The 72,089-nt window shown below is 39.0% G+C and overlaps 1 protein-coding gene and 1 long non-coding RNA gene across 2 annotated transcripts; both read right to left on the reverse strand.

The window, feature by feature from the left end:
- Positions 1-1,645: 1,645 nt before the first annotated feature.
- On the reverse strand, positions 1,646-56,629 carry mal2 (mal, T cell differentiation protein 2). The gene is made up of 4 exons (XM_026253901.1): positions 56,462-56,629; positions 55,845-56,015; positions 5,081-5,251; positions 1,646-1,863 (listed from the first exon to the last, which is right to left on the reverse strand). The coding sequence occupies exons 1-4, from the start codon at positions 56,573-56,575 to the stop codon at positions 1,792-1,794; spliced, it is 528 nt and encodes a 175-aa protein (XP_026109686.1). The 5' UTR covers positions 56,576-56,629; the 3' UTR covers positions 1,646-1,791.
- A 2,217-nt stretch (positions 56,630-58,846) lies between these two features.
- LOC113082003 (uncharacterized) lies at positions 58,847-60,095 on the reverse strand. Its single transcript, XR_003282395.1, has 3 exons — positions 60,057-60,095; positions 59,323-59,396; positions 58,847-59,197 (listed from the first exon to the last, which is right to left on the reverse strand). It is a non-coding gene; the product is annotated as an uncharacterized LOC113082003 (long non-coding RNA).
- Positions 60,096-72,089: the final 11,994 nt, after the last annotated feature.

Below are 72,089 nucleotides of genomic sequence, written 5' to 3' on the forward strand. Positions count from 1 at the left end.
ACGGTATTATCATGGTATTGTAATTTAGTGGTCATAATACAGCATAACAGCATTACAGGTCATAATACAGCAAAACTGAACATTTAAATACAATAAAGCAATACAGAGAAAATATATAAGGTTAAAAGTTTTACACAGATTAAAGAACTATAAAGATTAAAGAACTATATCATAGGTATCACTTTACAATAAGACCTCATTAGTTAACCTTAGTTAATGCATTAACATTCACAATGAGCAATAGCTACATTTACTACAGAAGTTATAAATCTTTGTAAAAAAAAAAAAAAAAAAAAAAAAAAAAAACTTTTAGTTCATGTTACTTCATTAAATGACAGTTGCAACTTTCGATTTTAACAACATGTTATTAAATATTGGAATACCTAAGATTAATGAATTATCAGAATAATTTTTAATTGGCAGTTTATGTTAACTAATGTTAACTAATGAAGCCCTAATGTAAAGTGTGAACGAACAATAAAGAATCAATGTTGTATTCCAGATTGAAAAAAAAAAAAAAAAAAAAGTTTGAAAATAAATAGCATATTAAGTCTAAATATTTAAGTATTTAGTACTGTGATGAACACCATAGCAAATACACTTATATGAATGGCTGTTTTAGAAAGTAGTGTGGATGCTTTATTTATGGGGTTTCCAGAGTAAATGCATCTTTTTTTCTGCAGATTAGCACCATCTGCTGTCAGACAGTGAATGTGCTTTCATTTAGCACATCTCTCATGTGTTCCCCATGTGCTTCTCATGCGTGCTTGTTTACATCAGAGCACACACACTCTTTCAAGCAGCATACAGCTGTGTTTGTGCATGTTGACAAGTTGATGGGAATAGTATTTTTAAAATGCATTCCAAATTCAAAAAAAATAATAATAATAATAATAATATATAATTATTCATGGTATTTAGAAGTGCCCACATATTAATTACCATGATATATTGCATTACCGAATAACGACACATGTCTACTCTGGACTAGGTTTACATTACAGCTATCTTGAATTTTTGGTGCATTGATATTTTCTTCTACTCTGACAAGTCCCTCTGTCCCTGCTGCTGAAAAACAGCTACACTATGATGCTGCTAACATCACACTTTACGTTTGGGATGGTTCTCTGCAGATCATGAAAAGTGCCTAGTGTCCTTCAAACATGATGCTTAAAATTGAGGTTCAACCAGACCAAAGAATCTTGTAGCAGTTTACAAAAGGCCCTTCTCCACCAATTGCTTAGTTTGGGCATGAGGCCAGCTTTAGGAAGAGTCTTTGTTCTTTCAAACTTTTTCCATTTAGGGTAACAGAGACTACATGCTTTTGTAAACCTTCGATGCTGCAGAATTTTTTCTTTACCCTTCCCCAGATCTGTGCCTTGATAGAATCCTGTCTCTAAGGTCTACAGAATTCCTTGGACTTCATGGCTTGGTTTTTGCTCTGACATGCTGTTAACTGTGGGACCTTATATAGACAGGAGTTTTAGCCTTTCCAAATCATTAATAATCAACTGAATTTACCACAGGTGCACTCCAGTAGAAACATCTTAAGGATGATAAGTAGAAACAGGATGCGGTATTGTAACAAAATGTGGAAAGAGTGAAGTGTTTATATACATTAATATAATAAAAACAAGACAACAAATCATAAAATTAATCTTTATTTGGATGTGACTAAAGTCCCCAGAGACATTGTGGTAAACCATAATCACCTTATTTAATGTCCATAAAAGCACAGTTTACATTTGATATTGTGTTATGAATTGGTTACATATGCTTCATTTTTGTGTGTTATTTTCTCCATCTCCTGAAGCCCATGAACATGCTACAGCCATAACACAAAGTCACTATAAATGAAAATATCTGTGGAGAAAGAAAAGAATACTATTATAATAACACTTTTTTTTTAATTAATAACACTATTATTTTCATACTGCAAGTCTAACATAATTGTATTTATTTATTTATTTATTTATAATTGCTTTAAGCATGGCAAAAAAATAAAAATAAATAATAATAATAATATATATATATATAAACTTCTGCTTTAGAAGATTGATGGTAATGGTAGGATATAGTAAGGACATGACTGAACCCTTCCAAATCAGTCATTCAATCAATCATTAGAAAATATACAGAACAATACTATTGTAAAATATTATTTCAATTTCTAATATTTATTTGGCAATTGATGTTGAAAACACATCAAATCGACATCAAAATGTATATAAAAAAGGTTAAATATGCAAATCCAACTGATGTCAAAAACTTATAATGACGTAGATTTGATGTAAATTGAATATCAAACATATTGGCCCACATATAAATTAAACCAATTTCAGTCTTATTTTCACCCAGTTATCACTGGAAAAAAATGCTGTCCAAACTGAATTTAAAATTATGTTACAGCATCGTGATCACTGACAAATATTTGACATCGAATTTATATCAAGGTACCCGCTGGGAAACACCTCATGTAGAGGATAGGCTACAGTTATTTTACAATGGCCACGTCACTTTTCAAACATAATATGAGTAGGTCTAGATTTCTTTCTATGGAAGCATTATTTTACATACCATATATCAATAGAAAAATGATATTGTCTCTTCATTTTAACTGGAACGCAATATATGCAATTATGTCTGACAAAAGACAACTTTACAAATGTTCTCTGAAATCACAATATATAAACAAATATGAAGATATTTTAGAAATCACAGATTTCTTTAGAAGCTTTGTTTTAGCCTTTATTAAACTTTATAAAACTATAATAAATGTTATGCTTAGTTAATCTATTATACCATTTACACAGACTATAAACTATGTGATATGCCTCGCTCTTTTGGACAACATTAGTATGATTCATTCATCTCTCAATAGAAATCTCATTAGATTTCTTATACTGTGAACATTAGTACGTTTTAGTCCATCTGCAATTTAGAAAAAATGTGTGGGTATGTGTGTGTGTGCACCTTGGGATATTTGGGACCATCCTGCAAAATTTGGTGTACAACTTATGGTTCTAGTTGGCCAGACACTAGCCAGGGAAGACACTTTTAGTTCATAATAATAATAATAATAATAATAATAATAATAATAATAATAATAATAATAATCATCATCATCATCATCATCATCATCATCATCATCATCATAATAACAGCTGCAAGCTTAAAATTATGGGTCATCACTTTATCAAATCGATGTGGCATGTTCTTTATTAGGTAAAATGTCGTTTTAGCATTATGCCTTAAGTATGTTTGCTGTGCTTTACAATACGTTTTGTATATAGACAAAAAATACATAACTTTTTGTCAACATGGTCTGAAGATTATCTTATTCAAGTCAGATAAATGGTATAGGAGAATTTACAAAAATAGTTTTTAAACATAAATCAGAAAGGCGGACATTAAATTCAATATTGATATCTATTTTCTCTGCATGACCCAATGCATATTTTAAGATCATTTTCAAAAAAAAGTTATTCACATTTTATCGAAATGTATTATTAATGGTTAATGTCTTAATATGAACGGATTATAATTTTTGACCAATATGTGGTGCTGTTACCAAACTGGTTTGGAATGGTTAGTGGGCGGTGACAATGGCACATACAAGATTTGGTGTCAGTATGTCAAAGCTGGGCAGAGATACAGTCTCTGATGCAGTTTTGAATCCAACAATTTAATTGATGCGTTATTGCAATGTGGTTTGGTCTATCAAAAAGCTTTTGATATCTTTTTGTTAGTATGTTCTGAAGATGCATTTGGTGAAATTCAGACAACCGGTCTAGGAGGAGATAGAAAAAGTAATTTTTCAACATATCCAAATCAAAATGGCAGGCACTTAAATTCAGCTTAAAACGAATGGTTTATCACTATTGTTTATCACAGGCTCTTATATTCTGTCTGGAATATATTTATATTTATAGAGGGATACTCCACTCCAAAATTACAATTCACTGATAATTTACTCACCCTCATGCCATCCCAGATGTATGATTTCTTCAGATGAACACAAACAATCAGTCCATAAAAAAAAAAAAGTGAATACAATGGTAAAGTTTAAAATAATAATAATAATAATAATAATAATAATAATAATTGTAGGTTTCATACATATATGCCTATTGTTCCACTTAAGAAGACATAAGCAGGGGTTATTTGGATTACTGTTGTCTTCTCTTTGTATACTTTTGAAGCATCATCTTTGGAGATACCTTACACTTGCATTACATCCAGAAAGGTGGATTATTTATGTTTCTAAAACTGTTAGATTGTGTTCAACTGAAGAAAGAAAGTATAAATATGGGATGACATTAAGGTGTAAATTATTATTTACACATTTTTTTTATATATATTCCACTGTGCTGCATTTTAATTTTTGTTGTTGCATTAAATAGATGTGTTTGCCATTATTATTATGCCATTGCTTTGTTTTCTCCCTTTAATCAAACTTTTGTATTTAAAAAAAAAACAAAACATGCAATCTATGTTTAAGCAAATTTACTTTGCATTGAGAATATGGTTCAAAATTATGGAACAAGAATCTACTTTAAGGTTGTTGTTGTTTTTTTTTAGGGTTACCTCTACTTTTTTAATTCTTGAGTATAATTTAGTCATACTTTTTTACTCTTACTCAAGTATGTTTTTGGCCAGGTACTTTTTTTTTACTTTTGCACTGGACTTCTAATATATTATACAAGTCATATGGACCACTTTAATGATACATTGATGGTGTTTTGGGGTTTTATTTCTTTTCACATGTTGGGAGCTTTACAAAGTCATCTTCATAATACAATATTCTGAAATAATTGCATACTCTTAGAGTGGAAACTATAGACTATGATTGTGTTCTGGATGTTCTACTGCATATTTTAATTTATTTGTACAATTTATTTAAAAAAATTTTTTTGTTTGTTTTATTAATTAGTTTATTTATTTTTATTGTCTGTTCAGTGTGTTCTCTGTATATAACAAAATCTTCAGTGGTTGAATGTGAAAATTCACAAAATCAATCAATGAAAAAATGAAAATCAATGAAAATGAAGAGAAAAGAAAGGTAGTGTTAACAACTCACCGCAGCAGCAACATTAATGGTATATTCTCTGTAGTCCAGAAATGTTATTATATTGCCATGGGGCCTGCGTATGCAGGTGCTGTTTGCATATGCACCCGCAGATGAAACTGTAGCTTCCAGCAAAAATGCACCAAAATAAAACAGCAAAGCGATGAAATGGTAGAACATGTCCTGTAAACAATTGGAGACAATTTTAGTTTATGATGTGTACATATCAACTGATCAAAGGCTAGATTTCAGATAACCCAGTCAGATTATATTTCTAAATATATAAAAAAAATCATGCATTCATTCATTCATGCATTCCTTAAAAAGGATTGTGCCAGCATCTCCAAGACACTTGAAGAAACCTATACTGAAACTTTATACCTGAACAACTATGTACAAGTGAACCTAGGACAAAACCTGTTTTAAATGCAAAATGGTCACATCAAATATTTATTTTTCAATTTATTTATGCTATTCCTGAGAGTCTTGATGATTGTGAGATCAGCTCATAATAATAATAAAAACGTGCCTCACATGGCTCCGGGGAATGAATAAAGGCCTCCTGTAGCGAATACATGTGTTGTTGTAAGAAAAATATGGATTCGCCACAGGAGGCCCCCTGGAATCGTGTGAGGCATGTTTTATCACAGATGTGCACTACAATGATTGATAAACACAGAGGTAAAACACAGGCAAATTTTTATTTCTAGGTGAACAAACCCTTTAAAAGATTAAGATCATCAAAATCAATTGTTATATTACACAAAGATAATGCAAATAAATACAAAATGCAGTTTTTAAATGATGATTTAATTTATTAAGGGAAAAAAAGCTGCAAGCTATCTGATCCTAAGAGAAAAATTAAGTGTCCCATCCTGTTAAATCATGAAAGAAATGAAAGCATAAACGCAAGTTCTACTAGGAAGACTTAATGCCACGTCACATTCCAATTAAGGTCTAGCCAATCAGCTCTCAATACGAGGGATATAAAAGTGCACTACTCACATCCTATTGTGTTGAATGATATACAGGCTTCAGAGTTTTCTCAGCAGAGGATGTGAAACATTGGGGAGTTCCGAGTGCTCTCCAGGTTTGCTAGGTTTTCTCAAAACTGCCAATTACTGCTAAAAACTTTTTGAAACGCGTTTCAAAAAGGGGGTTCCCCGATATAATTCACATTCCAAAGGCTAAATATGACATTAGTGGGGTCACCTCAACCCGAAGACAGGAAAAGCAACCCGTAGCAACAGTGGAGCTGTCGCTTCCGCGCTGCTTAGGTCTCAATCAACAAGATATTTCAACTGTACGCTCACGTGAACCTGCAAGAATATAGTCTCTCCAGACATGCAGACAGAAACAAGGCTAGCATCTAGCCCCCATCTCTTCATCAGTCTACAGAATTATAAGTATCAGTTTTGTTTCTTTTCACTTGTGGTGCTTGGGCATTAATTTTATTCTCTGCGAGGTTATATACTCACACGTTCAAGATAAAGCACTGGGCGTTTTGTGCTTATCTAGCAAACTCGCACTACATCATTAAGATGTTGATCAAATTAATGCATACGATTTTTGGAACAACTCGTTTGTAACGAGGCATTTTAAGGCTTGTTAATAAAGGCTACAATCTTTTATACTGAAAGATTGTTGCTCGCATTATTCATTTCTGTAAAAATATGCTATGTTTAGCACACTAAAAGTATTTGTTTTCTTAATTATATGCTTTCATCTTTGTTTATTCAGCCATCGTTTCATTCGCGTCTATCTACATCAATTCCTGAATGCTTTGTACGGGAATGGGGTAAGTATTATGACTTACATCTCTCCTCTGACATAGACCATTCTGCTAAGAGGTCTTCACTGTCTATTTCTACACAAGCATCCTCTGAATAAGAGCATTAACATAAACTGACACGTTTTGTTGCTATGCTCAAACACTAAAGTTTTCCCAATACACATTATACACATGACTAATCATTTCATCATACTTTCATATAATCTGCCAAGGCCTTTCTATAGTCTGTTTTTATGTACTTCCTATCATAGGTGACATCATTTCAGGATTTCCTGGATTTTTCAAAGTTTAATTGGCTTGTAAGGCATCATTGTTAAATGTAAATCATTTTTATCCTTCTGCAATGGTAATGTATCAAGATTTATTTTTCTATCTTTGTCCTAGTCCATACACTACTAATAATTGCGATTTGGTTTCTTTTGAAAAGTTCACTTGTTGGGTTCATATGGTTAAATGGAGTCTATAAAGTTTTGCGGGAGTTAGCCAGATGTAATGCCACGCCAGCAGAGGGAGCTCTCATCTGAGTATTGACTGTTCACCGCTCCCTCTGCTTCTACAGTCATTTCCTGTTTGGGACTATTTAACATGAGTCAGCATTAGGGCTGGGACAATGCGTCGAGGTCATCGATGAAGTCGACGCAAAAAATACGTTGACACAAAATATGTGCATCGATTCGTCGACCTGTTTTTATTTCTCTAAAAAACGTTTGCAAAACGTTTACCTTATGTGTGCTGAATATGCGCGATAACCGGATCAAATTCTGTCCAACGTTATATAACCAATCCAGGGGTTTTTCTGCATTGATCTTTTTTTTTTTTTGGCGGCTTATTTGATCGGTGAGTGATGTAGAATAGAATGACTGCTGCGCCTGACAGGGCGCTTACGAGAGAGAGCCCTGGCTGCGCGCGCGCACAAACAAACTTCAAACAACACAAGCGCTTTTTGCTCTCTCTCTCCCTTGTGCATATTAATCAACTTTTTTTTCTCCATGACAGGCTGCTGGCTCCCACTGTTAATTTTTTTTTTTTTTTTTTTTTTTTGGAAAAGCTCTTTTTGTATTAGCTTAAAGCCCTCAAGTTTACATTGGTTACTGTATTCTTTCAATTGCTCTAAACAAGTATTTTGGGTGACCTTTTTTATTGAATGCTAGACATCAAGTTGTTGTTATTTTCATCTGACAGAAGAACTTTTTTTCAGTAAGCTAGGCCCTATGTGTTCAGTAAGCTTGTTTCAATAAGCTATGTGTTTTCAAGGCTTCAAGGTTTTACTGAATGCTATCTCTATACAAGTGCAAAGTAATGCATTCTTAGTCAGTCTTTTATTTTGTAATTTTAAGAGCAATAAACATATTGCAATGTTAAGGAATTCATTTTTTTTTCATTCAGATATGTAAATCAACACGTATAAATTGCTAGTAGTCAATTAATGGGGAGATAATCGAAATCGAAACGGTCTGAAAAAATTAATCGTTAGATTAATTGATACATCTAAAAAAAAAATCGCTAGATTAATCGTTTAAAAAATAATCGTTTATCCCAGCCCTAGTCAGCATGTTACTTCACTGCGAAGTATTGCCAGTTTACCTGCCTTACCGAGTGCTTTCCTAGATTATTCTGACTGCTTGTTTGTTTATAATTCCTCCGGTTTCCTCGTTCACGTCTCTTGGATTGCCCCATTGGATTTACTGCATGATTTGACTGATGTTTGTGTTTGACCTGTTTGCCTGCCTACTCGTCTCTGCCTACTGGATTACCCCTGTGCATGTTGAAAAAACGGACTGCCATTATGGTACTGACACTTTGCCTGGTTTCACGACTCTGATTGTAAGATCTTCCTTTAATAAACTCTTGTAAATGGATTATCATACTGCCTGAGCCTCGTCATTACAGAATACTTAGCCTCAACTGAATCCAGCAGAAGTTACTAACATGTAAGCAGCGTTCGCTTATCAAAGTGAAGTATTAAAGGGGTACCAAGATCAGTTGGTTAAACTTCAAGCAGTCAATGAGCACTTATTGGGCTACATCCAGTCACTTCCATCAACCATGCCTAGTGACCGGTGAGTTTTGCACTACTCGATAAATTTGATGGTTCTGCTAATCGATGTAGTGGCTTTGTTTGTCAAGTGCAGATTTATTTCAACAACCAGGAAGACAAATTTAACTCTGACGAAAAGAAATGTGCCGTCATGATGTCCTTGTTGTCTGGAAAGGCGATTGACTGGGCTGCAGCTGTTTTTTTTTTTTTTTTGTTTTTTTTTTTTTTTTTGGGATACAGTTTGGGATACTGACATGCGATTCAGACGATCCTTTGAATATTTCCTGCAACAACTTCAAGAAGTATTTGAATATCCCGCAGGGGGCAAGGATATATCAACTCAACTACTGCAAATGTCACAAGGAAACAGAACAGCTGGGTGGGTGGAATGATGTTTCTCTAAAAGCCGTGTTCCAGAGAAGCCTCAACAATGAACTTCAGGCAGAACTGGTATGTAAAGGAGAACATTCCTTTCGTCGACTTCACTAATCAATCTTTCAAACTTCCCCTTACCTTGAAAACTGAAGAACTGTCCATCTCATTAACAGCAATTATCGACTCCGGAGCTGTTTTAAATCTTTGACCAAGATTCCATATCCCTCTACGTGGTTAACTCCCCTAAGCATGAAGTCATCCTAGGATTCCCATGGCTGTCCGTTCACAACTCTGTCCTGTCCTGGCATCAGGGTAATTTAACCAAGTGGTCAGACTTTTGTGAAAGTCACTGTTTCTCGTAAGTTCCCCAGCCTTGCTATATCACTAGTATTGAAAGTCCCACGAGTACCAAGACTGTCAACATTCCCCCCTGTTATGATGACCTAGCAGAGGTCTTTAGCAAAACTAAGGCGACACAACTACCACCTCATCTTCCCTGGGACTGTAGTATTGATTTACTCCACAATGCCATGCCTCCCAAGAGTCGTGTTTACCCATTGTCTCGAACCGAATCCCAAGCCATGGAAGATTATGTTGAGGAAGGCCTGAGTTCCGGACTCATTCGGTCTTCCACTTCTCTAGGTGCAGTAGGGTTCTTCTTTGTGGAAAAAAAAGGATGGAGGACTCAGACCCTGTATTGATTATCAAGGATTATCACAATAAAATTCTGCTACCCTTTGCAATTGGTTCCTTCAGCTCTGGAACAGCTCCATGAAACAAGGATATACACCAAACTAGACCTACAAAGTGCATACAACCTCATTCGAATCAAAGAGGGCAATGAGTGGGAGACTGCCTTCCTCACCACTAGAGGGCACTATGAGTATCAGGTCATGCCGTATGGATTTGCCAACGCACCAACTGTTTTCCAGTCCTTCATAAATGAAATTGTCTGTGACTTACTGAACCAGTTTGTAACTGCCTACATTGATGACATTCTCTTCCAAGTCGGAAGCAGAACACGTTAACCATGTCAAGACCGTCCTCACTCGGCTCCTGCAGAATCACCTGTACGTCAAGGCAGAGAAATGTGAGTTTCACGTCAAGCAGATATCGTTCCTGGGTTATTACATTAGTCACCAGTTCGTAGCAGTGAATGAAGATATATCATATTGATCACAAGTGCAGTATGGAGTACCTCAAAGCTCAGTACTAGGGGCGCTACTCTTCACACTTTATATGTTACCCTTGGGAGATATCATCAGGAAACATGGTGTTAGATTTCACTGTTATGCGGATGATTACTCAGCTCTATATTTATTTGCGGCCCGGTGAAACACACCAATTTGAAAAACTAATGGAATGCATAGTCGATATAAAAATCTGGATGACGAGTAATTTCCTACTTCTAAATTCTGAAAAAACAGAGGTGTTAATTATAGGACTCTGCATGTCATAACCTAGAACACTGTCTAAGACTTGATGGCTGCTCTGTCAATTTTTAGTCATCAGTTAGGAACCTAGGTGTGCTATTTGATCACAATCTTTCCTTAGAAAGCCATGTTTCTAGCATTTGTAAAACTGAATTTTTCCATATCAAAAATATATCTAAATTACGGACTATGCTCTCAATGTCAAATGCAGGAATGTTAATCCATCCATTTATGACCTCAAAGTTAGATTAATGCTTTGTTGGGTGGTTGTTCTGCACGCTTAGTAAACAAACTACAGCTAGTCCAAAATGCAGCAGCAAGAGTTCTTACTAGAACCAGGAAGTATGAACATATTAGCCCGGTCTTGTCAACACTGCACTGGCTCCCTATCAAACATTGTATAGATTTTAAAATATTGCTTATTACTTATAAAGCCCTGAATGGTTTAGCACCTCAGTATTTGAATTAGCTCCTTTTACATTGTAATCCTCTACGTCCGCTACGTTCTCAAAACTCAGGCAATTTGATAATACCTAGAATATCAAAATCAACTGCGGGCTGCAGATCCATTTCCTATTTGGCGACTAAACTCTGGAATAACCTACCTAACATTGTTTGGGAGGCAGACACATTCTGGCATTTTAAATCTAGATTAAAGACACATCTCTTTAACCTGGTTTACACATAACATACTAATATGCTTTTAATATCCAAATCCGTTAAAGGATTTTTAGGCTGCATTAATTAGGTAAACCACGGAAAGAAAGGCTAAGTTAAGCCACAGGTAGTAACGATTGGTTGAAAAGAGGTAATACAGTATTTCACCACCACCTGTCCAAGCCCTGGTTGCTCAGGGTCCAGAGTTTACCACTCAGTTTCAGCGGTTCAAGTTGGTAATACAGTATTTCACCACCACCTGTCCAAGCCCTGGTCGCTCAGGGTCCAGAGTTTACCACTCAGTTTCAGCGGTTCTTTTTTTAGACATTAATGTTGCAAGAAGACTTAAAATACCTATGGTGGAGCTCTCTCAGCCAATCTCTGTGGTGGCACTTAATGGTCAGCCGTTACCCTCCATCAAGCATTCCACGATCTCATTAAAACTGATCATCTCTGGACAACACTCGGAGAACATTGACTTTCTCATTACTGACACTCCTGCTGCCCCAGTGGTTTTGGGGCATCCCTGGCTAGTGCTACATAATCCCCCTTTAAACTGGGGAAGGAATACTGTCTAGTCCTGGAGTGAATATTGTCATGCTTCATTTCTGTTGTCTGCATGTTCTCCTGTGTCTTGTTCTGTGTTTCAGGATGATCACACTGATCTGTCTAATGTGCCACGTGAGTACCTCAACCAGATGAGAGTGTTCAGTAAGACTCGGACTGATTCTCTATCTCTGTATCGTCCCTATGACTGTGCAATAGAATTATTGTCAGGTATGTCTCCGGCTAAATGCAAATTATATTTGCTTTCCAATTGGCCTTTGTAACGCCCCTTCGTTAATCCAAGCACTCATCAACGATGTGTTGAGAGATATAGTAGATCAGTTCATTTATTTATACCTGGCTGACATACTGATTTTTTCTCATTCTCTCCAGGAACATGTTCAACACATCAGGCGAGTGCTTCAGAGGCTGTTAGAGAATGGGCTTTTTGTCAAGGTGAAGAAAAATGCATTTTCCATGCACAGTTTGTTCCTTTTTTGGGATACATTGTCTCGGCCAAAGGGGTGCGCTTGGATTCTGAGAAGATCCAGGCTGTGGTGAATAAAGTTCGATTTGGTGAACTGGTTCAAAAAGATCTGGTTACATCGAATGATTCGTTCATGAACCAGATATCACAAACTGCTTTGATTTGAACTCTCTCACAACAGAGACGGAAGAGAAGACAGTGCTGAATAATAATAATTCAGTAGGCCTAGCCTATATGTCTTTTGTTGTTGACTCAATGTATACAGACCAGAAAATATGTACGTGCATTATGAAATTCATTAAGTGATTTTAAAAGGATCAACTCCGTACAGGCAAGTAGACGAGTACAGTGATATAAACAAGTTGTAGACAGTTTATTCTATATGGAAAAATGCTTAACGTGAAACTTTGCATGTTGCATTTATTCTGGGCTCACGTGCTTGCCTGTACCTATTAGTTATGTATTTTAATAATGTAGAGAAGCATATTGAATTTGGCCTTTATCATCTTAGTCCGTTATGCCACATTTTGCTGTATGTGAGGAAAATACTATATACATATTCATTATATTAATGAACTGTATATTTAATTTGATAATTTAATAGCATCTTAATATATTAAGCCATGTTAAGTGTTTTTTTCTACATTTAGCGAGATACTTTGCGGCAACGTTCATATTCTGCTGTTCTGGCCACGGATTTGCCGGTCTTGTCTTTTTCTTGCAGACCCTGTACATTATAGTACTAAATTAGTTTTAATAATTTAATCACCACCACAGCGTCTTGTCTCCATTGGCAACATTCACAATTTGTGTCGATTGCAAGTGATGTCACAGGTAGCAGAGAGTGCAAGTAGCAATTGCAAGTGACATTAGTTTCCTTCATTAGTAATTTAGTTTCTTTTTTCTTGTCTTGTTATAAAATGTTGGAAATTCAAACAAAAAGTAATAAAAAAATTCAACAAAATAAAAAATAAAGACTGCAAGTGATGTCACTAGCGGAAGTGCAAGTGTCTGGGAGTGCAAGTCTGAGAATGTAAGTCTGAGAGTGCAAGTGCAAGCCCGCAGCCAGACCCTCTTGGACCATTCTGGGGTCAACCCCACCCTGATGTTACAACTGCAACACACCACTGTCACTCATCCACATTGTCATCATTGACAAAGTGGGTCATATCTGGACAGTCTGGGAAAGGGCAAGAGCAAAACTCTGTGCAGGTCAAGCCCACTGAAAGACACTGACATTTGGTGGCATCGGTTCAGTTTCCGTCTTTACAGTAGAGGTGGGTGAGGTCTCTAGCTCCTTTAGGTGCTGGTGCCTTCTGGAACATCCCAGATTTAATGCACCCATCTTCTCTGAGCCTCCATCCCCTACCAACTGGGTTCCAGAGAAGAGGCTTGGCCAGGTGGCTGTGACGCCACACTGCTGTTTGGTACATGGCTCTCAGCACATGTTGCTGGAAAGCCATCTTCTGTTGAGGGTAGATTTGCTGCTGACAAATCTGTGGTAGATGCTAGTGTGTACCTCAGCTCATCCAGGTTGTTGCAAGGATGCCCATCTTGGTGCCTCTTCTTTGTCTTTCAAGATCTTTGATTGAGTGTTGGTGGTCCTATCTATCAAACACTATAACGACACAGCTGTTACCTTCCTTTCCCATTAAAGTTGCGATCTTTTTCAAGACACACTCACCCAGGTTATTGAATGTTTGAAAAGCTGAATCATTGAGACTTTGAAGAAGATCCATGGCATCAATGATATATGCTGATGGTTCTTTAACATTTGGCAGCTGCTGTGTCTCTTCAACAACAGCATCGAGTTTCTTGGCCAGGTCAGCTTTTGTTGTCTTCTTCATGCTTCCATCATCAAAAAACAAAGAGGGTGGGATAGCTGCGAGTTCGTGAGACATCACAGTCTCCATGGACACCTCTCTTTGTTTGGAAACAGCCAGTAATCTTCGAAAGAGCATGTCTGAATCCATGTGTACCTTTCTAGATATGCTGACTCCAACTGATGTTTTCATGTCCTTGAAGGTTGCACACTGGTTTATTTTCTCTGGCTCCCAGAAGCTCTTTGTTCTTTTTTTATTTTGCCAGACGTTGTTCCATAAAGATGGCATTGTGCTTCGCACCATCTTGGAGGAAGCTTGAGAGCCCTTTTGCAACTTTCTCATATGCAACCTGACCACTTGCAACTTGCAAGCATCGATTTGCTATTGATGGGGAAGTCGTGGCCTAATGGTTAGAGGGTTGGACTCCCAATCGAAGGGTTGTGAGTTCTAGTCTCGGGCCGGACGGAATTGTGGGTGGGGGGAGTGCATGAACAGCTCTCTCTCCACCTTCAATACCACGACTTAGGTGCCCTTGAGCAAGGCATCGAACCTGCTCCCCGGGCGCCGCAGCATAAATGGCTGCCCACTGCTCCGGGGGTGTGCTCACAGTGTGTGTGTGTTCACTGCTCTGTGTGTGTACATTTCGGATGGGTAAAATGCAGAGCACAAATTCTGAGTATGGGTCACCATACTTGGCTGAATGTCACTTCACTTTCACTTTCACTTTGTGAAAAAATATGAAATTGACAAAATTTGGACATGCGAGGTTTCCGCCCGACACGACGATATTTTAATAAAGGTGTTCCATTCCAATGTTAACCTTCAGTTGGATCTGTGTTTCATATGAATTGTATAGTATGGTGTGCCTTATGAATTGTATCATTATTAAATGTATCATAAATATATATCAGCACTTACCTAATGTAAGTTACTTTGCAGAAACAATGAATTTGTCAACATTCTTCTCACCACTGATAATGGGCTTTAGACTAAATTATGTCAGTGTTCCATTTTCATTCATTTTGGACACATCATACATTGAGTGACAGAACACTCCTATTTGTCATGCTATATTTACATATTTGGTATTGCTGGATTCAGCAATACCACCCCACCTTTCCAACAAGCCATCATATGTGTTTCTATAATAATCCCAGGCAAAGCAAGCACAAAGTAAATGAAAACATTCTGCATAGATATTAAATATGTGCATGTCCGCTTATTTTAGGTATGTGTTTACATGTCTCTATTTATTCCATGCATAAAGATATTTACATCCAGTCTTTTCTAGTAGTTGAGTCTACTTCCTGACTACAAATATATCAAGTTTCAAAGCTCTCAGAGCTTGTGTGATTGATCTGCATTAGTTTATATGCCTTAACTCCCATACGGACAGGTTATATTTTAGTCCTTTATTGGTTTTGGGGTGTATAAAAATATCTGTTAATTTAACAATCTTAGCAGTAAAATATTTTTAGCCAAGAATCCATTTCATATATGGGAGACCTTAGAGATGAGGAAAAACATTGTTGGGTTTAGTTCTACCTCCGGTAGGGGTATCTCAAAAACTAAAGCACGTTTTGACCATTTGTCACTAGCCTAGTAGTATGCACAGGAAATTACGCTTAGCTTAAATACATAATATTAATGAAATAGTGTTAATAAATGGCTGCTGAGATAGTATTCTCAAGTGAAATGAGTAGAGGCTTGGACACAGAAACAGCAGTCCAAACATTATGACTTAACAAGAGGATTCTCCCAAGCCATCAAACTGACTCCATCAGAGCAAGAATGCCATGCCAGAGCCGGAAGCGACTGCAGACTATTACTACTGTTGGTTCTGTGTATTTGTGTCATTAAAATAGGGTAACTTACAGCACAAGGAAGCTTGCTTTCAAATTTGATTTCAAACTGAATTGAATTTACAAAAAAAAAAAAAAAAAAAAAAAGACAAGTACATAGTCAATAATAAAATTATAAAACAATGACCTCAATTCAGTTTGAGGTATTCAAAATATGACAACACTGAATTTTTACAAGCAAAGATTTAAGAGCCATATACAATATGTTAGGACTATTTATGTAGACAAATGGAACATCAGATTGCTTTGACCTGTAATGTCTGCAAAATGTAGTGATGCAGACAGTAGACAGACTAGGATATTTATATGTACAAATCAGACAAATATCCCATTCCAAAACATTTCTAGTATAAATTTACATGGTAAAGAAATGAAAGTTCCATTTGTTGTTAAAAGACTTTCTGGTTTTCATTTCACTTACAACCAATAACATTTCCAGAAGGATATTCATCAGTCAGGTGTAGATCTATTCTGAATGTTTGATAACTTCTTTTTTTTTTCAGTTTACAACATAAACAAAACAATACAATTATTGCACATAAAACAGTATCAGAGTATACAAATGTAGTACATACATCAACAGGTCCAGTTTGTATAAGCAAATTAAAACTGAAACAAGTGAAAAATTTGTGCTTAAAAATTATATCGTGAGTCAAAGGGTTCATGATGGATTAAAAAAAATATATTCCAGGTCTCTGAAAAGATGTGGATTTTATTTTTAAACTGTATGTTAAATATTCCATGTGTAGTGTGTCGTTTATAATATGTTTAAATAATTCAAAAGTAGGTGGTTGTTCTTTTTTCCAATTCAGTAATATACATTTCTTAGATACATAAGAAATCAGATCCATCCTTTTTATAAATACAGAGTCTAATGTTTAATTTAAGTCCAACCATCACAGTCATCACAGAGAACTCATGTACAGAATCCCAAAACTAAAAAAAAAATATATATATATGCATAATGGTGCCCCTGTGTGTCTTGCATCTATTGCAAAATGGGGATGTACCAGAATATATCTTACTGAGATGAACTGGGGTCAAATATATTCTTTGTATAAATTTGTTCAATTATTGTGTTACTAGAGAACCCAGATCTTTTTGCCATATGCTTTTTAATGAAGTTAATAATGATGCAGCTTTAAAAATTCACTTTTTAATTCAGTAAAAGGTTTAAGGGTGCCCTTTTTAAGAACTTGCTTAAAAGAGACAATATCTTTCCACTTTCCATCTTTTCCAATGTGTTCCCCATAGAAGATGGTAAATCTGGGTTAAATGACAAAGGTGCCAAAAAAGAGATTTTTGAATGCAAAAATCTTTTGATTTCCTGCCAGACTTTCATTATATTATAAATCACAAATGTCTTTACACAGCCATTCATCTGTTTTTATATTATTAATATAGGGTAATGATGTTAATGACAATGGGTAAATGGCTTGTTTCTCGATATCAGTCCATTGCGCATTGTCTCGAGAGTGTACCCAGCTTATGATACTTTTTGTTTGTGCTGCTTCGTTTTATTGTAAATATACAAAGAGGAAAATTGCAGTAGCCAAAGCGAGCTGAGTTCACACAGCATTGTTTGGGTTAACCACCATTTATTCGGATCATTTTCAAAATATAACTTTTATTTTGTCATGAAATGTAATTTTTAAAGTATTTCAGGCAAAAATGTAGTTGTTTAAAACTCAAATCTGTGGTTTATTTATCAAGACAGCGCCTATTTTTAAAACGTGTTTCGCCGATCCCGGAGACAGTGAGCTCCATGCGATCAGCGGAAGCTCAGTGCTTATGTATCCACAAAAAGCAGCCTCACCTTGACTAGACCTTCTTATTTGTTCCGCTGGCTTTGATATCTCTTTAGTGGTTAAACATAAAATATAATTCGTTTTGGGTAAATCTAACAGGTTATCTTTGGTCTGTATTCAATTTATCTATATGTTAAAATGAAAATGAAAAAGGCAAATTTATTTGATATTTCGTTTCATTGTAATGGCTACACACACACACACACACACACACATATATATATATATATATATATACACATAGGATATCCCTGAACTAAGTAAATTTCTGCAGATCATTCATTATGTTTAAATGAAAATGAAAGGATGCAGTGGTATTTGATATATTTAGTTTTATTGTAAATATACAGAGAGGAAAATTACAGTAGCCATGGTCAGCTGACTGAAGTTAATGAAGTACGCTGCTGTTTTTCAGAATTACCGGATTCGCGTCGTTGTGCGGACATCACACTCCCGCGTCGAATGCACAAAGTCCGAACTACCGAGGTCGCACGTCCAAAATCAGCGTAATTTGTATTTAGTAAATCGCACAGAACTACGTCACCAGACTATTTGCCTAATCTTCACGGTACTTTACACCCCGGTGGAAACGCAGAAAGCAACAAATGTTCCAGGTAATTTCGGTGGAAACGCGGCATTAGACTGGTGCATGATCTGATATGAGGATTGATCCAATATTACTTAAGTTTACAAAAGGAATGTACTCTTGTGGCAAAAGAAACATATCTATACATGAATATGATTTGTCTTGTTATCACGTTCCAGGGTTTAATTCTCCCCATATAGCAACTAAGCCTACTTCACTGGAGGACAATTTTAGGGCTTTAGATGAATTGTGATTACACAATGAAAATGTGGACCTATCCAAATTTGCATCAAAACAACAATTAAAATCTCCTGCTAACAGCCCACGAGAGGTATAATATTGGCTGAATAAAGTAATAATGTTACTTATGAATTTTGGAGTGTCTGTATTGGGAGCATAGATATTCATTAGAGCGGTGGTATTGCAGGTGGGCCGCCAATTATTTTCTGTTCATTTCCAGTCCATTCTAGGGCTGTGCGATTAAAAGAAAATGTCCTAAAATCACGATTTGAGCGTGCGCATATGCCTAACTCCAGGTTCACACACTGTCTGTGATGCGTCTTTTTTCTGAGCCAATGTTGACGGATCAGAGCGTTCTCACTGCGGTAAAAGGCTAGAAATAAAAACGTGCGAAAATAATTCATGTCTAACACATGAGCATAGAGTGAATTTGTTAGTGAACAGGATGCAGTTTAAGTGAGAGGAGACACGTTTTAAGTGTGCACACTCTCTCCTCGCAAAGCAGCGTGTATCTGAGCAAGCACGACCGGTTTTGTGACAGAGCAAAGGAAATCTGCTGCGAACAGAGAGATTCGCACTCGTGCATTATTTTAATGTGCTTTCGCGTTATATTTATGCGCTCTCACTGCTGACCGCATACACATACTGTATACACACTGCAAACACCTGAGGCACCGCTACAATTAATGAGCTCTATGAACAATGCATGGCAAAAAAGAAAAAAAAGTCCCTGTATACAGGATTTTTTTTAAATTTATTTACTTTGCCACAAGTCTATAAATTTTTTTACATCTTCACTATAGTGATAATTTTGACTTATGTCTGTTCTAGAGATGTTACAACTTTTTGATAAAGCTCTGATTGGTTTTCTTTTGGAAATATGTTTCAAATTAATCCTGAATGCATTTATGACTGTAAAAGCACAATTGCAAAATTGATCAAAAAAATCGCGATAGTTTTTTTTTTTTTTGTCCATATCGCACAGCCCTAGTGTATTCAATAAATATAGTTTAAAATCTAGCTTCTGAGTACTAAGTTATTAACCCAACAATAGCGGGGTCAGTTAATTTTTTTGAAGTGGGCCGCGCAAACATATGTGTTTGGTTGTGTGGGCCGCGAGTTGAAAAAGGTTGGGAACCACTGCATTAGAGTAATCTCTCGACCATATAGGGAATCTTTGATTAAAATAAATCTTCCTTCTGTATCACTTAGTTGTTCTTTAAGTAAAAAGGGTACATTTTTATGAATGAGTATACCTGTTCCTCCTTTTTGAGTTGTATAGCTTGAAAAGAATACTTGGCCCACCCAATCTCTCTTAAATTTTTGATGTTCTATATCAGACAGGTGGATTTCCTGCAAAAAGGCAATGTTAATTTTGTCTTTCTTAAGGAAAGTGAGCACTAATTTGCGCTTAATAGGGTCCATGTTATCACTTTACATAAATTTTCCATCTTCCAACAGTGCTTGGGTTAAACAGACCGATCATTTGTATACTCAAAACTAAAAGATTAAATACAGTACACTGAACTGAAGAACAAACTCCCGTCTCCCTCCCACCCCCTTTGACAAGGCAGGCCCGTAATCGAATGAACTCTGGACATATAATAATCAATGAAATCGTGCTCAAATCTCACAGCACACAATATACATGTAATATAAATATAACATAATAAATAAAATAAATAAATAAAAATAAAGATAAAGGAGTGACCTTGTCTAGTCATATCAAATACTAGCAATGCTAAGATATTAGAATATAATACTGACGTAACAAATGTATTTACGCAAAAGTCAACATAACATAGCTTTCAAACCAGAAAGTTAGATTCATAATTTCAGTCTTTATCAGTCTTAGCAAGGTCAATATCTATACCCCAACTAGCTTCTTGATCATTTAAATCCGATCCACAGTTAACGTTACTCAAATCATGGACACTTAGCCAATGCTGCGATAGAACTCCTCAGATTCTTTGGGAGATGACAACAGGTAGATCCTCTTGTCATGCAGAATTCGCAGTTTACAGGGTTGGACGAGGAATTCGCGATACATCCCTTTTTTAAAAAACAGTTTTTTGACATTGTTAAACTCGCGCGTTGTCTAAAAGTCCTGGAAGAAATATAGCCTCGCTCCATCATAGGTGATTTCTCTACATCTCGTTGACCAAAACACCAGTTCTTTTTCCTGAAATTTAAGAAAGCAGATGAGAACGGGTCTTTGTTGATTTGCTTTGGCTGGGGCTAGTGTCCTGTGAACCCGCTCATGAGAGAACGGTGTGTCAGGTGTTGTGTCCGTCCACCGAGGCAGCATGTCCTTCATAAAATCCATGAGTTGGCTTTCCGTTGCCATGATGCGGTCTTCCGCGTCATCCATTCTTTTTTCGTTGGACATTACAGTAGTTTTAATTTCAGTTTAGTTGTTCTCCAATGTCTTAACAGGTGATGAAACTTCATTTAATCATTTTTCAATGCCATCTAATGTAGTTCCAAGCTCTGTTCTCAGCACTTTTAGTTCAGATAACACATCCAATGTGTCTGCCATGTCAGCCTGGTCAGGATCCGCCTGAGATTTCGTTTTTTCTTTTTTTCTGTTTTTCGTGCTCTGGTGAAAATGTCATACTGTTTTGCAGCAAGATGTTTGGAAATGCTCAAATTGTTAGTTTTGATCGGCGTTAGTAAAATTTACAGGGGTACTATAACTTTTTGTGTGCAGGTAGTCGGAGGAAATCAATCAACCAACCATCTTCACCAGAGCCACTTGACCTCTCAATGTTTGATAACTTTTGACAAAATTTAATCCAGGAGCAAAGATAAATAATTTAGTTCCCACTTTATATTAGGTGTCATTAACTATGTACTTACATAAAAAAATAAGTACAATGTACTTATTGTGTTCATATTGTATTGTAAAACACTTTTGCTGCTATTGAGGTGGGATAGGGGAAAGGTTAGGGAGAGGGTTGGAGGTATGGGTAAGTTTAAGGGTGGGTTAAGGTGTAAGGTATGGGTCAACAGTGTAATTATAAATGTAATTACAGAAATTAAATTGGCTACTGAAGTGCTGTCAAACATCTGAATATCAATCAAATTGTGGGCATACTCATTAACGAACTATGATTTAAAAGTAACAAAGTAGATTATTTTGCTTAATTTGTACTTAAGTACAAGTAAAAGTAAAGCTTTAAAAATATACTCAAAAAACTACCCGAAAAAAACTACTTAATTACAGTAATGTGAGTAGTTGCAATTGGTTACTTCCCACAACTGGTCTGCTGTAGGATACTTACCAAAATATTTTTTGTGTGAATTTGTCAATTTAAACACCATACTTCAGAGTGAGCTTATATTTGCGAGTGTTCTGAGGTGCTGGTTTGCTCACTTCGGATGAGTGCACGCACAAATCTTCTCACTGCACATGCAACCTCGTGTCCTCTGGCTCTTAAATGTTTAAACTGACAAAGCTTAAATGACTTTAGTTTAAACACAGATATCAACGTTTGCTGTTCAGGTCTCATCTGTGCGCACGCGTGTTATCAGCACCCGGGTGATGACGGAATAAATGACTACTCATATTCAAGCATAAAGCATTCATATTGAACAAGAGTGCATGTTTTGTCCAAAATTTTTTCTGTCTGGGAATCTAGAATGCGCATGCATCAACAGAAACATATATTAGCTGAACCCTGTTTGTTTTACGTGTTATTTATATCAAACAATATTACAGATGCTTTGTCAGATTTAAGTTGAACCGCGGTCTCCGCGTGCCAAACTGTGTGGTAGACTGAATGGTGCCATCTCTCTATATATATTTATATATATATATATAAAAATGTAAACATATGAACAGCACGTTCTATATTTAAGTATGACTGAAATACAGAATGACCAGTTCCTCTTCAGTAACTCGAGCTGTGTTAAAATGGTAGGGGGAATGCCTTTTGCATGAGCGAGTCTTAATATCATGTGCAATTTGTGCAATGGAAGGGCATGATGTCACGAGCGGGGTGACGTAAACGACCAGGAAACTATAAAAGCATGTGCAATCGCTTTGTGTGTGCATGTTATCAGTCTGTCTTGTAAGTCTTATTTAGTGTTGTCTGTCACTATAAGCTCCTTAATATGTCTAAGAGCAAGACCAAGACTAAGCATTTGAAGGGCCATTCCAGATCGTGCTTCAGACTGTGTGTTCCTCTCTGTCCACGTTTTATTACGAGCGGGGATACACATAGCCTGTACATGGTCTGCCTGGGATCCGGAGGGCTCTCTTCAAGAGGGAGCCTTAGCCGGCGTTCTTCGGGGTGCTGGTTCCACTTCCGCTGAGGTGGAGTGGCGGCTGCATTTGTTGGGTTTGCAGATAGATCTGCTGGAGGGAACAGAGACATGTGCGTCCTTATCTCCTACCTCACCCACCAGATCTCCCCGATCTCTGGGTTCGGAAGCCCGCGCTGCAGTCCTTTCCCCCCGAGGAGAATAAACATAGATTGCATAAAAATCAGTTGCAAATGCATCAGTTACACAAGCATATTATGCCTAATATTATAACTAGCAGATTTAATAAGTAGCGTAGCTCATGCAGTTGGCTCTCGAAAAAAATAAGAGGGCTGATGGTGCTTCTCCACTCTCACCGGGCACGCTCCAAGGAGTGTGTCCATGCTTGTAATCTTGCGATTCTGGTCCTGCTGTTGCTGAGGCACAGCAGTGACTAAGTTTGCAGGGATAGAACATATCTGGCGGATAGGTTGGAGATGGTTCTTCCTATCTTCACCTGTGTTCCCTAGATCTAAAGCTTGTTCGCGGGGCTCGGAAGCCCGCTGTGGTTTCTTCCCTTGCTGCTGCAGCTATTTAACTCAGAGGAGATTAATATTGTTTGTGTGACTAAGCAGCTCACACACTCTCATTTTCAGTTTTTGATATGAATCTTACCACACTAGACCGTGTTAACTTATCAAGTTGTTTGGCTCCATTTGATAATGAGGAATTAAATGAGGCATTTATCTGACTATGAGAAGTTAGATATATCTAACTGGTTTAAGACCAAGATGGTGGCGCGTACACATCGCAAGGCTCTGCGTCGCTCCAGTTTTTGCAATTTTGTGGCGTTGTTAACAAAGGCAGGGGAAAAGCGGAGGTCTAAGGGCTAAGCTAAAGCAAACACTGCTCCAGCTCTCTTTACCCAGCATTTTCCTCACTAATGTGCGGTCACTGGTGAACAAAATGGACGAGTTATGACTTCGCATCACCCACAGTAAGAGACATTTGGACTGCAATGGTTTTCACAGAAACATGGCTACACAGCAATGTACTCAATAATGCTATTGAGCTAGCCGGACGCTACATGCTCTGGGCAGATAGACCAGCAGACGACTCTGGCAAAACAAAAGGTTGTGGATTGTGCATTTACGTTAACAAAGCTTGGTGTATGATCACGTGACCCATCGACAGCGATGCCAGCATAGGTTTCGGCTCTCCTCGCATAGTCTTACTTTTTTCAATAATCCTTTAAAACATTTGAAATACTTCGACATCCATCTCATCATGAATCCTTCCCCAAGCAAAGAAACACGGAAAAGGGAAAATGAACAATCGCCTATAAAGAAAAAATTCAAGGATTCTGCCATCTCCAAGGAAGAACTCGATGCAGTTATTGCTAATGGCATAAAGCTAGCCCTCAAAGAACAACAACGTGGTCTAGATTTGGCCGTAACCTCCGCTGTCAGGGAAGCTGTGGACTCCATTCTGGTCCCAGCACTACGTGACTTGCGAATGGAAATCCAAAAAACTAATGACACCGTGAAGGAGATCAGGAGTGAACTTGAGAAGGTAGCCAAATCTAACAAACGGACTCAAGACCGTGTGGAATCTGTTCAGACGGCTGCACAAGAGGAAAGGCGATCGGTTATCGAACTAAAGACACAGCTAGACCAGCTCAATACAAAGCTGACAGACCTGGAAGACAGCGGACGAAGAAATAATGTTAGGCTGGTTGGCTTACCAGAAACAGTGGAGGGTTCGGATGCAATCGGCTACTTGAAAGATAATCTTTCCAAGTGGATACCCTCATTGGTTGGCAGAGACATTGACATTGAACGGGCACATCGTGTGTATGATGGAGGAGAGGCTAACTCCAATAAGCCGTGCACCTTCATCTTCAGATTACTGCGTTGGCAAGACAGATCGGCTATTCTTAATGGGGCACGTCAAGTTTATCCAGTAAAGTACGCTGCTAATGGCGCGCGCGCATCATCCACTCACCTGCTCATACCCCTCGCTCATTCTTCGGCGCCGACAGCCGGTGGTCAGAACACCGGCACTATCCTGTTCTTCCCCGATTACAGTCCAGCGACAACAACGAAGAGAAAGAGCTTCAGTTCTACCATGAAGAAGGCTAAGGGCATGGGCCTGGAGCCATTGCTCATTTATCCTGCACGGATAAAATTGCAGTATAAAGGCGAAAGGAAGATGTTCGACTCCCCTCAGGCCGCCGAAGATTATATCAACTCTCTTCCGCGGAGGTCCTCCCTTACACACGTACAGCGAGACGGTGGTTCTACTGACGCAGCCTCAAACCCGACCAAAGAAATCAACAATGGGGATTCTCCTCACGCCCGAGAAGGCAATTTAGTGGACATGGCGGAATAATCTTAGATAACAAACTATGTAGCAATGATCAAACTCCGGGTCTTCGCTACAAGGTACGAACTAAGAACAAGTAATGTTACGCAAAATTAGCCTTCTTTACCCAGTTCGAGAGTTGACGAATGTATTCATTTTATATGTTAGGATTTTGTAGGTTTATCTGATTCTATTGCCATGCGTTGGGGTGGATTGGTCACGTATCAGGCAATGTTTTTGTTCTTACAGACCTACGGATTTTTTCCTGTGCGGTCTGTGTTTGTTTTTGTATATAGTTTTTCCCACCCCCTCCCCTTTACAGACATATTCCTACTCTTTGATAGAACAACAGCTTTGGGACATCTGTACGGTAATTGGCAGGAAACGCTTCTGTTATATCGTATACTAGCACGTTCATATTTTAAGACAAATCTTAGTGGTATATGTCGATGCAGTCACTGAATATATTATCACTCAATGTGAATGGCCTGAACCCCGCTATCAAACGCACCCGTGTACTTGAGTATATATATCGTAGAAAGGTAGACATCGCCCTGATACAAGAAACACACCTAAAACAATGCGTTGTGGCACGATTTCAAAATAAACATTACAGATTAATGCATCATCTTGCGCCCTAAATAAGACCAAAGGAGTATGCATACTTCTTAACCGAAAAATATCATGCAATATAAATATTACTGGAAATGATGAGAATGGAATACTTGCTTTTGCCTGTGTTTGCATATTTAATCATAAATTAGCTTTAACATTCATATACTGCCCAAATGAGCCTGACAAAGGCTTTTTTTCTTACATTGGAAACGTATTGTTAGAACAAAATGACTTTTCCTTAGTGGTGGGAGGTGACTTCAATGCAGTCCTTAATCCATCTCTTGATAAATCTGATTCAGATGCAATAGGCAATCCTTCATCTATCTTATTGAAATCGCTTCTCAAAGATTTTAATCTTGTGGATATCTGGCGTATACAGAATTCTACTGCTAGAGATTACACATTTTTCCCCAATAGGCATAAAACATTTTCCCGGATAGATTATATCTTTCTTAGCCCAACCCTTATTGAAGGACATACATCCATTAATATCCTACCAATTCTACTATCTGATCACTCTGCACTTTTATGCAACATCGATCTGCCCAACATTAAGACAAAGGCCCCCAGGTGGCGCTTAAATACATCTTTACTAACTAATTCTGGATTCCTTAGTTCATTAAAAGTACAACTAAAGGATTTTTTAGATACTAACACAAAGGAATGCTCTAATCCACAAGTTCTATGGGAGGCCACAAAGTGTTTTATTTATGGTTTCTGTATTTCATTCTCCTCAACTTTAGCTAAAACAAAAGCGTCCCAGATCACAAATCTTGAAAACAAAATAGAATCATTAGAGAATCTACAAAAATATAGCTTTTCAGATGACCAGTCTAAACTACTGGCCTCTCTCAAAGATGAATACAATACACTGGCCATATCAAAGGCGGAATTTATTTGGCTAGAACCAGACAAAGGTACTATTTTGAAGCAGAGAGGCCTAGTCACCTACTGGCTCTTATGCTTAAGGAATGTGAAACAAAAGCTCACATTCCAGCAATTAATACTCCCGAGGGCAAAATTACCACTAACCCCCAGGCCATTAATAATACATTCTTAACATTTTATGAAAATTTATACAAATCCGAAATCTCTGATGATCATGCTACCAGTAAACATTTTCTTGACAGACTAGAGCTTCCCTGCCTCAAGCAAACTGAGCAAGATGATCTGGAAGCTGCATTAGAGCTGAATGAATTACATAGAGCTGCAAAATGTCTTAATAAAGGCAAATCGCCTGGCTTGGATGGCCTCCCTCCAGAACTTTATTTAGAATTATGGGACATGGTGGGCACACTCATGCTGGATTCATTTAATTTTGCAATTAAAAGTGGGACATTCCATAGAGATCAAAAAACAGCACTCATCACTTTACTCTTGAAAAAGGGAAAATATCCCCTCGAGTGCTCTAGTTTTAGACCAATATCTTTACTTACAAGCGATCTTAAGATATATGCCAAAGTACTCGCTCTACGCCTGGAAAAAGTTATTCAGTCTCTAGTCAATGAGGATCAAACAGGATTTATCAAGGGGCGCTATGCATCTGATAACATGAGAGGCTGCTACACATTACAGAGGCTGCGGAGACACACCCAAATCCTTGTGCCGTCTTTTCACTCGACACAGAGAAAGCCTTCGATAGGATAGAGTGGAAGTATATATGGGCAGTCTTGCAGTGTTTTGGTTTCAAGCATAATTTTATAGCAATGATTAAGGCGCTATACCACTCACCTTTAGCATGTATTCTAACAGGTGACATAATCTCCTCTCCTTTTACATTGCAGCGTGGTACAAGACAAAGGTGTCCACTCTCACCACTTTTGTTTTGTCTGTCTCTGGAACCTATAGCGCAAGCCATTTGGCAATCTATGGCTTCCCCTATGGAAATTGGTCTCTGTATGCAGATGATATAATTTTGTTCTTAGACAACTTTGACACCTCCATTCACCCAATTATTAAGGAATTCAATAATTTTAGCAGCCTGTCAGGCTACAAAATTAATTGGATGAAATCTGCACTTATGCCTTTAAATAATGTACACACTAACATTCCTGTTCCTGTCTATATTCAGTTCAAAAGCTCTTTTACTTATTTGGGCATTACGATATATAAAAACATACATAAAATTACTAGAGACAACTTCAACACTACGCTAAGTAAAATAAAATCAGACATTCATAGATGGAGAAATCTAAAAACATCTCTTCAAGGTAGAATTAATACAGTCAAAATGAACATATTGCCCCGTTTCAATTTCCTTTTCTTTATGTTACCACTCTGCCCCCCTTCAAATTACTTTAAAGATATTCGTTCTATGATTTCCAGTTTTATTTGGGATGGTAGACGGCCCAGGGTTCGTCTGAATACACTGCAACGACCCAAACTGCTGGGTGGTCTAGCAGTACCAAATATTGAGCTTTATTACTGGTCATTTCAGATCAGAGCACTCAGCACATGGATGGACCCACAGTCTACCACTGCATGGCAATTGATTGAATCTGAGATTTTTCCGCACAAGCTGCAAGAAATACTATTCTCCAGTGTAGCAAACAAAACAATAAAAAACAAATTTGGGCCCATCATTGCTAACTCTATTCAAGTGTGGAAGAAAGCAGAATGGTGGATGGGTGGTCCACCTAAAGTCTGTCAGAACACGCCACTATGGCACAACCGGAATTTATTATGTGGCAACAAACCATTTAACCAACCATCTTGGTCATCCCTTGGGGTGAATACATTAGGTGATATATATGATACTCAAGGTCTTTGCTCCATTCAAGATTTAAGAACATGCTTTTCCCTTCCTGTGTCCTGCTATTTTGTTTATTTTCAACTAAGATCAGCCTTAAAAACGTATGGAGTTCCATGGGATTCTCCTCTCCCTGCACATCCCATGTTACAATGGATTGCACCATTACTGGGTAGACCTTCTGTCTCTCTAATATATAGTATGTTGATTCAGCATAGCGCTAAGATTTTACCAATCGAATCAGTATGGAACAGGGAGTTGGAGAGTTTAAATATAAACCTAAATTGGGAGAGAATATGGTGTAATCTAAGCATGACTTCTAAGAACCTAGCTCACCAACTAATTCACTTTAAAATCATACATAGAGCCTACATTACACCTTATAAGAGATTCCAGATGAAATTACAACCTACTCACAACTGTCATATATGTAACACTGCTTCACCTGGAACATTTTTGCACATGTTTTGTGAGTGTCCAGTTATCTCCAATGTCTGGTTGCATGTTAATTCAGTTTTAGCAGATGTACTTGACATTTTTTATGTTCCCAATCCTGGATTCTGTCTCCTTAATGATAATTCAGATTTAAATCTAAAGCAAATTCAGCTCATAATGGTATATGCCGGGTTTACCTCTGCAAAGAAAACAATTTTGAAAAACTGGTTCTTTCCGGATATGTGTATGAAATCGTTCTGGATCCATAGTCTTGTCAACACTGTCAACCTTGAACATACAACTGCACGACTTAATAAGGCGCGACCAGTAACTGTACAAGCTTGGAACTCCTTTCAATCTAAGATAATCTCTTGGACCAGAGTCAACAGCTAGGCAATCATAGTTGTGATACACCTGCCGAACATGTCTCTGTGATTTTATGCACTGTTTTACCATTGTGATGTTTTTATTTATTTATTTATTTTCCATATAGTTGCATATGATTTTGGATATGTCTGTAACCCCCCCCCCCTCCTTTGGAAAGCAATAACAATGTTGATCACCAAAAAAAAAAAACAAAGCTTGGTGTATGAACACTGTCATTGTTGGGAGACTCTGCTCAGCTAACCTAGAGTTTCTCATGGTTAAATGTAGACCTTTTTAAATGTAGACCTCTTAATGGGGGAATTCACTTCCACCATTTTAACTGCATTCTATATTCCACCAAATGCTAATGCCAAGCTTGCTATGAATGGACTTCAGATGAGAATTAGTAAACAACCTGGAGGCTGCTTTTATTGTTGCGGCTGATTTTAATCACTGCAAATTAAAGAGAGGGTTAACCTGAAAGCTGGCATCAAACAAGCTGAACGTAGAAGAACACTTTTCCAACTCTGACCCCCGACGCATGTGGCAGGGCATCCAGGTCGTCAGCGACTACAAGTCAAGCAACTCTTTTTCTATGGTCACAGAAGTCTCCTTCGTTAATGAGCTAAATGACTCTTATGCTCGCTTCAACAGCAACAGCAAGGAGATGGCCACCAAAATCACAAACTCAGCAAACCACGAACCCCTCAAACTCACCTCAACAGATGTCCACACTACATTGAGCCCGGATGGCATTCCTGGTCATGTGCTTAGGGCATGTGCAGAGCAGCTTGCATGGGTCTTCACAGACAATCTGTCCCTCACCCAAGCAACTGTGCCAACATGTTTTAAGTCCACATACATTGTGCCAAAACCGAAACACTCCTCACCGCTTAAATGACTACCGCCCCGCAGCACTAACACCCATCATTATGAAGTGCGACGAGCAAGTGGTTCTAGCACACCTCGAGGACTGCCTCCCACCCACACTGGACACACACCAATTTTCCTACCGTAAAAATAGGAGCACAGAGGATGGAGTATGCACAGTGCTGCACTCTGCACTCACACACTTGGACAATAACAACACATATGTAAGGATGTTGTTTCTTGACTTCAGCTCAGCATTTAACACTGTCATTCCCTCCAAGCTGACCACAAAACTTGGAGATCTGGACATTAACACCTCACTCTGCAACTGGATTATGGACTTTCTGACCAACAGACCTCAGCTTATTAGGTCAGGCCACACCTGCTTCACCACCATCACACTCAACACCGGCATACCACAGGGCTGTGTGTTGAGCCCATACCTCTACTCCCTCTACACCCACGACTGCAAGCCTGTGCATGGATCAAACTCCATTATTAAGTTTGCAGATGACACCACAGTGATTGTAAAATCTAATAAATAAGATTTATCTCACTTAGATATACGAAGAGAAGTTAGATATACTGGAGGGGCTGCTGGGCAGGTACCAGCTGCACTCCCCCACATCGGGACCGGAGGCTGAAACAATGCTCTTGGCTACGGGCTTCCCAGCCTAAGCCTGATCTGAGGGCCGTACTTCAGGTGTGGAGGTCCTCTGTAAAGAAGTCCTGACGTGTGTCAGTCATGACTGCAGAGTGGTGTTTATATCAGTGTTAATTTCGTTGACTAAATATTTTCGTCATTATTTTCGTCACGAATATATTTTTGCAGACGAAAACGAAACGAAAACTAAAAAAGAAGGCACTGATGGAGACTAAAACTATGACTAAATTGATTGACATTATCGTCAACGAATAAAGGACGAGACGAAAATAGACTGTGACGAAAATCAAATCAGCAGACGGGAGAGATGCGAGGAATGAACAAAAGAACCGGCAAAACGGAACAGGCGAGACTGCATGAGAGAAGAGAATCCGAGCCTGACTTATTGAGACGTGAAGCAAAGGTTTTAATTTTTTAAATGAGCTCCCGGGAAGACGGCATTCGAAGAGGTGATGTCTAAAAGAGCGACAAAATGTCCACAGCTCACTTCACGTTTGACGACGAACAAAACAAAACAAAGTGTTAAGCACGCGGAACGCTCATTCGTGGCAAGAACACAACCAATTTGAAAAGACATTTACAGACGAGCCACCTGGACATTTTCTCAAATGTAATTTCACAACGATGTTCTTTTGTTTATTGAGCTAAGCAAAATTGGAAGACTGCAGTGCGTAGATGTTGTAGCATTAAATATTACGAACTGAAAAGTACTGTAAAATAGCCCCTTCTTCAAGTTAGATGAGAGCACAATACTAATACGTAATATTATGATACATATATTTGATTAATACTAATGTTTAGTATATTTTATAATGTTCTACTTTTTGACATCACAAATATTTCTATATTAGTCATGTGAAACGTGAATGTTCACATCCTATCATTATACATACTAATCTAGCAATATTTTAGTATTTAAAACATACAATATTGCTAGACAAATGAATACCTTATAAAATCTTGTAACTTTTTTATCCACCCAACTTATTAAATATTTACTTTAAATGTATTAACTTATTGTTCAGCTCAGCTGTAAGCTTTAAGGTCCTGGACCTAACTTTATTTTTCTTTTATTGATGGTCAATTGGCAGCTAGTTATTGTTTACATTATCATGACAGTGTTTGTTGCTGCATAAAAGCTTTTGAATCGAAATAAAGACACAGTTGTGCTGAAATAAAGTTGAATTTGTGTTTTATATATTTTGGTTAAGTTTGTTTCCTATACCAGCTGTAAAAAATTGTCTAGTAAATCTGTTATTGATTTTATTCTTATTTTAGTCGACTAAAATACCAAGCAATTTTAGTCGACTAAAATAAGACTAAAATTAAAACAAATCAGATGACTAAAACTTGACTAAAACTAAAAAGAATTATAGTCAAAAGACTAAGACTAAAACTAAATTAAAATTTTGTGTCAAAATTAACACTGGTTTACATGCATTACACGGTGCCCGTCTCTCCTCAGTGCCCTCAGGAAGTCGATCTACCAACCCTGCCAGAGCTCCAGGGCGCAGTGGCTTCCAATCAACGCTGCTCTCAGTTTCTTCTGCCCGTGAGCGTAGCAGAGCTGAGAGGCTTGCTACCCCTTCGGGGTCTCTACAACCTCAGTTACACCAGAGGTCAGTCTCGAGAGACTGATTCCCTTAGTAGATTACTTAGCAGCGTTGGACACAACTGCCAAATGTATCTCAATGGGTCCTGCATATGGTAGAAAGGTTATCGTATTCAGTTCAGCTCTTACCATTAAATTCAATGGGGTTATCCTGACGTTGTAAGACCCGAGCAGGCTCTGGTTATAGAACAAGAAGTAAATACCCTATTAAGGAGGGATTGTGTATTTCACAAGTTCCAAAGAAGGATTGGGGGGGGGGGGGTTCGATCATAGATCTATGTCAGTTAAATCACTCAGTTATGAGGCTGAAGTTCAAAATGCTCATTATCAAGCATGCTGTATCACAAATCAGCTCTGAGGACTTGTTTGTCATGATAGATGACAAAGATGCATACTTCCATGTCTCCATCCTTTCACAACACAGGAAGTTTCTGAGGTTCACTTTCAGGGGTGTAGCTTATCAATATTGTTTAAATCTAGATTAAAGACCCATCTCTTTAACCTGGCTTTACACATAACATACTAATATGCTTTTAATATCCAAATCCGTTAAAGGATTTTAAGGCTGCATTAATTAGGTAAACCGGAACCGGAAACACTTCCCATAATACCCTATGTACTTGCTACATCATTAGAAGAATGGCATCTACGCTAATATTTTTCTCTGCCACCATTTTTTCTCTGTAGCCCCCAGATCCAGTTTGTATCCAGATCAGAGGGTCACTGCAGTCACCCGGATCCAATACGTATCCAGACCAGATGGTGGATCAGCACCCAGAAAGGACCTCTACAGCCCTGAAAGACAGCAGAGACCAGGACAACTAGAGCCCCAGATACAGATCCCATGTAAAGACCTTGTCTCAGAGGAGCACCAGGACAAGACCACAGGAAACAGATGATTCTTCTGCACTATCTGACTTTGCTGCAGCCTGGAATTGAACTACTGGTTTCGTCTGGTCAGAGGAGAACTGGCCCCCCAACTGAGCCTGGTTTCCCCCAAGGTTTTTTTCTCCATTCTGTCACCGATGGAGTTTCGGTTCCTTGCCGCTGTCGCCTTTGGCTTGCTTAGTTGGGGTCACTTCATCTACAGCGATATCGTTGACTTGATTGCAAATAAATGCACAGGCACTATTTAACTGAACAGAGATGACATCACTGAATTCAATGATGAACTGCCTTTAACTATCATTTTGCATTATTGACACACTGTTTTCCTAATGAATGTTGTTCAGTTGCTTTGACGCAATGTATTTTGTTTAAAGCGCTATATAAATAAAAGTGACTTTGACTTTGACTTATTGAGTACTTCTGTTTGGCGTTTCACTCTCACCCGTATGATTACGAAATGTGTATATGCAGTTCTGGTTCCTCTAAATGATATCGATGATTGGTGATTTTAGCTCAATCAGAGCAGATGGTGGTTTGACATCAAGTTGTTGTTCTTGCCCACATGGGGGACCTGGGTTTGAGACTGAATGCCAAGAAAAGTGTACTTTCTCCATCACAGAGGACCACTTATCTAGGCGTAGTGTGGGAATCAACCACGATGCAGGCGCATATGTCTCCTGCTCGAATCGAGTCAAGCTGACTTAAGCTGTTAACTTTTTTTAATGTGGCTGACAATCCCTCTGAGTTAAAACAAACCAATATCCCAGAATGATTAATTTACTCAAACAGTACACTGACTTAACTGCTGTGAAGAGAGAACTGAATATGAACACAGAGCCGAGACAGATTTTCTTCAACCGGTTTATTGAATCGAACTGTCTGAAAGAACTACTGGTGATCCGAAAAGGGAACTAATGAGAGCTTGGGCTTGATTTTCAGCATTACTGGACTCAGAAAGCTGTAAACTGACAATCTTGATCATTGAAGTCCTAACATTAGTTTTTGTGCATATAACTTCTAACACATTAAAAACTGTCTTACAGCATTGCAGAAAACATTGTACTTCATAAGACATAAGCTTGTTTCAGTTTGGCAAGATTTGCACTGAATACTGAATGAAACAGCTTTATCTACTAGAGAGAAAAGCTTTTGAGCAGATTTGGGCTTGATTTCACTTCATTTGAACAGATGCACTATTTCAACATTACTGGACTCAGAAAGCTGTAAACTGACAATCTTGATCATTGAAGTCCTAACATATGTTTTTGTGCATATAACTTCTAACACATTAAAAACTGTCTTACAGCATTGCAGAAAACATTGTATTTCATAAGGCATAAGCATCATTCAGTTTGGCAAGATTTGCACTGAATACTGAATGAAACAGCTTTCTCTACTAGAGAGAAAAGCTTTTGAGCAGATTTGGGCTTGATTTCACTTCATTTGAACAGAGGCACTATTTCAACATTACTGGACTCAGAAAGCTGTAAACTGACAATCTTGATCATTGAAGTCCTAACATAAGTTTTTGTGCATATAACTTCTAACACATTAAAAACTGTCTTACAGCATTGCAGCAAACATTGTATTTCATATGGCATAAGCATCTTTCAGTTTGGCAAGATTTGCACTGAATACTGAATAAAACAGCTTTCTCTATTAGAGAGACAAGCTTTTGAGCAGATTTGGGCTAGATTTCACTTCATTTGAACAGAGGCACTATTTCAACATTACTGGACTCAGAAAGCTGTAAACTGACAATCTTGATCATTGAAGTCCTAACATAAGTTTTTGTGCATTTAACTTCTAACACATTAAAAACTGTCTTACAGCATTGCAGAAAACATTGTATTTCATAAGGCATAAGCATCTTTCAGTTTGGCAAGATTTGCACTGAATACTGAATGAAACAGCTTTCTCTAATAGGGAGAAAAGCTTTTGAGCAGATTTGGGCTTGATTTCACTTCATTTGAACAGAGGCACTATTTCAACATTACTGGACTCAGAAAGCTGTAAACTGACAATCTTGATCATTGAAGTCCTAACATAAGTTTTTGTGCATATAACTTCTAACACATTAAAAACTGTCTTACAGCATTGCAGCAAACATTGTATTTCATATGGCATAAGCATCTTTCAGTTTGGCAAGATTTGCACTGAATACTGAATGAAACAGCTTTCTCTATTAGAGAGACAAGCTTTTGAGCAGATTTGGGCTAGATTTCACTTCATTTGAACAGAGGCACTATTTCAACATTACTGGACTCAGAAAGCTGTAAACTGACAATCTTGATCATTGAAGTCCTAACATAAGTTTTTGTGCATATAACTTCTAACACATTAAAAACTGTCTTACAGCATTGCAGAAAACATTGTATTTCATAAGGCATAAGCATCTTTCAGTTTGGCAAGATTTGCACTGAATACTGAATGAAACAGCTTTCTCTAATAGAGAGAAAAGCTTTTGAGCAGATTTGGGCTTGATTTCACTTCATTTGAACAGAGGCACTATTTCAACATTACTGGACTCAGAAAGCTGTAAACTGACAATCTTGATCATTGAGGTCCTAACATAAGTTTTTGTGCATATAACTTCTAACACATTAAAAACTATCTTACAGCATTGCAGCAAACATTGTATTTCATATGGCATAAGCATCTTTCAGTTTGGCAAGATTTGCACTGAATACTGAATGAAACAGCTTTCTCTAATAGAGAGAAAAGCTTTTGAGCAGATTTGGGCTTGATTTCACTTCATTTGAACAGAAACACTATTTCAGCATTACTGGACTCAGAAAGCTGTAAACTGACAATCTCGATCATTGAAGTCCTAACATTAGTTTTTGTGCATATAACTTCTAACGCATTAAAAACTGTCTTACAGCATTGCAGAAAACATTGTACTTTATAAGGCATAAGCTTGTTTCAGTTTGGCAAGATTTGCACTGAATACTGAATGAAACAGCTTTATCTAATAGAGAGAAAAGCTTTTGAGCAGATTTGGGCTTGCACTTCATTTCAACAGAAACACTATTTCAGCATTACTGGACTCAGAAAGCTGTAAACTGACAATCTTGATCATTGAAGTCCTAACATAAGTTTTTGTGCATATAACTTCTAACACATTAAAAGCTGTCTTACAGCATTGCAGAAAACATCTGTTGAAATGAAGTGAAATCAAGCCCAAATCTGCTCAAAAGCTTTTCTCTCTATTAGATAAAGCTGTTTCATTCAGTATTCAGTGCAAATCTTGCCAAACTGAAACAAGCTTATACCTTATGAAGTACAATGTTTTCTGCAATGCTGTAAGACAGTTTTTAATGTGTTAGAAGTTATATGCACAAAAACTAATGTTAGGACTTCAATGATCAAGATTGTCAGTTTACAGCTTTCTGAGTCCAGTAATGCTGAAATAGTGTTTCTGTTGAAATGAAGTGAAATCAAGCCCAAATCTGCTCAAAAGCTTTTCTCTCTATTAGATAAAGCTGTTTCATTCAGTATTCAGTGCAAATCTTGCCAAACTGAAACAAGCTTATGCCTTATGAAGTACAATGTTTTCTGCAATGCTATAAGACAGTTTTTAATGTGATAGAAGTTATATGCACAAAAACTAATGTTAGGACTGCAATGATCAAGATTGTCAGTTTACAGCTTTCTGAGTCCAGTAATGTTGAAATAGTGTTTCTGTTCAAATGAAGTGAAATCAAGCCCAAATCTGCTCAAAAGCTTTTCTCTCTATTAGAGAAAGCTGTTTCATTCAATATTCAGTGCAAATCTTGCCAAACTGAAACAAGCTTATGCCTTATGAAGTACAATGTTTTCTGCAATGCTGTAAGACAGTTTTTAATGTGTTAGAAGTTATATGCACAAAAACTTATGTTAGGACTTCAATGATCAAGATTGTCAGTTTACAGCTTTCTGAGTCCAGTAATGCTGAAATAGTGTTTCTGTTGAAACGAAGTGAAATCAAGCCCAAATCTGCTCAAAAGCTTTTCTCTCTATTAGATAAAGCTGTTTCATTCAGTATTCAGTGCAAATCTTGCCAAACTGAAACAAGCTTATGTCTTATGAAGTACAATGTTTTCTGCAATGCTGTAAGACAGTTTTTAATGTGTTAGAAGTTATATGCACAAAAACTTATGTTAGGACTTCAATGATCAAGATTGTCAGTTTACAGCTTTCTGAGTCCAGTAATGCTGAAATAGTGTTTCTGTTGAAATGAAGTGAAATCAAGCCCAAATCTGCTCAAAAGCTTTTCTCTCTATTAGATAAAGCTGTTTCATTCAGTATTCAGTGCAAATCTTGCCAAACTGAAACAAGCTTATGTCTTATGAAGTACAATGTTTTCTGCAATGCTGTAAGACAGTTTTTAATGTGTTAGAAGTTATATGCACAAAAACTAATGTTAGGACTTCAATGATCAAGATTGTCAGTTTACAGCTTTCTGAGTCCAGTAATGCTGAAATAGTGTTTCTGTTGAAATGAAGTGAAATCAAGCCCAAGTCTGCTCAAAAGCTTTTCTCTCTATTAGAGAAAGCTGTTTCATTCAGTATTCAGTGGAAATCTTGCCAAACTGAAACAAGCTTATGTCTTATGAAGTACAATGTTTTCTGCAATGCTGTAAGACAGTTTTTAATGTGTTAGAAGTTATATGCACAAAAACTTATGTTAGGACTTCAATGTTTTGGCACCCGCGTCCAGATCTCTGGAACTTCCACGTGTGGCTTCTAGACGGGATGCGGCAGACCTAAGTGATCTGCCCCCAGCGGTGGTAGACACTATCACTCAGGCTAGAGCCCCTTCTACGAGGCAGGCCTATGCTCTGAAGTGGAGTCTGTTCACGAATTGGTGTTCTTCTTACTGAGAAGACCCCCGGAGATGCCCGGTCAGAGTCGTGCTTTCTTTCCTGCAAGGTAGGCTGGAGCGTTGGCTGTCAACCTCCACCCTGAAGGTGTATGTGGCTGCCATTGCAGCCCATCACGATGCAGTGGACGGCCGGTCCCTGGGGAGGCATGACCTGATTGTTAGGTTCCTGAGGGGTGCCAGAAGGTTACATCCTCCTATGTCTTGTAAGTCTTATTTACTGTTGTCTGTCCAGTATCAGTAGACTACGATGCCTAAGTCTAAAGCTAAGACGAGACATTTGAAGGGTGAAACCAAATCGCGCTATAAACTGTGTGTTCCTCCATGCCAGCGCTACATCACGGCTGGGGACACACATGATTTATGCGTGGTTTGCCTGGGATCGGAGCATGCTGAGTCGGCTCTCGGCCGACTGCCCGCATTGTGAACGATTGCCAATGCGGGCGCTTCGATCCCGGAGGGCTCTCTTCGAGGAGGGAGCCTTCGCCAGCGTTCCCCGCGGCTCTGGCCCCGCTTCTGCTGAGGCAGAGCGGCTGCTGCACTCGTGGGGTTCGCAGGTAGATCTGGCAGAGGGAATGGAGACGGGCACGTCCTTATCTCCTTCCTCATCTGCTAGATCTGGCGCCCAAACCCTGGGATCGGAAGCACGCTCGTCGGTTTCTTCCGCCCAGGGCGAGGGGTCGACACTCCACCTCTCTTCGTCCTCGAGGGAACGAGACGCTGCGTCGATCGCATTTGGGGAACGCCTTTGGCAAGAACAACTCTGAATATCGTGTGCAATCAGTTCAATGGAAGAGCGTGACGTCACGGACGGGGTGACGTAGCAACCAGGAAGCTATAAAGGCACGTGCCACGCAGCTGGCTTCAGCTTCGAGTAGGGAAGCAAGCGCAGGCAGGAGTGCCGGGAGTATGGCTCGGCGACGCAGCGTCTCGTTCCCTCGAGGAACTAGGGTTATATACGTAAACTAGGGACGTTCCTCTTCGGGAACTCGAGCTGCGTCGATCGCATTTGGGGAACGATGTGCCAACGCTGCCAGACTACCAAACCCCTGCCTAGTGTGTATCCGTAGAGCACAGCTTAGGACGAGAGGACAGAAGAGCCAGGAGCGGCTCGCATATCGAGATTGTAAAATCTGGCAAATGTAGAGGGCGTGGACCACCCCGCAGCGTTGCAGATGTCCAAGAGGGACACACCTGCCAGGAAGGCCTTAGAGGCAGCCATACTCCGCGTAGAGTGAGCCTTGGCTCCCAAAGGAAGGGGAAGACCAGAGGACTCATATGACTCGTTGATAGCCTCGACTATCCAACGGCTAAGGGTCTGCTTAGAGGCAGGAGAACCCCTGTTAGTAGGACCGTAGCATACAAGCAATTGGTCGGATTTTCTCCACAGGGCAGCTCTGTGGACGTATGCGTCCAGTGCTCGCACTGGACACATACAATTTAGCTTCACCTGGTCTGGCTCCCGAAAGGGAGGAGGACAGAAGGCCTGCAGTACGACAGGTTGTGGTGTGACAGAGGGAACTTTAGGAATATAACCCGCTCGAGGGTAAAGAAATGCTTTGGCCATACCTGGGGCAAAGTCTAGATAATTAGGGGCCACCGAGAGGGCCTGGAGATCTCCAACTCTCTTTAGAGAAGTAATAGCCAATAATAGGGCAGTCTTAAGTGTCAGATGTCTGTCTGATATTTCTTGAATTGGCTCGAATGGAGCTTTGCAGAGAGCCTCTAACACCACAACCAGATCCCATGGGGGAATACGGGACCGTACTGGAGGTCTCAGCCTCAGTGCACCTCGGAGGAAACGTTGAAATAGTGCCTCTGTTCAAATGAAGTGAAATCAAGCCCAAATCTGCTCAAAAGCTTTTCTCTCTATTAGAGAAAGCTGTTTCATTCAGTAATCAGTGCAAATCTTGCCAAACTGAAATATGGTTATGCCATATGAAATACAATGTTTTCTGCAATGCTGTAAGACAGTTTTTAATGTGTTAGAAGTTATATGCACAAAAACTTATGTTAGTACCAACTGGGCAGTTAACAGGGTCAAGGTGGCGATCTCTGCACCATGAAGTGAAGAGTTTCCACTTCAGGGCGTACAGTTTCCTCGTGGAGGGAGCTCTGGATTGGAGTAGGGTCTCAACAACCTCGGTTGAGAGACCAGCTGCTAACAGATGTGCCCCCTCAGGGGCCACACCCACAGCTTCCACAACTCCGGGCGAGGGTGAATTATCTTGCCCTGCGCCTGAGAGAGTAGATCTGTCCTGATCGGAATCTGCCATGGAGAGCCGTCGAGGAGAGAGATCAGATCTGCGAACCATACTCGGCCCGGCCAGAACGGGGCTACTAACAACAGACGGACCCCGTCCCGGCGTACTCTCGCCAGAACTCCCGGGAGCAGAGCGATGGGGGGAAAGGCATACAGACGAAGCCTCGGCCAAGTCTGTGCCATGGCATCTAGTCCCAGTGGAGCTGGGTGAACTAGAGAGAACCAGAGGGGACATTGCGATGTCTCTCGAGTCGCGAAGAGGTCCACCTGAGCTTTGCCAAATATCTGCCATATCTGCTTCACCACCTCGGGATGGAGCATCCATTCCCCGGGCCTTGGCCCCTGTCTCGACAGCATGTCTGCTCCCACATTCAATCGCCCAGGAATATACACTGCTCTTAACGAGAGGAGTTTGCCCTGGGACCACAGGAGGATCTGGTACACCAGCTTGTACAAGGGGCGTGAACGCAGACCCCCCTGGTGATTGATATAAGAGACTACCGCTGTGTTGTCGGTGCGCACTAACACATGACAGCCTCTCAGGTCTGGGAGGAAATATTTTAAAGCTCGATACACTGCTAGCATTTCTAGACAATTGATGTGCCATGTCAGATGGCGACCGCTCCACAGACCGCGGGCAGGGTGGCCACTCATGACCGCACCCCAACCGGTGAGGGACGCATCTGTCGCTAGCGTTACACGGCGACCAAGAGCTCCCAGCACCGGGCCCTGATTCAAGAACCAAGGTTTCTTCCATATGTCTAAGGCACGAAAGCATCGCCGCGTGACCTGAATAGTTCGGAAAGGATTTCCCCTCGGGGAAAACCCCTTGGTCTTGAGCCACCACTGAAGGGGCCTCATGTGCAGGAGACCAAAAGGTATCACGTTGGACGCAGCTGCCATGAGCCCTAACAGTCTCTGAAACTGCTTCACAGTGAGTGACTGGCCTTCTCTGACTCTCTTGACTGATGTGAGGATCGACTCGATCCGAGCAGGAGACATACGTGCCTGCATCGTGGTCGAATCCCATACTACGCCTAGATAGGTGGTTCTCTGAACTGGAGAAAGTACACTCTTCTTGGCATTCAGTCTCAAACCCAGCTCCCCCATGTGTGCGAGAACGACATCTCGATGTCGAACCGCCATCTGCTCTGAATGAGCTAAGATCAACCAATCGTCGATATAATTTAGAATGCGGATGCCCTGCATACGGAGGGGTACCAGAGCCGCATCTACACACTTCGTGAATGTGCGGGGTGAGAGTGCAAGGCCGAATGGAAGTACTCGATATTGATAAGCTTTGCCCCCGAAAGCGAACCTCAGAAACTTCCTGTGTTGTGGAAGGATGGATATGTGGAAGTATGCGTCTTTGAGATCTATCGTGACAAACCAGTCCTCGGATCTGATTTGAGCTACAACCTGTTTGACAGTAAGCATTTTGAACTTCAGTGACATAACTGAGAGGTTTAACTGACGTAGGTCTAAGATCGGACGCAACCCCCCATCCTTCTTTGGAACTATGAAATACCGGCTGTAGAACCCGGATTCCCTGTCTAGAGGAGGGACCACCTCGATGGCCTCCTTCCTTAATAGGGTATTCACTTCTTGTTCCATAACCAGAGCCTGCTGGGGGCCGACGACTGTCGGTGTAACCCCATTGAATTTCGGCGATGGACGGCCGAATTGAATAGCGTAGCCTCTTTCTACTGTGTGCAGGACCCATTGAGAAACATTTGGCAGAAGTTTCCACGCTGCTCGAAAATGTACTAAGGGAATCAGTCTCTCGAGACTGATCTCTGGTGTAAGAGGCCCCCGAAGGGGAGGCGAGCTTCCAAGCTCCGCTACGCTCACGGGCGGAAATAACTGGGAGGGACGCTCGCGGGAGACCGCTGCACCCTGAAACACTGGCAGGGTTGGCAGACCGGCCTCCGGAGGGTACCGGGGAGAGGCGGGCACCGTATACTGAGGTGGGAACCGCTCTGACCCCGTAGGGGCTACCCTCGAGGTCACTGGTAGCATGGCGTCAGGACCTCTTTGTCGAGGACTTCCTAGCTTCGATAATAGTACGAAGGTCAGATTTTAATCTAGGAGCCCCCGACTCAGAGCCTTAGACCCTCGGTCCCGGCGTGGGGGAGCACGAGTGGCGACGCTCTGCTTTTGAGCCTCACGGTATGAGGAGCCTGCTAGTGGCGTGGGTATCTCCCGTCCAGATAACCCACAAGAGCGACGAGGGAGGAAACTCTGGAATGCCGCCGCCTGTTTACGGGCCTCCTGGAACCTGTCGACGACAGTATTGACTGTGTCGCCGAACAGGCCCGAGGCTTGGAGCGGGGCGTCCAGGAGGCAGAACCTGTCACGGTCTTTAATCTGGGACAGGTTCAGCCATAAATGCCTCTCCGCGGCCACCAAGGCTGCCATAGACCGCCCAATTGCGCGAGCGGTCTCTTTGGTGGCGCGGAGGGAGAGATCAGCGGTCCGTCTAAGCTCTGCAATATCGTCGGACTTGATCCCCTCTCCCTCGTCTACATCTCTCAACAGGTCGGCCTGATATGCTTGAAGGACGGCCATGGTGTGAAGGCACGCCCCTGCCTGACCTGCTGCCACATAGCCCTTGCCCACTAACCCTGATGTCGTTCTTAATGCTTTAGTAGGCAAGGCCGGAGCCTTCAGAGACGACGCCGAACCGGGTGACAGATAGCCCGCAAGCGTCTGTTCAACCCGTGGCATCGCTCTGTAACCACGCTCATCGAGCCCTGTCACATTCCCATAATACTGCGAATCAGGGCCGAAAAGACGGGTGGAATATGGGTGTTTCCACGACCTCGCTATCTCATCATGGAGGTCGGGAAAAAAGGGAAGGCTCCGGGCTGGAGGTGGTTGTCTGGGCCTGAGATACCGCTCATCTAATTTACTTCTCTGCGGTTCATGTGATTTTTGTGGGGGCCAGTCTATTTTTAACTTCTCGACTGCGCGAGTAACCACCTCCAGCAGCTCCTCATACTGGGGCGAAAGGGGTGGCGAATCCCTGCCAACTGTCTCCACATCCACCTCTTGATCATTGAAGTCCTAACATAAGTTTTTGTGCATATAACTTCTAACACATTAAAAACTGACTTACAGCATTGCAGAAAACATTGTATTTCATATGGCATAACCATATTTCAGTTTGGCAAGATTTGCACTGATTACTGAATGAAACAGCTTTCTCTAATAGAGAGAAAAGCTTTTGAGCAGATTTGGGCTTGATTTCACTTCATTTGAACAGAGGCACTATTTCAACATTACTGGACTCAGAAAGCTGTAAACTGACAATCTTGATCATTGAAGTCCTAACATAAGTTTTTATGCATATAACTTCTAACACATTAAAAACTGTCTTACAGCATTGCAGAAAACATTGTATTTCATAAGGCATAAGCATCTTTCAGTTTGGCAATATTTGCACTGAATACTGAATGAAACAGCTTTCTCTAATAGAGAGAAAAGCTTTTGAGCAGATTTGGGCTAGATTTCACTTCATTTGAACAGAGGCACTATTTCAGCATTACTGGACTCAGAAAGCTGTAAACTGACAATCTTGATCATTGAAGTCCTAACATAAGTTGTTGTGCATATAACTTCTAACACATTAAAAACTGTCTTACAGCATTGCAGAAAACATTGTATTTCATAAGGCATAAGCATCTTTCAGTTTGGCAAGACTTGCACTGAATACTGAATGAAACAGCTTTCTCTACTAGAGAGAAAAGCTTTTGAGCAGATTTGGGCTTGATTTCACTTCATTTGAACAGATGCACTATTTCAACATTACTGGACTCAGAAAGCTGTAAACTGACAATCTTGATCATTGAAGTCCTAACATATGTTTTTGTGCATATAACTTCTAACACATTAAAAACTGTCTTACAGCATTGCAGAAAACATTGTATTTCATAAGGCATAAGCATCATTCAGTTTGGCAAGATTTGCACTGAATACTGAATGAAACAGCTTTCTCTACTAGAGAGAAAAGCTTTTGAGCAGATTTGGGCTTGATTTCACTTCATTTGAGCAGAGGCACTATTTCAACATTACTGGACTCAGAAAGCTGTAAACTGACAATCTTGATCATTGAAGTCCTAACATAAGTTTTTGTGCATATAACTTCTAACACATTAAAAACTGTCTTACAGCATTGCAGCAAACATTGTATTTCATATGGCATAAGCATCTTTCAGTTTGGCAAGATTTGCACTGAATACTGAATGAAACAGCTTTCTCTATTAGAGAGACAAGCTTTTGAGCAGATTTGGGCTAGATTTCACTTCATTTGAACAGAGGCACTATTTCAACATTACTGGACTCAGAAAGCTGTAAACTGACAATCTTGATCATTGAAGTCCTAACATAAGTTTTTGTGCATTTAACTTCTAACACATTAAAAACTGTCTTACAGCATTGCAGAAAACATTGTATTTCATAAGGCATAAGCATCTTTCAGTTTGGCAAGATTTGCACTGAATACTGAATGAAACAGCTTTCTCTAATAGAGAGAAAAGCTTTTGAGCAGATTTGGGCTTGATTTCACTTCATTTGAACAGAGGCACTATTTCAACATTACTGGACTCAGAAAGCTGTAAACTGACAATCTTGATCATTGAAGTCCTAACATAAGTTTTTGTGCATATAACTTCTAACACATTAAAAACTGTCTTACAGCATTGCAGAAAACATTGTATTTCATAAGGCATAATCATCTTTCAGTTTGGCATGATTTGCACTGAATACTGAATGAAACAGCTTTCTCTAATAGAGAGAAAAGCTTTTGAGCAGATTTGGGCTTGATTTCACTTCATTTGAACAGAGGCACTATTTCAACATTACTGGACTCAGAAAGCTGTAAACTGACAATCTTGATCTTTGAGGTCCTAACATAAGTTTTTGTGCATATAACTTCTAACACATTAAAAACTATCTTACAGCATTGCAGCAAACATTGTATTTCATATGGCATAAGCATCTTTCAGTTTGGCAAGATTTGCACTGAATACTGAATGAAACAGCTTTCTCTATTAGAGAGACAAGCTTTTGAGCAGATTTGGGCTAGATTTCACTTCATTTGAACAGAGGCACTATTTCAACATTACTGGACTCAGAAAGCTGTAAACTGACAATCTTGATCATTGAAGTCCTAACATAATTTTTTGTGCATATAACTTCTAACACATTAAAAACTGTCTTACAGCATTGCAGAAAACATTGTACTTCATAAGGCATAAGCTTGTTTCAGTTTGGCAAGATTTGCACTGAATATTGAATGAAACAGCTTTATCTAATAGAGAGAAAAGCTTTTGAGCAGATTTGGGCTTGATTTCACTTCATTTCAACAGAAACACTATTTCAGCATTACTGGACTCAGAAAGCTGTAAACTGACAATCTTGATCATTGAAGTCCTAACATTAGTTTTTGTGCATATAACTTCTAACACATTAAAAACTGTCTTACAGCATTGCAGAAAACATTGTACTTCATAAGACATAAGCTTGTTTCAGTTTGGCAAGATTTGCACTGAATACTGAATGAAACAGCTTTATCTAATAGAGAGAAAAGCTTTTGAGCAGATTTGGGCTTGATTTCACTTCATTTCAACAGAAACACTATTTCAGCATTACTGGACTCAGAAAGCTGTAAACTGACAATCTTGATCATTGAAGTCCTAACATAAGTTTTTGTGCATATAACTTCTAACACATTAAAAACTGTCTTACAGCATTGCAGAAAACATTGTACTTCATAAGACATAAGCTTGTTTCAGTTTGGAAAGATTTGCACTGAATACTGAATGAAACAGCTTTATCTAATAGAGAGAAAAGCTTTTGAGCAGATTTGGGCTAGATTTCACTTCATTTGAACAGAGGCACTATTTCAACATTACTGGACTCAGAAAGCTGTAAACTGACAATCTTGATCATTGAAGTCCTAACATAATTTTTTGTGCATATAACTTCTAACACATTAAAAACTGTCTTACAGCATTGCAGAAAACATTGTACTTCATAAGGCATAAGCTTGTTTCAGTTTGGCAAGATTTGCACTGAATATTGAATGAAACAGCTTTATCTAATAGAGAGAAAAGCTTTTGAGCAGATTTGGGCTTGATTTCACTTCATTTCAACAGAAACACTATTTCAGCATTACTGGACTCAGAAAGCTGTAAACTGACAATCTTGATCATTGAAGTCCTAACATTAGTTTTTGTGCATATAACTTCTAACACATTAAAAACTGTCTTACAGCATTGCAGAAAACATTTTATTTCATAAGACATAAGCATGTTTCAGTTTGGCAAGATTTGCACTGAATACTGAATGAAACAGCTTTATCTAATAGAGAGAAAAGCTATTGAGCAGATTTGGGCTTGATTTCACTTCATTTGAACAGAAACACTATTTCAGCATTACTGGACTCAGAAAGCTGTAAACTGACAATCTCGATCATTGAAGTCCTAACATTAGTTTTTGTGCATATAACTTCTAACGCATTAAAAACTGTCTTACAGCATTGCAGAAAACATTGTACTTCATAAGGCATAAGCTTGTTTCAGTTTGGCAAGATTTGCACTGAATACTGAATGAAACAGCTTTATCTAATAGAGAGAAAAGCTTTTGAGCAGATTTGGGCTTGATTTCACTTCATTTCAACAGAAACACTATTTCAGCATTACTGGACTCAGAAAGCTGTAAACTGACAATCTTGATCATTGAAGTCCTAACATAAGTTTTTGTGCATATAACTTCTAACACATTAAAAGCTGTCTTACAGCATTGCAGAAAACATTGTACTTCATAAGACATAGGCTTGTTTCAGTTTGGCAAGATTTGCACTGAATACTGAATGAAACAGCTTTATCTAATAGAGAGAAAAGCTTTTGAGCAGATTTGGGCTTGATTTCACTTCATTTCAACAGAAACACTATTTCAGCATTACTGGACTAAGAAAGCTGTAAACTGACAATCTTGATCATTGAAGTCCTAACATTAGTTTTTGTGCATATAACTTCTAACACATTAAAAACTGTCTTACAGCATTGCAGAAAACATTGTACTTCATAAGACATAAGCTTGTTTCAGTTTGGCAAGATTTGCACTGAATACTGAATGAAACAGCTTTATCTAATAGAGAGAAAAGCTTTTGAGCAGATTTGGGCTTGATTTCACTTCATTTCAACAGAAACACTATTTCAGCATTACTGGACTCAGAAAGCTGTAAACTGACAATCTTGATCATTGAAGTCCTAACATAAGTTTTTGTGCATATAACTTCTAACACATTAAAAACTGTCTTACAGCATTGCAGAAAACATTGTACTTCATAAGACATAAGCTTGTTTCAGTTTGGCAAGATTTGCACTGAATACTGAATGAAACAGCTTTATCTAATAGAGAGAAAAGCTTTTGAGCAGACTTGGGCTTGATTTCACTTCATTTCAACAGAAACACTATTTCAGCATTACTGGACTCAGAAAGCTGTAAACTGACAATCTTGATCATTGAAGTCCTAACATTAGTTTTTGTGCATATAACTTCTAACACATTAAAAACTGTCTTACAGCATTGCAGAAAACATTGTACTTCATAAGACATAAGCTTGTTTCAGTTTGGCAAGATTTGCACTGAATACTGAATGAAACAGCTTTATCTAATAGAGAGAAAAGCTTTTGAGCAGACTTGGGCTTGATTTCACTTCATTTCAACAGAAACACTATTTCAGCATTACTGGACTCAGAAAGCTGTAAACTGACAATCTTGATCATTGAAGTCCTAACATTAGTTTTTGTGCATATAACTTCTAACACATTAAAAACTGTCTTACAGCATTGCAGAAAACATTGTACTTCATAAGACATAAGCTTGTTTCAGTTTGGCAAGATTTGCACTGAATACTGAATGAAACAGCTTTATCTAATAGAGAGAAAAGCTTTTGAGCAGATTTGGGCTTGATTTCACTTCATTTCAACAGAAACACTATTTCAGCATTACTGGACTCAGAAAGCTGTAAACTGACAATCTCAATCATTGCAGAAAACATTGTACTTCATAAGGCATAAGCTTGTTTCAGTTTGGCAAGATTTGCACTGAATACTGAATGAAACAGCTTTATCTAATAGAGAGAAAAGCTCTCTATCGAAAACGAAACCTGCAAGCGCTGCCCCTGGAGGAGGCAGATCCAGCCTTGTCGTTGCTGTGTCCCGTAAGAGCGCTTCGCATATACGTGGACCGCACCCAGAGCTTCAGAAGCTCTGAGCAGCTCCTGGTCTGCTTTGGAGGTCAGCAGAAGGGGAAGGCTGTCTCTAAGCAGAGGTTGGCCCACTGGATAGTGGACGCCATCGCCTTGGCTTACCATTCCCAAGGCGAGCCGTGCCCCCTGGGGGTGAGGGCCCACTCCACACGGAGTGTGGCCTCCTCCTATGCGTTGGCGCACGGCGCCTCTCTGGCAGACATCTGTCGAGCTGCGGGCTGGGCGACACCTAACACCTTTGCGAGGTTTTACAACCTCCGTGTAGAGCCAGTTTTTTCCCGTGTGTTAGGTAATAGGTAATTGGCGGGAAGGGCTGGCTGGGTGTCTCGCTTGCTGCGCCATTCCCCCTAACACGGGGATGTGAGCGCCTTCTTCTCCCAGTAGAGTTCCCCGGTTGGCGTACCCTGGTCGAGCATCCTCCAGCACCCTCGACGTCAGACTTGGCGGAGCAGTCTGTCGCCAGGCCCAGTACTGGCGTTAGCATGCCCGGAGCCCGGTCAGCCCCTGTACTGGGCTAGGTGTCCATATGGCTGGGTTCCCTACGGGTAATCCCATATGTGTATTCTACCACGGTAAGGTTTCCCTCTTGGCAAACCCGTGTCTTCCCTTGACAGATCGTTCTGTCAGTCTCTTCTGGCAGCCGTTCCATCCCTACTCCAAGGTAGGACCTGCCTCAGAAACCCCTTCCATATGTAGTACTGCCCCCTGGGTCAGTCGATATCGGTATATCCACATGTCACCTCCCTACGGGTAGGATGTGGTCTCCGTAGCGACCTTTTCCTAAAGGCTCGCTTCCCCATTGTCTTGCCAGCTGAAAGAACAAATAGGGAAGATTTGAAGCAATCTTTCACTGAAGGTTGGAATCCCTTCCATTTACTTTATGTGGGCGGAACAGCAGCATGGCCTTCTCCAGCAGCGATGTACTCACCCTTTGGCCCCTTCGGTACCAAGGTCAGTGAATTTGCGCTGGGGCTTTGGGAAGGTTACGACCTTAAGCGTAGCTTTTGTGGCACGCCAAGGCTTGTCAACAATTGCAGCGCCTCAGGGTTGTGACGAGGTTCAGGCTATGGCGTTTTCCATAGGACCCCATTTGTCGGTCGACATAACTCGTAGTGACCGACAGATAGGGAACGTCTCGGTTACGTATGTAACCCTCGTTCCCTGATGGAGACGTTATGTCCCCATGCCACAACCTTGAACCATTCGCTGTTGCCGGGACACGTTCTCGGCTCCTCAGCGTAAAACCTAATGAGTGGATGCACCTGTCGCCCTATTTATACCCGTTGGCACGGGGAGTGGCTCTGGTGTGTTAATCCACTTGCCAATTTCATTGTCGTTTTCTCTTAAAATCAGAGATGATTGGCCTCCCAAGTGAGACCCCATTTGTCGGTCGACATAACTTCTCCGTTCCCTCCATCAGGGAGCGAGGGTTACGTACGTAACCGAGACGTTCTTGGTTGTTGCAGTAAAGGGTGGCACAACCAGTTATTAGATTTAGGGTGCGATTACTTTTTCAAAGTGCCAGGCAGGTTTAGACAGCTTTTTTCACTTAATAAATGAAATAATTATTTAAAAACTTTATTTTGTATTTTCTCTGGTTATATTTGTGTAATATTAACATTTGTTGGATGATCTAAATCATTAAAGTATGACCAAAAAAAAAAAAAAAGGGGAAGGGAAGGGGCAAAAACTTTTTCACACCAATGTAATTGATAAACAGATATGCCAGTACTTTGTGAATTGTGAAATTAATAAATTCTTTCCTAAATGTAAGGTGGTACAGAATCCACAGTTTTTTGTTGTTGTTGTTGTTGTTGTTGTTTTTTTGGTTAAGAAAAATATTTATTTATAAACATATAAATTTAATATCATGAAAAAATTATTAACTAGATTAATTACATGTAAAGTAAAACATTTCAAACATTTTTTTTTTTGATGATTGCTTACATGAAGCTCATGAAAGTCAAAAATCCAGTATCTCAAAATATTTGAATATAATTAAGATCAGTATTAATTATAAAACAAAGGATTTGCAAAACATAAAAGTTTAAGTTCTTTGAAGTATGTTATTTCTGCACTCAATACTTGGCCAGGGCTCCTTTAACATAAATTACAGCATCAATGAGGTGTGGCATGGAAGCGATAGGCCTATGGCACTGCTGAGGCACTATTGAGCCCTCACCTCGTCTATATTGCTGGGTTGACTGTTTCTCATATTTATCTTGAGAATATCCCATAGATTCAATATGGTGTCCAGTTCAGCCATGTTGGCTGGCCAATCGAGCACAGTTATATCATGGTCAGCAAACCAAGTGGTTTTGGGACTGTGGGCAGGTATTACAGTCCTGTTGGAAAAGGAAATCATAATCTCCATAAAGCTTGTCAGTAGATGGAAGCATAAAGTGTTCCAAAATCTCCTGGTAGATGGCGGCATTGACTTTGGACTTGATAAAACACAATGGACCAACACCAGCAGACGTCATGGCACCCCAAATCATCCCTGACTACGGAAACTTCACACTGGACTTCAAGCAGCTTGGATTCTGTGCCTCCCCATTCTTCCTTCAGACCTTGATTTCCAAATGAAATGCAAAATTAGATTGTATCTGAAAAAAGAACTTTGGACCACTGAGCAACATTCCAATTATTTTTCTCCTTAGTCCAGGTAAGATCCTTCTGATATTGTTTCTGTTTCAGTGGCTTGGTCGCCCTTTTCCTGAAGACATCTGATCTTGGTGATTCTTGATGCACTGGGTCCAGCTTGAGTCCACTCCTCGTGAAGCTCTCCAAAGTGTTTGGACTGGCTTTGCTTGACTATATTCTCAAGCTGGTGGTCATCCCTGTTGCTTGTGCACCTTTTCCTACCCAATTTTTTCCTTCCAGCCAACTTTGCGTTTAATATGGTTTGATGCAGCACTATGTTCAGCAACTCCTTTCAGTAATGACCTTCTGTGACTTATCCTCTTTGTGGAGGGTGTCAGTGATTGTCTTCTAGACCATTGCCAAGTCAGCATTCTTCCCTATTATTGTGGTTTCAAAGATCAAGAGATACCTGGAATTTACATTTTCAAATATTTTGATACATTGGATTTTTTTACTTTCATGAGCTGTAAGCGCTAATCATCCATATATATATATATATATATATATATATATATATATATATATATATATATATATATATATATATATATATTTGTGTGTTTGTAAGTGTAGTGGCAAACATTGTTAGAGCACCAGTATTTTCACCATCTGAACATGGTTTTAAGTACGTTATTTCTATGTTTTTCTACTGTAGTGTGTCAGTAGGAAATATCCGTGTACATTTCAAAATATTCATTTTGCAATTAATTGTGATACAGCCAGTGCTCCACACAGAGATATGATCTCATCATGATCCAGTCTGTCTGGAATTACATGAAGAAACAGACTAAGACTAAACTAAGACTAAATTTGGCGCCTAAACTCTGGAATAACCTACCTAACATTGTTTCGGGAGGCAGACACACTCTTGCAGTTTAAATCTAGATTAAAGACCCATCTCTTTAACCTGGCTTACACATAACATACTAATATGCTTTTAATATCCAAAATCCGTTAAAGGATTTTTAGGCTGCATTAATTAGGTAAACCGGAACCGGGAACACTTCCCATACCACCCGAGGTACTTGCTTCATCATTAGAAGAATGGCATCTACGCTAATATTACTCTGTTTCTCTTTTATTCCAAGGACACCGTAGCCACCAGATCCAGTCTGTATCCAGATCAGAGGGTCATTGCAGTCTCCCGGATCCAGTACGTATCCAGACCAGATGGTGGATCAGCAACCAGAAAGGACCTCTACATCCCTGAAAGACAGCGGAGACCAGGACAACTAGAGCCCCAGATACAGATCCCATGTAAAGATCTTGTGTCACGCTGTCTAGTCTCTGTTTCCCTGGGTGTCCACTAGTAGGCACTAGAATTCCTCTAGTCTTGTCCTGTCATCACAGTAATTGCACTCCTGTTAATTACACCAGGGACAGTCACTTTATTGTCATTACCCTCCCTATAAATACCATTCTTTTCCTGTTGTTTGTATGGAGTCCTTACCCTTCATGTATCCAGCATTCTTGTTCCTCGAGATTCTTCCCAGTCTGCCCGTCCTCCGAGTCCTCTCCTTTTGTTTGTTTATTTTGGACTGTCTTTTTGGTGTTGACCTTTGCTTCTTTCTGTCTACGATTTGGATTACCCTATAATAAAGACATCTGCATTTGGATCTCTCGCTCTCCCTGTGTCTCTCTGGATACACAATCGCCACAGAAGGATTCCATCTCTGAGATCCAGCGGTATGTCTTTTCATATTTCCTCCCCCGTCACCGAGTGGGAGAAGAATGGTTTCGAAGGTACCCGCCTAGTTTCGTAGGTCGCTCAGGAATGAGTGGTCGAGAGGAGGTCCGGCATCACTCTCCACTATGGCCCCCAGTTGACCCTGGGTTCGGGAGGAACGGATGGGAGCCGCCGTCTCACCATTGTGGACGGAGAGGGGAAAGGAGGTGCAAGTCTGCCGAGCCAGCACCGCTGCACAAGATGGCCGCCAGTCCAGTGCCGCTGCACAAGATTGCCGCTAACCCAGCGCCGCTGCGCAGAATGGCCGCCGACCCAGCGCCATTGCACAGGATGACCGCCAACCCAGCACCACGAGGCAAGATGGAAGCCAGCCCAACACCACAGCACAAGATGGCCGCCAGCTCAGCGCCATGAGGCAAGATGGATGCCAGCCCAGCGCCAGAGCACAAGATGGCCGCCAGCCCGGAGCCACTGCACAGAATGGCTGCCGGCCCAGCACCACTGCCCATGATGGCCGCAGGTCCAGAGACACTGCACAAGATGGCCGTCAGCCCAGCGTCACGAGGCAAGATGGACGCCAGCACAGCGCCACAGCACAAAGTGGTCACCAGCCCAGCGACATTCTGTCACCGATGGAGTTTTGGTTCCTTGCCGCTGTCGTCCCTGGTTTACTTAGTTGGGGTCACTTCATCTACAGCGATATCGTTTACTTGATTGCAAATAAATGCACAGACACTATTTAAACTGAACAGAGATGACATCACTGAATTCAATGATGAACTGCCTTTATCTGTCATTTTGCATTATTGACACACTGTTTTCCTAATAAATGTTGTTCAGTTGCTTTGACGCAATGTATTTTGTTTAAAGAGCTATATAAATAAAGGTGACTTGACTTGACTAAATCCAGAAGAACTGTGGCAACGTCACCCAAGATGCTTAAAGAGACCAACCTGCAAGCTACAGTACTGTCAAAAGTTTTAGGAATTTGTGTAAAAGTGCTGTAAAATGAGGATGTTAAATCCAACGTTTGACTTGACCATCTTTTGTGACAGCAAGCAGCTTGTGCATAGTTTTCAGGAAGCTTTGCAGGTGGTTTCTTGAAACTTCTTGGATACATTGCCACATTTCTTCTGGATTTAGCCTGTATCAGTTTGTTCTGTTTCTTACATTTACATTTACATTTATTCATTTAGCAGACGCTTTTATCCAAATCAAAGCAATCAAAAACAACAAAAAGAGCAATGATATATAAGTGCTATATCAAGTCTCAGGTTAACACAGTACATGTAGCATGGGCTTTTAAATAATATAATAGATGCAAAGAACACAGATAGAATAAAAAAAGAATAGAGCAAGCTAGTGTTAGAGGTCTTTACACACAAACACACACACACACACACACACACACACTCATTCACAATTGCATAATAAATGAAAAGAAAATACAATACAAAAAGATTAGAAAGGTAGTTAGATTTTTTTTAAGAATATAATTAGAATAGTGAGTGTTAAAGTTAGAGTGTCAAATAAAGATGGAAGAGATGGGTTTTAAGCTGATTCTTGAAGATGGCTAAGGACTCAGCTGCTCTGATTGAGTTGGGGAGGTAATTCCACCAGGAGGGAACATTTAATTTAAAAGTCAGTAAAGTGACTTTGTGCTTCTTTGGGATGGCACAATCAAGCGACGTTCATTTGCAAAACGCAAGTTTCTAGAGGGCACATAAGTCTGAAGTAACAAATTTAGGTAAATGGGTGCAGAGCCAGTGGTAGTTTTGTAGGCAAACATCAATGCCTTGAATTTTATGTGAGCAGCTATTGGAAGCCAGTGCAAATTGATAAACAGAGGTGTGACGTGTATTCTTTCTTTCGTGTATTTGTTTCTTCATGTCATTCCAGACAGACTGGATGATGATGAAATCAGATTTCTGTGTGGCTGTTGTCAGACTCCTTGTGCAAACAAAAATCTTACTGGATCATTACAATTAATAGCAAAATGAATGTTTGGAAATGTAAACTGATATTTTCTACTGACAAACCACAGCCAAAGATAAATAACTTAAAACCATTTTTAGATGGTGAAAATACTGGTGTTCTAATATGTTTGGCTAATATGTTAGACATTGCAATTCATGTAATGGATTCAAAATGGATTTTCATATTTTCTTGATCTTGGACAGAATCAGGATCTATAAAAATACATTATGTACATAAATGCAATTTAAAAAGAAAAGAAAAGAAAAAAATAAACATTACAGGCATAATAAAAGGTATAGTTTTAAATATGGTTTAAAGTGACCTTCACATTACAAAAATAAAGATCTGTTAATTTTAATAATAATGAATATATTGGGATATATAATGATCTCGAACAAATGCAAATACTCCAACCTATCTAAAAATTTAACTTTCAGTATTGTATTGCATGCACTGGTATTTCCTTTATTACCAACCCTGTGACCTTGAGCCAGGTGCTTAACCCTAAACTGTTCTTGGAAGACTGGCAGTTAGCGTCCAATAATCTACGCTAAAGTGTCCACTCTATGAGTGTGTTAAAATTATTATTTGTAAAGCCATATACACTCACCATGAAATTCCAATCAGTGTTAATCTTGTCAGCCAGGCCCAGGAGAAACAGGGCAAGGTATAGAGATGAACAGATGAACATGGTGACTGAGACAAACATCACCCATCCCTGCAACAATGGCACGGACACATTCGTCGATGCTACTAATATCCACACCAACCCTCCAAACACCTGATTGAAAAATAGTATATATATATATATATATATGAAGCCACTGCATTTTATATAGCATATTAAAATAAGTAAGACCCAAAGATGAAAAATTACTAGATATGTTCAATATTATCATGGGATAAAATCATTGTTTACTTGGCCTAATGTAACCTACAACCCATTAAAAACACCACAGTTTGCTGACAGTTAAGACAGTTTTCTTAATTCAAAGACTTCAAAATGTGTTATGATTAGTGTGTACGAGCATAATAAAATGAAAACTACTATATGCTTTCAGAGTATCAAGTATAAATAATATACTTATAGCCTTATTATTATTGACTTACACATGAAATCAAGGTTTAAGCTACTGTACTGCCATAATCCAACAAATGACACATCTTTGTGAATTATAGAGGTTTAACCCAGAAAGCCTTGAAAAAGTTATAAACAATAACACTTACAATTTCCAAACAAATCAGGGCCCCTGAATATGTCCTCAATATTTCCATTCCAAGGGGTAGAGAAATAGTCGGTGCTGGAAAGGAGGTAGTGGCCGGGTTCGGTGTTTCCGCCATCCTTATTCAACTTGACAAATACAGGTTAAACAAAGGACTAATGCATGGGAGAATCCTGTTTGAGTCATGTATCAGGAACAGGTCTGACAGGTTTGTGGCCACTCCCATCTTGTTAGGTCATTTACCGCTCCCACAGTTGATCCAAACAACAGTGTCTGAGGGCATGCAGACTCAATTACTCTGAATTTTACAGGCTTTATTATTTCAAATGTGCCACAGTTTTTAGTTTAGTTTTAAGTTATCCTTTGTCCACAGTATGATTTTTTTTTTCTTCTGTTTGGCCATGCACAAATAATAACTGAACAGTTTCATAGCTTTGGTTAATAATTACCACATGCTTACTTTCAACATACCTAAGTAAACATTATTGTACACCCTGAATTACTAATAGATAAAATCTCAAAAGTCTTTGTTTGATTTGATCTGAATTGATTCTAGATAATGAATGAAGCCCATGTATCATGTAGTAAGGTGAGGCCATGCTTGCGCTGCTTTAGAGAAGAGGAAGAGAAAACTAGAGGGGCACATAAAAATCTATATCAATCAAGTTTCAAAATCAATGGTTCTTAATACTGTTCTTAGCGTCACCCTGCTCTGCACACACTTCTGCATCTCTCTCTCTCTCTCTCTCTCTCTCTCTCTCTCTCTCTGTGCGCGTGTGCGAGTGTGGGGCGTGGCTGTGAGAGCGTGTGCAGGTGCGTTTGCAAATTTTTCCTTCTTTTTTCTGTCTTTCACTTAAAAAAAAATACACAAATTAATTTGTTTTTGAGTGTAAGGACTGTTTGTGAGTGGGGCGCCATAGCGCTTTCGAGTTTGCGAAAGCATGGCAGGTGCCAGCTCGGTGGTTTTAGAGTCACTTACTAGGCGTCATGGTGTGAAAGTAGTGTCAGCTACAAGTATAGAAGAATGTTGTTTAGTGGCAGGTAAAGTGGTGGGTTATGACTCTATTCTGTCGACATCCAGGATGAACAATGCCATCGTGATGTTTTTGAGTACAGTGGAAAAAGCATTTAGTGGAGCGTGGTTTAGTGCTAAACGATGCGTTCGCTCCCGTGCTTCCCCTTTCAATGCCATCTAAGAAAGTGACTTTGTCTAATGTGCCACCTTTTGTAAAAGATGATTTCTTAGTGAATATGCTATCTCGATATGGTAAATTGGTTTCACCAATTAAAAAGATACCACTCGGAAATGTTTCTCCCTTGTTGAAACATGTAGTTTCTTTTAGGAGACATGCATTCATGATACTGAATGACAATGGTGAGCTTGATGTGTCTTTTAGTTTTCGTATGGATGATTTTGACTATTCAATCTAAGCAACTACTGATAAGATGAGATGTTTTGGCTGTGGCAGGGCAGGTCATCTTGTGCGTTCATGACCAGACAAAGTAGAAAAGGCTGTGAATGATGAAACAGTTAGACCACAAACCTCATCAGAATTAATGGTAGAAACAGGTGTTGATAAGCGTCTTGTAAATGTTACAAAAGATGCAGACAAAGATTTAGTTGTGACAGTGATAAGAGTGTACCAGAGGCTGTAAACAGGTCTGAATCCTCTATTTCTGTGGAACCAGTGGACAGTCTGGTTGTTCAAATGGAAAGTGAAATACAAACCAGAAATGTTCAAGAGGGAAAGAAAGCCTCTGTTTTTGTTTCTGATGTGAATCTCACAGAAACAGAAACATCACAGTCTTTTAAGGTACCCCTGAAAAGGAAGATGACAAAAAATGAAGGGGCTAGATGTGAGTGAGATTGCAGATGAAGGAGATGAAAGTGATGAATATTCATCTGATTCCAGCAGTGTTTTTTCTCAATCTGAGTATCAAGTTCAGGGTTATGACATTCAAAGCATTAAACTGTTTTTGAAAATCACGAAAAATAAACGGAATGTAAATGTTGAGAAGTTTTTCCAAAATACTATGTTGTTTGTGGAGAGATCAAGGAGTTTAATGAGTGAGGGATGTTTCACTGATCGGGAAGTGTACCGATTGAAGAAAATTGTCAGAAAGCTTAGTATCGAAAATAGTAATAATGAAGAAGTCTAATTTCCTGGTTTCCACGGTCCCAGCTGCTGTGCTTGTATGGGGCTTGTTTTTTTTTTTCTTGTTTTTTTTATATGAGTAATATTAATATTGCATCCCTGAATGTCAATGGAGCAAGGGACAGCAAAAAAAGAGTGGAGATCTTTGAGTTTGTTAAACAAAAACATTTTGATGTGATTTTATAGCAAGAGACCCGTTTTGAAGCTTCTGAAAGTCGGCCTTCACTGTTTAAACATTAACCAGCTGAACAAACATTACCAAAATCACATCCTCAGTGTCTTGTGGTCTTTCTCTAGAAGCTCTCACTGGCTCTGGGGTCACTAAGGATGAAGACACCAGAGCAGCATCTGGTCCTGATGAGACAGTAAGAGCTGGAGTGATGGAGCGTCTCATCTGTGACTCTCGATCATTTCCAGGATGATGCTGTGGTCTTCTCCATTCTCAGTGCACACACAAGTCTACAGACATTTTCATGTCCTACAAAAATACACATACACAATACAAAAAGTCATTACATTATTCTTTTTTCAGGTTTTCCCTCTTTTTCATCTTTCCTTGCAGGTCCTGCTCCACCACAAAAGATCTGCAGCAAATGCACAGAAATCAAGAATAAGAAAGGAGGTGTAATAGTTGTTTAAAATTACATTTATTAAAATAAAATACAACTTAAGACTTAAGATGTTTCATTTATTTTTGTAGTGTACTTACACAAATCCTTTGATGTTAGCATTCCTTCATCAGTTACTCTACAGCAGATAAACACATATGTGTCTCATCTGTCCCTGTAACATCCAGACAAGAGCCCGTCTCCTCTGTCATATATCTGTGATATACTGCATTTACATGTTGAACTAATAACTGATGTAACTCACTTTTTATCCAACAAAAATGTTCCTTAAATTATCCATATTGCAAATGGACAAATAAAATAGATAACTTATGTTTAGTTACTTTATGTAGATTTGTTTGTTTACATGACTCACATTCATCTATAGCAGTGTTGACAAAAGTGTATTCTACACAATATCACACACAGATATCACTCAGACACCTGTTTCATGTCTGTTAGATGTGCTCATCTACAATACTTATCAAACATTATCCAGTCAGATGATAAATAGACATTTTAGTAATAGTCTTCAAGAAGTATATATAGTTTATGTAAATCTACTATTGAGTCGTGTACTTAATGGAGCTTCACTGTTAGTTATGCATTATAAAACATGTTTACAGCTAAATCACAAATATGCTATATTATGTAGGTCACAGACAGATTGAGCCTGTGATACCTGGGGATGGCGTCTTTAAACCTTTTGCTTATATGATGCTTACTTTACGCCTTAGTTTTAATAAATTATTAACTCCAAAAACAATACTACTGTATGAAAATGACTTATACACTTCAATTGAAATAATTATTTCGGAAAAAAATATATTCTCACCGTTGTCTCTCACAGCAAGCTGTCATATTCGTTTGTCTTTCTCTGGTTTGGGTATTAGTTTAATTAATCCCTGTTTCATCGTTGTCATCAATTATTTTTTATCAATACTCTCTATAATTGCATCAAATAGTAATCCTTTAATGTCTTCCCAAAAATATTTATAGAAATTAGCGGTTAATCCATCTGGACCAGGCGAACGATCAGATGCTATTTTTTTAATAACTTCATCTAATTCCCCTAATTTTAAACCTTCTTCACATAACGTTTTAAAGTCATTATCAATTTTTGGGATCTTATCCTCTATTGTTAGAAAAAAATTTTTTGACTCCTGTTCATTGTAACAAGGAGAGTAAATGTTACTATAAAAGTTATAAATTTCTCTCGCTATTGATTTGGATTCTGTGCAGTCTTCCCCATTAATTAATAGACAAGAAATTGTGTTTTTTTCTTGTCTTCGTTTTTCAAGCCTATTAAAATAGGCTGATTTTTTTCCCCAACTTCTATCCACTTCGCCCGTGATCTAACAAACGCCACTTGGGCTTTGTTAAGGTAAAACTGGTCTAATTGAGTCTGTATATTTGAAATTTCTATTTTATCCTCTTCTGACCAATCCAATTTAGAGTAGTAATCGAGCAATTTTTTCACCAAATGGTTTTCCTTCTCTCTTTTTTCTAATTCTAATCTTTTACTAAAAGCAATAGAGCGTTTTCTTATGGAAAATTTTTAAAATTCCCATTTTTGTGACCGGGATAAAATGGTATCTTTGTTAATGTCTAAAATTAATTCTTTAATTTCCTGACAGTAAACCTCATTCTTTAGGAGGAATGAATTAAACTTCCAATAATCCTTCCTACTCCTTGAAATAGTCTGATTAGAGATGGTCAAGCTTATTACACAATAATCGCTAAGTGGGTTTACAGAAATATTAGTAGATACTTTGAAATGCATTATGGGAGCAGAAACTAACCAGTAATCAATTCTTGATTTGTTGTTACCATTAGGTTTTAACCATGTAAATTGTCTTATGTTATGATTATTTGTTCTCCACATATCCACAAGATAATTTTCGTTCATAAAATGACCAATAATGGGGTTTGGATGACACTGAGTATATTTTGAGGGCCACCGATCTATCCATTCATCTACAACCATATTAAAATCCCCACCTGCTACTACAAAATCAGTAACATAGGTTGTTTTTAGCTCCTCTATAACATTTGTAATTTTGTAAAGCAAGGTTTTGTTTCTAAATTTGTTATTGTAACCATAAATATTAATCAAAATGAAAATGACTTTTTCTATTTTCAAAACACAAGCTGCCCAGTGACCTTCACTATCTGTCCTTTGTGCAACAACTTCAACATAAAACTTATAAAAACAAATAGCAACTCCTGCTGAACGATTAGAACCATGACTAAATATCATCTTGTCTCCCCATTGCTGGGACCAAAATTTGACATCCGACTTATTAGAATGAGTTTCTTGAAAAAGGAAAATATTTGACCTTAGTCCCTTACAAAAAAGAAAGATCGCTTTTCTTTTAACAGAGTCTTTTAAACCCCTTGCATTAAACGATGAACAAGAAATGACACTTTGGTGTGGCAACATTGAACACTTAAAAAGAACAGAAAAAAATCAGTTAAGGAGGTAAAAGCAATAACTGTGAACGTCCCATTTTTAGAAAAGTCTTTCCCCATTATGTCCCTTTTTTTTTTCATACTCAGCCCGCTCCTTTAGGTGTCACCTCGATGCGCTTGCCATTGATGTATCCATATGGACCTCGGAAACCTGCGGTTTTCCCTTCTTTTCTCGCTTGTTCAATCTTGGGCCACATCTCTTGCCTTGCCAGAAGGTTGTCCTTAGTGAGATCCTCTGCAAACCGGACCCCCGCCTCCCTGCACACCGCTGATACTTTCGTTCTTTTCCAGATGTCATCTCGTATATTTCTTTTTGAGAAGAGAACGATTACCTGTCGGTGCCTGTTCTCCATCTTTCTTCCTACCCTGTGGACGATGTCCACCGCGTCCTCCATCTTATCAGCCAGGTCTGGGGCCACTTTGCACAGCAGGTTGACGATATCGGCTCTGATGTCTTCATTTACATCTTCTTTTTTCCCTTTAATCCGAAGACACCATCTTCTTTTGTACCTTTCTTGTTCCACCAGCCGTTCTTTCAGGCCCCCCTTCTCTTTGAGGAGAGAGCCAACCTGTTGCTCCAAAGATTAGATTTTTGTTTTGCACACCTCTATGTCTTCCGAGTTAAGCTGTGTTGCTTTTGCAACAGAGGCTATTATGGCGCTATGTTGTCGTATTTGAGAACTAATATCGTCCATGCGGTCATTTAGCCGTTGTCCAAGTTGATTAATAGCCGCCAAAATGTCTTTCTTCAAATCGTCACATGCACTTTCTTCAGGTGTATCTTTAGGCTTTTTTTCCTGTTGTTTTTTTTCTGGTGTATTTGTTGGAGTCAAGTCTTCTATTCCCCGCTTAGCAGAGGAGTTAGCAAGCTCCGTTTGCATAGCATAGTCATGCTCCGCCACTCTTTCCGAACGTTTAGAAACGAGGGATTTGACCGCAGGAGTGTTTTTGGCATTTTTCATCTTGTTCGCGGGTGAGTATACTACAGTTTCGGTATTAGAAAATGGATATATCAATTTTACATGATAACAAATCCGGGACGGTGAGCAGCTTCAGTAGAACGCGACCACTTCCCTCGCCATTCCACCGGAACTCCTACCAGATGTAGATTTAGGCATTCATAAGAAAATAAAAAGTAAGTCAAAGGAAGTAGCAGTGAGGGATATTGTTAAATATTATCTGGATATGCATTTCCCTGAAGACACATTCATATTTACAGATGGTTCTAAGGATCCAAAGACAGGACACGCTGGGTCAGCAGTATATATTCCAAAGAATGGGGTAATATGTCAGGAAAGAATAACAGATAATTTATCAGTATACACAACAGAGCTGGTTGCAATTTTGTTGGCCTTGGAATGGGTAGAGGGAAATGAGTTAAATAACCCAGTGATTATATCTGATAGTTATTCAGCTTTAGAAAGCATAAAAAATGGGAAATCTATAAGAGATGATATAATTCATAAAAATTTTATGGTTTTGCATAAGTTAAATGCAAAGGATTTAAAAATCAGGTTTCTCTGGGTACCTGCACATGTTGGAGTGAAAGGGAATGAGGAGGTTGATAAACTTGCAAAACAAACACTGAAACACAATAGAATATTACAAGTTCCATATAGTAAATCTGAAGCAAAAAAATTCATTAAAGCATATGCAAGATCAAAATGGCAGGAGTATTGGGTGGATGAAGATAAAGGAAGGCATTTATATAATATACAATCAGAAGTGGATATAGGAAGGACAGAGTGTAGAGTAGAGTAGAAGAGAAGAAAGTATAATTACACGGTTAAGAATAGGACACACTGGGCTCAATTCTTCATTGAAGATAATAGGGAAACATCCAACAGGGAACTGCCAATATTGCAGTCATTTAGAAACTGTAGAACATATTTTATTTCAGTGCGCAAAGTATAGCCAAGAAAGAAACCAGCTTTTTCAGTCTCTCAGAAGTGTCAATCAGAATAATTTTACAATGCAAAGTTTATTAGGGAAAGCATCCAGTAACTTTCATCAATTTGTTTTTAAGTTTCTTAGAGACACCGACTTAGCCAGTAGGATTAAATTTTTTTTTTTTTTTTTAAGATCCAATATCTCCTGATTCACACTCCAGCCCAGTCGGTGGCGGTAATGCACCGTTAAGTTGGTTTGCCAACCGCCATAAAAAAACTAAAGAAGAAGAAGAAGTTACGCCCCCGTCTTGCAGTCTATAGCTGTGTCCAAATTCAGGGTCTACATCCTTCGGAGTACTCATTTGAAGGATGTTACGTCACAGCGCCGCGACGAAGGCTGTCCAAATTCGTAGGATCCTTCAAATGCGGCCCACAAATGCGTCCTCCTTTTCCCCGAATTGGAAGGATGGGTGTGGTGGATCCTTTCGCATCCTACCTATCCCATAATTCTTTTCGGCAGGATGAAGCAAGCGGTAGCGGAGAGGGGGAGGAGTATTATTTTCGATGTTTTTTAAAAACTGGCTTTTCAAAAATATATATTTTCAGTGGTTTTCTAGTTAGGCATTTTGTTTTAGCGTTAAGCATTAAGCGTTAAGCGTTAAGCTCGTGCGGCAGTACCGGAGAGTCTCAGAGACTAAATAAGGTCTGTCAAAAAAAGTAGCTAGATTTGTCGCTAGTCGCTTTTTTGGAAAAAAGTCGCTATGGGGGTCTGAAAAGTCGCTAAATCTAGCGACAAAGTCGCTAAGTTGGCAACACTGAAACATACCCATAATTTTTTGCATTCGGATGACGTTGCCGCCCAGTTGGTCACATGTGTTATAGGTGTTCAGCTGGAAGCATTAACGATTAGAATAAGAAGTTAAGCAGGCTAATTCAACGTTAATGGCTATCAAGTCACTGCTATCTTAGTCTCTGTTCTAATGTTACAAATTTTATCGGACTTGATAGCCATTAATGTTGAATTAGCCTGCTTAACTTGTTATGCTAATTATTCATATGATCATCTAACGCATTCTCATCCCGCAACTCCTTGCCGTCAACTGGGAAATACACATAAATACATATAGCCAGACGGAGGTACCGTGACCTAAGCCTAGAACGCCCTCTCCTGACGTTTTATCATAGGCTACACAGACATGCTTTTCCAAAATGTGAAACACTTCAATAATTAATGAACCAGTCTGCACACTACTACAGGCTATGTTAAAATAAGAATCAGAAATACTTTGATCTAGGGAGTCACGTGACGTGCTCATGAACCTAGTCGCACTTGAGTAGAGTCCCATACGTTTGGCCCCTTTTTGCTGATTTTTTCGTTTTATTTTAAGCTTATTTCATTAACAACACTTTTCTTAAATGTCTGGCAATCGGAAGCAGCAAGAGATGTCTCCGTCGGCTTCTCCGATTAAGAAGAAATGTAAACCACCGGCACCGACCACAGATGATATGGTGGATAAGATGGCGAATACTGTTGCGCACTTTGAGGAGATTCTAAGATCTGAGTTGTCAGCGATGCGGAACGAGTTCGCTTCTCACATGTCAGTTGTTCAATCGCTATGCTCCAAAATGGATCTTCTTACAGGGGAGATGAGAGAACAAAAGAAAGTTGTCGCGGATCACGATAGGCGAGTAGCAGCGCTCGAGCAACAGGTTGTTGATTTACAGGATCGCAACAGGCGCTGCAATCTGCGTCTGGTTGGATTACCTGAAGGGTCCGAAAAGGACGACCCTTTGGGCTTTTTGAAGAGATCGCTGCCGACGTGGCTCCCGTCTCTGACAGGCAAAGAGATTGAAGTGGAACGAGAGCATCGCGTGTACACAAGGCTCTCCTCAGATCGCGCTAAACCACGGGTTTTTATCTTTAAATTGTTGCGGTATACGGATAGGGAGCTCATTTTGCGGGCCGCCAGACTTCATGCCCCGGTGAAAACATCCGACGGAGCAACGCTGTCTTTCTTTCCAGATTTTTCGCCGGCCACCGCAAAAAGAAGAAGTGCATTCGCGCCAGTAAGAAAGGAAATGAGAGAGGCAGGCATCCAGAATTTTCTTCTCTATCCTGCAACGCTGAAGGTCATTCTCAATCAGGGTGAACCTAAATTGTTATATTCCCCAGAAGAAGCAAGAGTGTTTTTCAGATCTCATTCATCCTCCAATTCTCACTGAACTCCAGCTGGGCGCTTGCTATCTAATCGGAGAAGAGATGCTCTTAGGCGACCGTGTCTTTCACTGTTTACTCTAATATTTACTTCTGAACTTAAAGTTACTATATAGTTTCATTGAACATACAGTATCGCTTACTGATCACGGTGGTATCATATTTATGTTCGTTGTATTTCTTCTTGCTTGTTTCAATTAATTAATTAATTTATTTTTTATTATTTATTTTTATTTATTATTATTATTTATTTATTTTTATTTACTTATTTATTTATATTTTTATTATTATTATTTTATTTTTTTTTTCACTAAAGATACTATCTAGTCAAAATGTGACTTTGGGGCCAATGTTGGTGCTTCTGTAATGTGCAGGTTTTTGTTGACGCCACGGATCATATTAAGGGGTGGTGGCAGATCAAGGTTCGTTCTTGGTTTGGTCTGCCATAGTTCATGGAAATATGTTAATATATTTTTGAAAACTGATGGGAAGGGTGGGGATGGGGGGTGGTTTGATGGTAGACTCAACTGGTTTTGTTTTCAAATTTGTATGTTGTCTTATTTTGTAGTAATGCTGTTTGATACCTATGACTGACCTTAATATTCTAAGTTGTAATATTAATGGCCTAAATGGCCCACACAAACGTACAGGTTTTCTGGATTTTTTGCGAAGGAGAAAGATTGATATAGTGTTAGTTCAAGAATCCCATTTGAAAGAGGAGGATGTACACAGGTGTAATAATAAGTTTTATGAAGTAGTATCTCATTCATCTTCGGATGCTAAAACCAAGGGTGTTCTAATATTGGTGCGGAGGACGTTAAATATTACTATTTTAGATAAAGGTTGTGATCCAGATGGTAGAATAACACACATAAAAAACAATAGTGGAGAATAGGAATATTGTATTTATTTCAGTTTATGCCCCTTGTACTCCTGAACCTACTTTTTTCTCTGTTTTGTCTTCCTATCTTTTAAAATTTTCAGATTTTGAAATTGTATTAGGTGCAGACACCAATTCTGTAATTTTGCATATCCTAGATAGATCTGGACCAAAGGAATCACACTCTCAAGCCTTGTGTTCTGACAAACTTAGGCAATGTGTAATCTCGTCTTCATTGGTGGATACTTGGCGCTTACTAAATCCTTCTGCTAAGTCTTTCACTTTCTTTTCTGCTACTCATAAATCCTATTCACGAATTGACTATATTTTCATTTCTACTTCTTTATCTTCAGCTGTTTGTGATGCCGATATCTGTTCCTTATCTTTGTCTGATCATGATGGAAATTTGTGCAGATTATCTTTGATCCCTCGACCGTCTCGTGCGACTAGATGGCGATTTAACCCTAAATTGTTACAAGATGAAAACTTCTGTAGTCAATTCAGAAATAATTTGGCTGAGTTTATTGAAATTAATCAAGGCTCAGTGAATGATCCACGAACACTTTGGAATGCAGTTAAAGGATTTATAAGGAATAACTCAATTTTCATATGCCTCTTTCCTTCAGAAAAACAGACATAAAAAGATAGTTGAATTGGAATCACAGCTCCAGAATCTGACTAGAGACAATCAGCGTTGTTTCTCAGACAATACACTCAGCAAAATCATGGCGGTTAGATCCGAGCTTAATTCATTACTGCGATCCAGGGCAGAATTCCTGATTCAAAGATGCAGGCAGAATTATTATTTTCAAGGAAGTAGACCTAGCCACCTTTTAGCTTTAAGAATACGTAACAGTGAAAAATTTGCTAATATTTCAGCAGTGAAATCCCAATCCGGGCTCATTGTGACAGATCCAAAAGACATTAATATTTCTTTTCATTCTTTTTACTCTAACCTCTATACTTCTTCTGCTGTTGGTGACCCTGACACTTTTGCATCTTTTCTGTCCAACCTTGATTTACCTAGGCTGTCAGATTCAGACTCTGATTACCTGGCTGAACTGATTACCCTTCAAGAGCTGGAGTCAGCAATTCGATCTATGAACAAGGGGAAATCCCCAGGTTTAGATGGTATTCCTGTCGAATTGTATATGACTTTTTGGTCGGATTTAGGCCCCCTCATGTTAGATATGATAAATTTTTCAGTTACTCAAGGTTCATTTCACCCGTCTATTAATATAGCTGTGATTTCTCTCTTGTTAAAAAAAGATAAGGATCCGACTTCCTGTTCTAGTTACCGACCTCTCTCTTTGATAGGGACTGATGTTAAATTATATGCTAAGGTACTATCTCGTCGTTTAGAGAAATATATGAACAGACTAGTTCACCATGATCAAACAGGGTTCATTAAATCTCGCTCAGCATCAGATAATTTACGCAGGTTATATCATATTATTAATTCAACTAATAGTTCGTCCTCCCCTTGTGCAGTATTATCTCTAGATGCAATGAAAGCTTTTGACCAGCTAGAATGGAACTATTTATGGGCGGTTCTACAGCATCTGGGTCTAGGATCAAGTTTCATAAACATGATTAAAGTTCTGTACGCCAATCCAGCAGCCTCTGTTCTCACAGGTTCTGTCTGCTCTAACCCATTCTTTATACATCGAGGTATTCGTCAGGGTTGCCCGCTTTCTCCTCTTTTATTCGCCTTATCTTTGGAACCCTTAGCACAAGCGGTCCGACTATCTGAAACTATTTCTCCCATAAGTATAAGGAATACTCATCATCATATTTCTTTATTCGCAGATGATATCTTATTGTTTCTGGAGAAGCCGTCACATTCTATTCCCCATGTATTGAATTTATTTGACCATTTTGGATCTCTCTTTGGGTTTAAAATTAATTGGAGTAAGTCATGTCTACTTCCCCTCAATTCTAAATCTGATCCCATTTCCCTTTCTTTATCTATTCCAGTGGTTCAAAACTTTAAGTACCTGGGGATAGATATTTTTCCTTCCCTGCAAGAAATTATTTAAAAAAACTATAGTAGTATTCTAGGCAAAATATCCTCAGATTTAGAAAATTGGTCTCGTCTTCTTACTTCTTTTCAGGCTCGTATATCGGTGATTAAAATGAATGTTCTCCCACGTATTAATTTCTTCTCTTCTATGATTCCTCTTGCTCCACCAGTTGGTTACTGGGACAAACTTGATGCATGTGTTTCACGGTATATATGGGATGGGAAACGTCCTCGTATTAAACTGACTACTTTACAACGAAGTAGATTACATGGAGGTCTTTCTTTCCCTAATTTTAGATTGTATGCCCAAGCCTTTTCCCTCCGCCCTTTATCAGTTTGGTTTGACCCTGATGCTTCTGTATCTTGGAGAGCAATTGAGGAATCTATTGTCTATCCATATAAATTGAAGGATCTTGTTTTTTCTGGGGTTCCGCTTAGGCAGTGTAAATCTAGGTTTGGTCCCATTGTAACCCATCTCCTTTGTACATGGAGGGATGTTGAAAGACGTTTACAATTAGTTGAAATTTGGCATAAGCATACTCCAATTTTTCACAATAATAATCTTTTGTCAGGCAACACTCCATTCCAATGTCCGCAATGGACTCATCACAAAGTAAATACTCTGGGAGATATTTATGATGATAGTGGTTTACAATCCTTCCAGAATCTCAAAACTCAATATAATCTGCCAGGCACTTCCTTTTTTATGTATTTGCGCATTAGGTCAGCCCTGCGGGCATATGGGGTGCCCTGGAACTCTCAATTGCCTATTCACCCTTTGCGCAAACTAATCCTTCCCTCTGAGGAATCTCCTTCCTCTGCTTCTGTCATCTATCTTTTTGTTCTTGAGCATTCTTACAAACCTCTATCTATTACAACTGTTTGGGCTAAGGATCTTAATGAGGATGTGCAGGTTTTATTCTCAGATCAGATATGGGGAATGTTTAAACTGTCTTCTAAAAACCCAAACCACCAAATTATTCATTGGAAATTGCTGCATAGGGTTTACTTGACCCCACTGAAATGTTATCATATGAATCTGTCGTCTTCTCCTAAGTGTGTTCTCTGTCCGCAAGGACTTTTAGGCACATTTTTGCATTTTTTTTGGGAGTGCCCCTCTCTCTCTCCTTTTTGGATTCAGCTCTCACAGGACCTTTCTTATTTGTTGGGTACTGAGATATGTTTGTCTCCACGTCATTTTTTCATGAATGATTTTTGGGACCTCACCTTGTCTGTCCAACAAAGATGTTTACTGTTAGCTGCTCTCACTGCAGCAAAAAAAGTTGCTAGTCAATCGTTGGAATCCTCCTCACACAATGGACAGAAGAACCTGGGCGGTTTATTTGTTAGATATTATCTCAATGGAACTCTCAACTTCTCGTATACATGGATCTAATGTGAAAACTGTTAATTTATGGCATTCATCTTTTAATGTCGTATCATCTTTTCTAAAATCTTTGTAAGAATTATTTTATTATATTTTATGTATTAATATTACTTAATTTATTAATATTATTGTTGATTTTACTTTATGTATTAATTTATTATTTTTCTTCTCTACTCTTAAGTCTACCAGGGGGTGGGATGGGTTGTGATGGGTTCTAAATTTGCTCAGTTGCTTTTTGTTTTCTGCTGTTGTAAACAAAAGAAAATTCAATAAACAGTTGTTAACAAAAAAAGAAATACTTTGATCTTTGTTGATATTGATAACCCGGGGGACAGTTCTTGTGTCACAGTTGATGTGCACATCAAGACATTTAAAGGAATATAAATAATAATAGAAGTTGGTAAATAAACTAGTAGCCTATATACATGTAAAAAGTATGAACATATGCTATAAAATATAAAGAAGAATTATAAAGGACTATTGAAATGCAGCCTACAAGATTTATATTACTGTATTAACAAAATTGAATTGATTGTGATGAACAGTACTAGTAAATAAATAGAAACTGAACTGCAGCAAATTCTATTACACTGAATATTAAAACAGATAATATTGCACATAATGTGAAGTATTACATTGCACTACAGTACAGGGTCCTGTTTAATAACAAAGGGTCCATGTGTCAGACACTTCCACGAGTTAGTATCTTGAGGCCACGAGTTAACTTATCTTGAGGCCACGAGTTAGTTTTTTTTTTTTTTTTTTGACAAAGTGGTTCCAGAAGGGCTCCGTAGTTACTCCATGGCGTAATGCCCTTGGACTAAGCAAAGAGTGTAAACCAGAATGGAGAGCTCTATATAAGCCACCGTTACCCAAGAGGGGGGGTGATATTCAGTGGAGTATTTTACATGGAGTTATAGCTGTAAATGCGTTCATTTCGGTGTTAAATCCGGAAATAAGTCCTGATTGTTCTTTTTTGTGGTCAAAGAGAAACTGTGTTTCACGCTTTTATGTATTGTTGCAGATTGAGACCTTTATTCCATGTTTTGGAGAATCTTTTAACATCGTTGAATGAGGTTTTTTCTATGCAAATGTTTATTTGTGGTTTTAAATATGTAAGAAGAAGTTCTTTTGAATGTCAATTGTTGAATTTTGTGTTGGGTCAGTCAAAAATGGCAATTTACGTAAGCAGGCAAAATAAGGTTGAAAATAAATCTGGACAGGACTTTCTGATGGTTCTTACCAATTTAATTAAGTCAAGGGTGGTCACAGATTTTAATTATTTTAAGACAATGAATGATTTGTTATCTTTTGAAATGAAGTGGTGTTGTAAAGAAGCGCTGTGTTCTGTATGTGAAGGCATGTTAATTTTTGCATTTGTTTTGCAGTAAGGGGTTTTATATATTAGGAAGATGCAGATGTATATTTATGTACATGTTAACATTTTTGTGAATATGTAATGTGAAAATATGTATTCAATGTATTGGAAGTAAAAAAAAAAATTGTAATTAAATTGATTTTTCAAATTCAATTCAAATTTTCTCTCTCTCTCTATCTCTCTCTATTTCAATTAAATTTCAGTTTAGGTGAGCTATCTTTCTCTTTCTCTCTCTCTCTCTCTTTCTCTCTTTTGACTCTCTCTATTTATGACAATTTGTTTTTAATGAGAGATATTATGGATTATATAAGAATGTACAATGTTGATTTTGGTGTGCTTTCTCTGGATCAGGAGAAAGCTTTTGATCGTGTGGACCATAATTACCTTTTCAAGGTTCTTGAGTGTTATGGGTTTGGAGAACATTTTTTTTATCATGGATAAGAATATTATATACTGATGCTGTAAGGTTAAAATTGGAGGAAGTTTAAGTGTACCAATTCTAATGAAAAGAGGGATAAGACAAGGGTGCCCTATGTCTGGTCAGTTATATGCGTTGGCAATAGAGACTCTACTTTGTTTATTAAGTACTAAATTAACAGGTATTTTAGTAAGTGAGAAGGCAGA

This window comes from Carassius auratus, unplaced genomic scaffold (genome assembly GCF_003368295.1).
Source record: "Carassius auratus strain Wakin unplaced genomic scaffold, ASM336829v1 scaf_tig00035522, whole genome shotgun sequence".
NCBI lineage: Eukaryota > Metazoa > Chordata > Actinopteri > Cypriniformes > Cyprinidae > Carassius > Carassius auratus.

Coding starts and splice junctions, on each gene's coding strand:
- mal2 (XM_026253901.1), bottom strand. CDS start 56,575: ATGGCGGAAACACCGAACCCGGCCACTACCTCCTTTCCAGCACCGACT. Junction 56,016..56,461: donor CCCTGATTTGTTTGGAAATT/GTAAGTGTTATT, acceptor TTTTTCAATCAG/GTGTTTGGAGGGTTGGTGTG. Junction 5,252..55,844: donor ACACTGATTGGAATTTCATG/GTGAGTGTATAT, acceptor AATTGTTTACAG/GACATGTTCTACCATTTCAT.